The following is a 72,089-nucleotide window of genomic DNA, read 5'->3' as shown; positions in this document are numbered from 1 at the left end:
AGGGAAAATGGTGATAATGGGACTGAGGACAAACAGACGACTTCCCTTATCAAAGCATAAAGTGCATGGTTGACCTGGCAGCGACTAACTTAACTCCGGAGGGGATGGGGGACAGTATGACTGAAGGCTACCATGGGAAACACAGGATGAATGGTTTGCAAAGGTGGATGGAATACTATGACATGATACAATGGGACGGGAAATAGACTCCATGGGTACAAGGGTGACTCATCGTGGATGCTCTGAACAAGGGTGTTGTCACTAACTATTTTTCAAGTTATCAATTGTCTAGAATACATAAGAGTAGTGAAGTTTGAAACCATTTCCAAGCCAAAGAAGCTATCAGATCCAAGTGAGTCCCTATCCATTGCATATTTCTTAGAAAGAGCTTTCCAACGGTATATAGAAGTCTGAAAATGGACCTCGGGATCATAAGATATGGCATGTTGAAGTTACCCATGGAAAGCCACAAGACAAGGAGGAAAGAACCAAATACAAAGGAAAATCGCATATCGCGGGACCATGAGACAATCGCAATTGCAAATCGGCTATCATTGGGTCCAAGCAGAGCTGTTTATCGTATATCAGAGGTCAGGGGCCCCGGGCACAGTAAATCTCGCATTTCGGCTATATCGCAGTCCCACGATCCTGCATCCCACAACATCATAGTAAATCCTACATATCAACTAATTGGCGTGACAAAGAGGTCACCACTCCTAAGCTTTGTGATATCATGACTTCTTGTGATATAATGTGTAAAAGCACCGAGGAAGGCCGAAATCAGACATTTCATGAAAAAAACTAAGGTCGGTGGACCCTTTCTCTCTCCTACACGTGACAGTACAAAAGGTGGAGTGGCCATACGGGGGACACGTGGCAGTACAAAAGGTGGAGTGACCATACGGGGGACACATGTCACTCAGTTTTGACATTTTCAGGGGTCCTATAGGGACATTTTTGGGCGACACGTGTCACCACTCACAGAGTGACATGTGGCAGTAATGATGTCACCCCCCTTGCAAATCGGCAGTTGCACAGGTTAAAGCACTCCTACACCAAAGTCTCCCCGACTTGCGATTGTGATAAGCAGGGATCCCCATGGACATGATATATTATGTGATTTTGTCTATAAAGCTCCCGCACTTGGACAGTCAACCAGTGCTAAGAAAGAAGGTAAAAGGTCCCCCTCTCTGTGGTTGTCATTGCAATATCTTTAGTGGGCCCAATCCCGTAGATCGACAATCACAAGGGTAAAAGGGAACGCCATAGGCAAAACACTATAACTCGATGGGATATGATATTTTATGTAACAAAGGAAAAAGGCCCCCTGGAGAGGAGCCTGAAGGCCTAGCGCCCGAGGGCTAAGCCCCTGGTCATAGCCCCCGGTCATATGATAAGAAAAGCGAAAAGGGGCTCAACCAAAGGGGGTTGAAGGGGATCATAGCCCACGGTTTTGTAATGTTTCAAAGGTAAAAGCCTTGATTACAGCAAGGCCTTAATAGCACAATACAAGGCATTGAAGGTGGATGGGTCGATAGCTGAAGCGTTAAACGAAGTATGGTGCAACAATGAACCAATATGGGGGGCTTCGTAAAGACTTAATGGTTTAGCATAGGGCCCCACTCTGGCACACAATAAAAGGACTGTTGAGACAAACATTTATAGTCAACCCACTCCCTACTCCAGAGAATGAGTCATTCACGCAGTAAAGGCAGAAGCGATAGGGAACCAGTTGAGAAGCCAGAGGGACACATGATGACTGAGACTCGACTTGACCATAGGTTTTCACAGGAATGGTAGAAGGACACTTCCTCCATCATCCTCTAGTTTTCTTTTAAGTTCTACAATTTCCATTTATTTCCAAGAATGGATCAAATCCAAATTGTAATCATTTTGGGCAACAGTGCCTTACATAGGCTGATTCATCTAATCTAGTAGACAATTGGAGCTCTGGCTCGGATATTTTGCTGCAATTGTAATCCAAGCTCCCCCTCTTCTTATAAATAGGGGGAAGAAACACTTATGGAAAGGTCCATAATTTCTCACCTGAGCGGTCTGAATTCTAAGATGCCATTTTGGCTTTATTTGCTTATTCATGGGGGACTTTACTGATGTTGTGTTGGATGTTATGGACTGGTATGTTGGACTCATATTGGATGAATGAAACTCTCTGGTGATTCCAAGCATGATCGATATGCAGTATGTTTTCCCTTCTATAACCTCATTTCATAAGTCGTTTTTCCTTCTCTGAAATAGTGTAATGAGATTGTTGTTTCTCCCTGATTCATGGATTTACCTTTGGTTGCTAAATAGAGAACAGTGCCTATGTGTATTCTTGGGTAGCTTCCCATGACGCTTCGAGTCATGGGAAGCTACCCAAGAATATGGGGCCCATGAGAAAGTCAGGGAAGAGGTTCCAGTTTGCATTGAACATATTTCGCTTGGAGAACAAGATCAAGACCATCCTCCAATTTATGATTCATATTATTCTGAGGAGGAAGAGATGCTTGCATAAGTTCAGAAGGAGTTTTTACCAACAAGTGGGGAGAAAGCTCCCAACATTAAGTTTTTCAAGAAGAACTCAGAGTGGGAGGACCACGCAGAGTCTGCTACTGCCTTTCACAAAACGATTCCTACTAGCAATTCTTAGGGGGCCCTCCAGTCTATGTCTCTTACAGTTCAAAAGCTGGATATTCCATTGCAAATTCTCAAGAGGGTTGGCCCTTTGAAAAATGGGCAACAAATGATCAGCAACAAGCTTTTTTATAAAAAAAATCTAAAGTTGTGGAGTTGAGAAGTGTTTGTGGCCGCCATGGCTAAGAGGATATTGGTCAGTAGACTACTCAAGAAAAAGAGGCAGTTGCAAACTTTCCCTATCCATTCCATGACCCTATGGCTGAGTACATGAGCCTATTCTTAAGCTAGCAACAAAGGTTGTATCAGCAGCATGTATCAGGGTCTTTATTTGAAGACTTTTCATGGTCCATGCTTGTTTTAATTTTTATTTTTCAGCAGTGTGAAGGCATAAGGTCCAGTACTCAAATGTTTGTCTGGCTCCATTGGAGGGTGGAAATCACTTAGGTGAATTGAGCCCTATGCATAAGTAGTAATGCATATAAATAAGCTCACTAGCTAAGCATTTAATTTCTATTTTTTAGAATTTTTATTTCTGCATTCCAGTTGGAGGAAGTGACTCCCTGCAAATAAAGGTTCATGGATATTTTATGTAAATTCATATATTTCCAACTCCATGCCCAATGTTGAAGGATATTGATTTATAGGTTCTCAGCTCCTTGCCAGCAAGGCACTGTCCCTAGTAGGAGCCAATGTTGTCACTCACTGCTTTTCAAGTTATCAATTGCCCAGAATACATAAGAGAAGTGAAGTTTGAAACCATTTCTTAAGCCATAGAAGCTCTCGGAGCCAAGTTAGTCCATCCCCATTGCATAGTTCTCAGAAATAGATTTCCAATGGTATATGGAAGTCCAAAAATGGACCTCTGGATCATAAGATATGACATGTTGAAGCTACCCATGGAAAGTCAAAAGACAAGGAGGAAAGGACCAAATACAAAGGCAAATCGCATATCGCGGGACCATGAGCCAATCGCAATCACAAATCGGCTATTGGTGGGTCCAAGCAGAGTTTTTTAATCATATATCAGAGTTTCAGGGCCCCAGCAACAGTAAATCTCGCATTTCGGCTATATACAATCCCGCGAGATCGTAGTCACGCAATCCCGTAGTCCCACAGTCCCGTGATCCCGCAACCTCACAGTAAATCCCACATATTGTCTAATCGATGTGACAGAGAGGTCAACACTCCTAAACTTTGTGATATCGCGACTTCTTGTGATATAATGTGTAAAAGCGTCGGGGAAGGCCAAAATTAGTTTATAAAGGAATTTCATGAAAAAAACCAAGGTCGAGCGGACCCTTTCTATCTCCTCCACATGGCAGTACGGAAGGTAACATGGCCATACGAGGGACACGTTTCACTCAGTTTCGATGTTTTGAGGAGTCCTATAGAGACATTTCCAAGTGACACATGGTAGTAATGACGTCACCCCACCCCACCCGCGCGCAGATCGGCGATTGCACAAGTTAAAGTGCTCTTGCACCAAAGTCCCCCCGCTTTCGATTGCAATAAGCAGGGATCCCCTCAAACACAATATATTATGTGATCTAGCCTATAAATATCATGCGTCCAAACAGTCAGCTAGTGCTGAGAAAGAAGGTAAAAGGTACCCCTCTCTGTGGTTGCGATTGTGATAAATTTGGTGGGCCTAATCCCGCAGATCGGAGATTGCAAGGGTAAAGGGGAACGCCACAGGAAAACCACTATAGCTCATGGCATACAATATTCTACATAACAAAGGAAAAAGGCCCCCGGATAGGGGCCTGAAGGCCTTAGTGCCCAAGGGCTAAGCCCCTGGTAATAGCCCTTAGTCATATGATAAGAAAAGAGGAAAGGGGCCAATCCAAAGGAGGCTGAGTGGGATCATAGCCCACGGTTTCATAATGTTTCAAAGGTAAAATCCCTGATTACAACAAGTCCTAGATAGCACAATACAGGGCATTGAAGGCAGATGGGTCGGCAGCTGAAGCGTTAAATGTAGTATGGCGAAATAGTGAACCAGTATGGGGGGCTCCGTAAATACTTAATGGTTCAGCACACTGATCCACTCCAACACACAACAAAAGGATTGTCGCGATAGACATTTATAGTCAACCCACTCCCCACTCCAGAGAATGAGTCATTCACATAGTAAAGGTAGAAGTGACAAGGAACCAGTTGAGCAACCAGAGGGATGCACAATGACTAAGTCTCGACCTGACCAAATGTTTTCACAGGAACGGTAGAAGGACACTTCCTCCATCATCCTCTGGTTTTCTTTTAAGTTCTGCAATTTCCATTTATTTCCAAGAAGGGATCGAATCCCAATTGTAATAGTTTTGGGCAGTAACACCTTACATAGACCGAGACAGCTAGTCTAGTAGATAGGTGGAGCTCTGGCTCAGATATTTTGTTGCAACTGTAATCTAAGCTCCCCCTCTTCTTATAAATAGGGGGAAGAAACACTTATGGAAAGGTCCGAAATTTCTCGCCCGAGCGGTCTGAATTCTGAGATGCCATTTTGGTTCTATTTTCTTATTCATGGGGGACTTGACTGATGTTTTCCTGGATGTTATGGACTGGTATGTTGGACTCATACTGGATGAATGAAACTCTCTGGTGATTCCAAACATGATTGATGTGCAGTATGTTTTCCCTTCTGTAACCTCGTTTCATAAGTTGTTTTCCTTCTCTCAAATAGTGTAATGAGGTTGTTGGTTTCTCCCTGATTCATGGATTTACCGTGACTACTAAATAGAGAACAGTGCCTGTGTGTATTACAGATTTACTTGTGTTATTCAATAGCTATAGTACCTGTAGTAACTATGTATTTACTAGTGTTATTAGATTAGCTTGCAGTACCTGTATGAGCACAGCCTTTCTCACATTGTTTGGTGATTGAGATACCCATGTTATAGGATGCTTCTGTATAAAATTTTCATCCTCCCATGTGGAATCTTCAACGGGTAAGTTCTTCCACTTGATGATATACTCCGAAATTGATCGATTTTGTAGCTGTCGAGTTCTTTTTTTTGTGACTTCTTCAGGTTCCAATATGATTTTTCCTTCCTCATCAAGTTCTGGCAATATTGTTTGAACTAGAAGCTTGTCACCTATAACCTTATTTAAACATGAAACATGGAAAACTTGTTGTACTCAGGAAGCTACAGGAAGCTCCAATTTGTATGCCATAGTACCAATATTTTGCAACACCTTGTATAGACAATAATACTTTGGTGATAACCTATTATCCTTCTTAGCTTGCTTGAGGGACATTTGTTTATATGGTTGTATCCTTAGGAATGCCCAGTCACCTACATCAAAACTTCTTTCACTGTGATGTTGATCTGCCTGTTGTTTCATTCTATTCTGTGCCAAAGTGAGGTTATCCTTTAAGAGTTGGAGAACTTGTTATTGATGCTCGATGTGATCTTCCACTACTTGAACCTTAGAATTTTCTCTTAAATATGATGTGATGGATGGTGGATGATATCCATAAAGTGCCATAAATGGGGTCATTTTTGCTGCAGTATGGAAGGAAGTGTTATACCACCATTCATCCAAAGGCAACCATTTCACCCATTGTGTTTGTTTATCGAAGACAAAGCAATGCAGATATCCTTCCAAACATTTGTTAACTATCTCAATTTGCCCATCAGATTTAGGATGATAAGATGAGCTATGAGTTAACTGAGTACCAAGACAAGAAAATAATTATGTCCAAAAATTTTCAGTGACAATGGGATCTTTGTCGCTTACAATAATCTTTGGGTTTCCATGTAGCTTTTGAATCATTTCCATAAATACATTAGAAATTATACTCGCTTTAAATGGATGAGGTAATGCACAAAAGTGTGCATACTTGGTAAGTCTATTAACTACCACCATGATGACACTCTTTCCTTCGAACTTGGCTAAACCTGTGATAAAATCCACTAAAACCTCCTCCCAATGTTTGCTTGGAATGGATAAAGGTTGTAATAGACCTGGGGTCTTAATGGTTTCAACTTTATTTTGTTGGCAAACCAAACATTCCGCCACAAACTTTTGAATATCCGATTTAAGGCCATCCCAAAAAAATCCTTCTTAACCCTGTGGTAAGTTTTTTAAAATCTTGAGTGCCCTCCTAAGGGAGAAGTGTGCACTTCCATAAGAATATTTTGTTTGAGTTGGGAATTCTTACCCAGGTATAAGCGACCTTTGTACCATAACGAATCATTTTTCCAGCTAAATGTATCAGATGTACTGGGATCTTGTTTTAACTTTTGAATGAGTGCCCACACTTCTTCGTCATTCTTCCATTCATCCTTTGCTTTCTTTATCCAATCTGGTTGGATAATAGAAATGGTGCAAAGCAATGCTTCCACATCCTCATCCTTTCTTGAAAGTGCATCTACCACAACATTTTGCTTCCCTTTTTTGTAGATGATTTCAAACTTATAACCCAAAAATCTTTGTGACCCATTTTTGCTACTCTTCTGAAGATAATCTTTGTTCTAAAAAGTATTTAAGACTATCATGATTCGTTTTTACCTTGAAGTGTCTTCCCATTAGGTAGGGTCGTCATTTCTTAAGTGCATGTAGCATTGCCAACATTTCCTTGTCATAAATAGCTTTGTGTAAATACTTTCCTTTGATTGGACAACTTTCGAAAGCAATGGGTCTTTCTTCTTGCATTAAAACAACACCAAATCCATTCCCTGAGGCATCACATTCCACAATCAAGGTTTTTGTGAAGTCAAACATAGCTAAAACTGGTGCTTGGCACATTGCCTCTTTAAGATGTTCAAAGGACTTCGTTGCTTATGGAGTCCATGAAAATGCATCTTTCTTCAATAATGTTGTTAGAGGTGTTGTTATTCTCCCATAATTCTTAACAAACTTGCGATAATATCCTGTCAACCCACGAAATCCTCACAGATTCTTTATGGATGTGGGGTTTTCCATTCCTTAATGGCTTTAATTTTGCTAGAGTCTACCTTAACACCTTCATGAGATACAATTTGACCCAGATATTCCACCTCTTGTACTCCAAAGAAACATTTGGAGCTTTTTGCATATAATTATTTCTCCTCCAATAGTTTGAGCACCCTATCAACATGTTGAACATGATTCTTCCAAGACTTGCTTTAGATTAGTATATCATCAAAAAATACTAACACAAATTTTCAAAGGAAGGGTTTGAAAATGGAATTCATCAAACCTTGAAATGTAGAAGGTGCATTGGTAAGGCCAAAAGGCATGACCAAAAACTCATAATGTGAGTTCTAAATGTTGTTTTCGAAATGTCTTCAGTCTTCATTCTGATTTGATGATATCCTGAATGAAGATCCAACTTGGTGAAGTAAATTGATCCAAGCAATTCATCCAATAATTCATCAATGACAAGAATGGGAAATTTATCTTTAATAGTGAGCTTGTTAAGCTCCATATAATCTAGACACATGCACCATGACCCATCCCTCTTGTGCACCAATACTACTGGAGCAGAGAACAAACTTTGACTAGGTTGAATTATACCAGCCTCTAACATTTTTGCAACCATACGTTCAAATTCACTCTTTTGGGCATAGGAATATTTGTAAGGCCTAATGTTTGGACGAACACTTCCTGGAATCAAATGAATAGCATGATCATGATCATGAATAGGTGGGAGGCCTTTGGAAGTCTAACATACCTTGGAATGATTGTCCAAGACTTTTTGGAGATATGGAGAAATAGATGATTTCGATGTGGGAACCTCTAGTGAACATAATTGTGCAATTACGCCTCGTTGTTCTTTCTTTAGAAGCTTTGTCATTCCGTTAGAGCTTATTATCTTTCTCGGTTTCCCTGTGATACCCCTTAATTCAACTTCCTTTACTTCCAAAGAAAATTTCATGAAAATTTCTTGAAAATTAAAAGTTATTGTACCCAAGGATTGTAGCCATTGGACTCATAGTACAACATCAGCACCACCCATTGGAATGGAAAGCATTGGGCTATTCAATACATATTCTACCATGGATAGCTTGATATTATGGCACTTTACAGAGTAATTTATGGTTCCTCTACTTGCCACCATCACTTGACACTCTGGTGCTGGATATAGGAAGCAATTCAATTCCTTCGCTATCTTACAATGAATAAAATTGTTGGCTTGTTGGGGCCTGAGCCAGGTTTAGAGGTGATTTATCCAAAAAAATCCTGGTACTACTGGCCCTTTCGGCAACAGTCCGTGGAGAGCAGACAGAGGTCTCACCCGAAGTAGTATGGGAGGGTGCTAGAACCAAGTTTCTGCACCCTAGAGATGTCTGATGGTATCCAAGTGGTCCGCGGTTTGACCCTGCATGCACCTTGCTACGCACACTTCTCAGTACCTCGCAGCCTGCGATGTTGCCCTCACGCAGCCCTACTCGGTGCCCGAACAGTGTTATTACCAAAATCCTTACTAGTAACTTGATATTAGTTGATCAACTTAGCTTATCTGTATGCTTTCAATTATACTTAACAATATTCACCATTCATATAAGTATGCGCAGTAAATAAATAGTATAATTGCAAATGATATCAAACAGGAAATAACACAAGAACAGATACACGAAATTCAGATAAAACTTCTCTTTATTATTCTTCTTCCTTGGTTACAGACTCGACTCCGCTCAGCGTACTCAGCTGCACGGGTCCGTGCACTCAGCTGCGGACTCTACTAGGCCTCTGTGCACTCAGCTACAAAGCCTCTTCCTACTACTACGACCCAAGGTACTTAGACTCTTACTTTATGCTCGCTATCTTCTAGACTCCATCCGTTCACTCCATTAATCTATTCTCCCTTTACGACTTAGAGCCTCGCTCTATTTATACAATCCCATGGTTCGCGGACCATGGGTAGGCTGACACTACATTCAAAACTTAGGGTGGACAGCCCTATGACTCTAACATACAATTTGCATTCCGCGCCCGTAATTCATGGAGTTTTTACAATAATACCAACTCAAAACTAGAGCTTTAAGCCTGACAACATCTCGTGGTGGGATTCCATGCCCAACAGGCCCCCAACACAAACATCGTGACTCACCCTCGAGCCACTTGGTCAGCACAACGATCTTGGTGCGGAGTCCCTCCAGTTGGTCCCGAACAGTCTGGATGTCTGCAGTGCACTAAGCTGCTACTTGCTAAACCTGCTGCATTCTCCCTTCTGAACCCTCTATTTATGGCATGTTGTGCTGCATCTATTCATGCATCCCCTAAATCTGTGCGAGCTTTCCTTCAATATCTATCATGATTGTGAAGGCTTCGTCAATCCATGGCTAGACACGCGCTTTGAGAATTGCTTCCTTATGGTGTGTTGCATCCACCTGCTCCTTTAATACCTTGGCTTGCTGCATCCTTGCAAGTCGTTGAGTAAGGACTATTATCTGTGCAATCCCTCTGATGTTGTCATATGGTTCCAGGAGTTCGCGTGCCTCGGTCTCCAGCCGTTGGATGTTTGGGTCCTCTTGCAAAATCGTGAGGACCTCAAGTGCCTATTCCAACATGTTGGTACATTCGCACACTGCACCTCCAATCTCTTCCAATCCTGCTGTAATAGCGTTGGCGCACTGTTCTCTGATCTCTGGGGGAGTGGAAGGTTGTGCCTTCAATCGTAGCTCGGTAATCTAAAGGTTCAGCTCCAGCTGAACCTTTGTTGCCTCTTCTCTTACATCGCGGACTCCACTTGCCAAATTGTGAATCCGCACTTCTACCGATAGATCTGCTGTGATATCCAGCTCTGGGACGTGTCGGCAAGCATCATCTACCGTCTGCACCAACCTTTGGTTTTGCGACACCAACTCATCGCGCTGCAAGCTGAGCTGTTCAATATTGATCTTTTGTTCACTAAGAACTTGGATCGCACGGTTCTCCCTAGTGCGCAGCTCTGCCGTTATTCCATCTTGTAGCTAATAGAGTGTTTCCCGAGGAAGGGCAACTAGATTAAGGCAAAGGCCCTTCATCATGCTAACTGTCATTCAGACCATCGCATCTACTGATACTAACGCTCCCTTTGGAAAAAATATTGTGTTGGCCATCCTCACACGCAACATCTGCTCTGCTGTTGAAGTGCCCACTACGACATCGGTAAATAGGATACCTTCCTGAGGGGGCCACACCTTTAACTCCTGCAATTGCGCCCTGAGGGCCCCCAACACACTCTGATGCTCCGTCATAAACTCTTGGAGCACTTCACTAGTGACATCGTGGACCATCTTGCCGATGTCATGGAGATCACCTTCAATTAAGGTGATCGAGTCGATGGCCAGCTTCGAGGCCTTGACCTTCTTTCTTGGACCCGATCTTTCTACGATGCACGGCTGTTTGAGTTGTGTAGATGCGGTCCCTGGGTCCGCGCTCTCTTCTGCAATTTTTGTGTCCTCTGCCTCATGTCCTCAGGACATTGCTTAGCCCTCCTCTGCCTGTACTATTGTGGCCTCTGCTGTCTTCGCTGCTTCTACGACCTTCTTCTGCTCCGTGGCTTCCTATGTCACTTCGCGGACTGCCCTTACCTCGGTTGCTGCTTTTTCATTCCTCCTTCTCTTGGCCAGTTGGGTGACGCACAGCTTGGCATCATCCTTCTTTTTCTGTGTTGCTGCCTTCTCCAGCTCCACCAAATCTGCGGCGCGCCACTTGGGAGGCCATGTCTCTAACACAGTAAAGATCGCATCGTCAGTGGCTATAAATGGTAGCTTTGTCCACTGCTGCATCGGATCCTTTCGCGCCCTAATGTATATGTTGTGTATATCCGCCTTGAAGTTTGTAAAACTTTGTAGACTATTGTGCACCGTAGGTGATAGGCACAGCCTCCTATTGATCCACATTCGGATGCTCACCTCCATGAAAACCCATAAAATCTTTGTATCGTGAAACCATTTCGCGTCCTTGGTGGCCCAGAGCAAAGCGTACTTCACGGCCTCTTGTAAGTCTCGGTCAATGTTCGAAAACTGACTATCCTCTAGCAGTTCTCTCGCTACCAACAAGATGGATAAGAGAAACCATGTGTAGTGGAAGGTCTTACCCTGCTCCTGGGCCTCACGAAATTTTATCAAAAACTCCTCGTGGAGGAACTCGGCCCAATGGAACTGGACCCCCTCCGCACATTGTTCAGCCAACATAACCACTGACACTGGTACCTCATCGGCGTGACATTTTCTCATCACTTTACCAGCCAGGAGTTGGGTGGCTACACGCACCCCTTTGTCCTTAATGCTGGTGATAGTGTAACCCTTCTTTTTCTTCTCTAGCTTATACTTTGCCTTCATGGCTTCTACGAGAGCCAAATCGCTGCTTTTCCCGGATATCGTTGCGGGGTCCTTTCCCTTACATGGAAGCTGAGAAATTTGGTGGATGACGTCTGTCATGATGCGAATAAGCTCCTCCAGCCACAAATACCCATCATGCACCAGGCAGAGCAGCTGCCTGATGACGAAAATGGTGATAAGCGCGTGGTGGAAATGTGGTATCTATAAAAAATGCAGCAACCCGACCTTTTCCACACCACACAGCCATTTTCACAGCTCTAATGTTATCACTGCCCCCTCCATATTCTACTTCATAAGATTCGTCTTTTCTAAGTGCAGAGACTTCTCACTGTCTGCGAGGTCCCAATCTTCAAATTTCATGGTCTGCGCTCTCTTCTGTGATTTCTGTGTTCTCTGCCTCATGTCCTGAGGACGTTGCTTGGCCCTCCTCTGCCTATACTGTTGTGGCCTCTGCTGTCTGCACTGTTGTTGCTACTTCTACAACCTTCGTCTACTCTGCGCTTCTTGTGCCGCTTTGCGAACTGCCCTTACCTCGGTTGTCGCTTTTTCGTTCCTCCTTCTCTCGACCAGTTGGGTGACGCGCAAGTTGGCATCATCCTTCTTCTTTTTCTATGTTGTTGCCTTCTCCAGTTCTGCCAAATCTGGGGCATGCCACTCGGGAGGCCATGTCTCTAACACAGTAAAGATCACTTCATTAGTGGCTATAAATGGTAGCCTTGTCCACTGCTACGCTGGATCCTTTCGCGCCTTAATGTATATTTTGTGCATATCAACCTTGAAGTCTGTAAAACTCTACAAACTATTGTGCACCGTAGGTGATAGGCGCGGCCTTCTATTGATCCACATTCGAATGCTCGCCTCCATGAGCACCCAGAAAATATTTGTATCGCAAGTCCGTTTTGTGTCCTTGCTGGCCCAAAGCGAATCATACTTCGTGACCTCTGGTAAGTCTTGATAAATGTTCAGGAATTGACTATCCTCCAGCAGTTCTCCCGCTACCAGAAAGCTGGATAAGAGCAACCACACATAGTGGAAGGTCTTACCTTGCTCCTGCGCCTCACAACAATTTATCAAAAACTCCTCGTAGAGGAACTTGGCCCAGTGGAACTAGACCCCCTCCGCACACTGTTTAGCCAACACAACCACCAACACTGGTACCTCATCGGCGCGGCATTTTCTCATCACTTTACCAGCCAGGAGTTGGGTGGCTACACGCACCCCTTTGTCCTTAATACTGGTGATAGTGTAACCCCTCTTTTTCTTCTCTAGCTTATACTTTGCCTTCATGGCCTCTGCGAGAGCCAAATCGCTGCTTTTCCCAGCTATCGTCGCGGGGTCCTTTCCCTTACAAGGAAGCCGAGAAATTCGGTGGATGAGGTCTGTCATGATGGGAATAAGCTCCTCCAGCCATAAATACCCATCATGCACCAGGTAGAGCAGCTACCTGATGACGAAAATGGTGATGGGCACATGGTGGAATGTGGTATCCATAACAAATGCAACAACCTAGCCTTTTCCACATCGGGCAGCCATTTTCGCAGCTCTAATGTTATCACCGCCCCCTCCGTATTCTACTTCATCAGATTCACTATTTCTAGGTGCAGAAACTTCTCGCTGTCTGTGAGGTCCCAATCTTCAAATTTCATGGTGGGCACATAGCCTAGGTGCAAGCCCTCAAAGAAAATTCCATTGGGGAGGAGCGGGGTCTAGATTGCACTCTTCGTTGCATCCAGGTCCTTCCGTATTTTGGTTTTCCCTTTTCGTGGAGGGACATATGTGAGAAATTTTTCTGTAAAGCACAACATTTGGATGTCTTCCACTGCAGCAGCAATCAAGGCCTGCAAGTCTTCTTCCTCTTCATCTGTTTCAATGGTGACTGCCTTTCCTTTTTCTTCCATTGATAACTTACTATGCCACAGATTCCTTGGGGACATGCGTACTTTTTGTGGGGAAAAATGCCTATGCAGGACGATCCTATCCACCTAAGGTGTGACAGTGCCTTAGCAACAAACAGAAACAACTATTCTAGTATTCTTCCTTTATGAATTAAGAATGAAGAGAGATGGTTGGACTAACCGGTGTCTTCCGTTTGTCCCTCGATCCGGTTTCTCTTCTCTTTGAGAGTTCCCAGCTACTTGCCTTCTCACTCGCCTAGCTTCAACAGGTTCCTGCAAGGTCACAAAAAGGGAACACTACACAAAGACATAGATTCATATTCATAACTAGTTCAGGATTAGAAATAAACTAAACATACTAATGCAATCATACATCAAAGATACATCAGTATATAGGAGAAACCAAGATAGCTTTATTGATGAATAACAAGGTTCAGGAGGAGATACAACCAAAAGAGTTCCAATCCAGCATCTCCTTCCTAGCAAATGAAATTCCTGTCTTCACCTTCCTTCAAAGCATTAAGCACCCAATGATTCCAATCTCAAACCAACAACAATTCTTTGCAATAACAAAATTCCAGCCTCCTGGATCTCATGGAGGAGAGATCCATATATAGATGTTTGGAGAGAGGATGAGTCAGCTTGAGATCTGACTAGTGTCCTCTCCCTCTGTCAGTTCTTGCTTCCACTTGGAGACTAAGAGCCTCTTACTCATCACTAGTCGAATTCATTCAGGCAAGTGTCATTGGAGAAGATTCTGGAAGCTTCCAGGGTCTTTCCACCTCGTTGAATGAACTTGCCATTTGTCATTTCCTGCTCAGCGCACCCTGGTAGTGCTTCTACCTGCGTTGCAGTGCACCTAGCCAGTGTAATCTCTGCATTTCAGCGCAGACAGCTAGTGGAGCCTCTGAATTGATCCTGAATTGACTTGTTTTTTAGCAGTTTCTGGTGGAGAACTTCTGTGAATTGCTGTGGTTTGTTAGCCTTGTTCCTCTAGGGGTAGGAACAACATGTTTAGGGACTTTGGATCCCTTAGATTATGGACATTTCATGCTTATGCTGTAAGGCACAAAAATGTCTATAACAGTACTGGTCCCATTTCCTGCTTATCTTTCTTCGGTCTCGACGTCCGAGGTGATTTAGGGATTTCTATCACAACCCAGTGCCTTCGGGAACATCCTGTACCATAGGGGTCTACGCAACCTCACCAACGATTCCTTCTTCAATGCCCAACCCATCCTTAGTTGCCATCATCATTTCTACGTTGTACGCGATCTTTCGCGAACTTATAGGCTCTATTATCTCTCGGCTCTCAACACTCTGTGCTCTGTTCAACCACTCAAATCTCAAATTACCAAGTGTTGTATGCTGGCTACCCCTTTGAGTTTTATAGTGCCTTTTGAATTCAAATTCGACCATTCCCCCCAATTCCGAGCCATCAATGCTTCCTTGGCGGCAGATTTTCCCAAATCTTGTCCATAACTCTTGTCTTAAATGCCTGCCACCCTCTCCATTTGGCCTCAAATCGGACATCCCGTCATGAATAGTGACACCAATGGTCACTTCCCAACCAACCTGTTATCACAAAATCATGTACTAAGGGCTGCTACCTAGCAAAATTTCATGAAACTATTTCAAACCAGGCTTTAGACTAAGGCTTATCCTCCTTAGTCAGAGAGGGCTCTCTAACAAATGTTTCTTCTTGATATAAATTAAGGGCAAGAAAAGATGGCTAACTCTTAAAATAGTATGTTGAAAATAAGCTGGTTGGAACAACAAAATAAGACCTCTTCCATTGGGCTCATGGAGTCAAACACTTCTGCAGTAAATAATCAATTACTCATTCATGGAAGCCAAGGCATACTATGTCTAAATCCTCAGAACATTTCTCAAGAAGAACTCAACTCATAAACATACACAGGAAGTCTGAGCACTAGGTGAATTCAGAGTGATTGCATATTTAGTGAGCTGTAAAACAAGAAGAATAAAGACCAAACTACATATACTCTGAGCATTTTAACACATGATGAATCTTGGGAAGAAAAAGTACTGCTTGTATTACTGTCAAAGTCCTTTTTTACAAAAGCCAATATGAAAACTCTGTTTTTTTATAAATCTCCCAACCTTTTTTACATCAGAGTTTTTCCTATATATAGGAAAACAAAACTACTACTACTTGAGACTCCTCCTCCAGCATGAGGGGAGCTCGAAATCCTATCATTAATTGCCTTATCTATATCTAAACAAACTTATTAAATACAAAGGTATTGCGCTGTGAATACATAGAGTCCCATTCCTATTGAAACTCTAATTCTATCTCCTCGTGTGCATTGATGCTTTCTTGAACTTTGACACCTGTACCATTTCTGTAGTGGCCAAGACATGCTGGAGAAACATTCACTGAACGAGCAGCTTCGGATACTTGCTGTGTGGATGACTCATTAGTTGATGAGGATATGTGCCCTGTTTTCACGGTTCCTGCCTTCCATTAGTCTTCATGTACTAAAAGACTATGCTCCAAGCCATTTAATACCTTTAATAACCACGCATAATCCAATATGCCTCATGATCTGGACGCTTTGTGAACTGAACAGGTGTACCACCCAAAATTTCGGTAACCCTACCAGAACCCTAACAATTCGGTCATAAAGTAACTTTAGGAAGACTTTTAGCAAAAAACAAAAAGTTTCACCTTTTTCTTCAACACTCACACCTGTCACCCTTTGAATACCCGGATAGCTTTATATAGTCTCCTTACTAGCCTCGAGTCATCCTTTTCAAGATTTGCTGACCTCAGCATCAATTTCATTTTTTCTCATAAAACAGTCATCTACAGCAGTTTCGTAGCGCGCTACGAAACTGCTGTAGATAATCAAAACAGAACATATGAATCTTAAAGCACTGTTGACTTAACTTCATGATTTCTTCAGCTACTTTGTACAGGTGTTAGGGATCCAAAAAGGTTACAAAATGATGGAAATCAAAATTTACCAAAACTTAAAAAGCAACTTTCTCCTTGGATCAATGAGCTAGTTTACCTAGCTTCTTCTTCAAACTACTAACCTCTTTCTTCAAAGCCTTGTTTTCTGCTCTTAGGCTTGTGTTCAGCTTTCTCATGATCTTTGCTTGCTTAAGGGCTGGTACTGTCCACAAATATGCATCAGACACTGAATCTTTTGTTTTCAATTCTAGTTTGAGATTGAATTATTTAGCTCCAGCTGCTACGAAACTGTTGTTCTGCCTGAAAAATGGGTCTCGGGACAGAGCTCATATCTTCTCACAGAAAATGTATTTGGCAAAACTAAAGGAGGTTTCTGTAAACCAATCCGTTTTTAACAAAAGCCTCTTTTGGTTTTTTAAAACACTTCTCCAGCTGCCCAGAATCTGTCTTTGAAAAAGAGGTGTAACACAGGAAATTAAAAAACTGCACCTACAGCAGTTTCGTAGCGCAACTTTAGTCACTCGATTCTCCCAGCTCATAATCAATCTGAAGAAAATGAAAGAGGTTTTTCTAGTTCAGTATGTTAGTAATAAAAACCTCTTTCCGTTTTCGAAAATATTCTTTTAGCCGCGCTAAATACCTCCTGGAAGCTAACTGCTTAAAACAGAGAAGTATGCCTGTAACAAACATCACCTACAGCAGTTGTAGCCAGTGTACCAGTATGGAGATCTCTCATTTTGAACCACACCACCTGAAGGTGGTCCTGTAATCAATGGATTACCATCCCCATCACCATTGCTCCTTCTATGCCAGGTTCATGCAATTCAACACAATTCCACAAGCCTGGGCTTTACTCTGGGCTAAATCATCAAGGCTTCCCGTCTCTAGAAATAAACCCAAGTGTGTTGCCCGCAAAAACCATTTTCTTTGACTGGAATCAATAGGCTGGCCCTTCCATGAAGAAAAGCAAGCTGGATCGTTTTCAAGATTGAGAAGTTCAAATGACAAATATGATGACTCTATAAAAATCAATCTTTCAACATGAAGTCTTGCTCTTGTGAAGCAGTTATCAACAATTTTGCAAATGTCTTGATCTAGCTTTGCTACATCTACCGGAATTGCATCAGAAGCAACTAGCACTTCAACATCTCCTGCTCTAAATGCATCCAACAATTTACTTCATGAATATTGATGTTGTAGGCTTGAATACTCAATCATCCTTAAGACCGGCCCTTCGAAACAGTTCAATAAAGTACATAACCTCTGGGTAGAAACAACAGAAGATGTGAAAACAATGGTCTGTTCCCCTTGCACTTGCAACAGTGCCAAAATAAATGATGTGATATCCACAGTCTGATCCCTTGTTTATCCACTGATTACCACAGAAGGCTTCTTCCAAGGAAAGAGTGCTCCAGATAAACCCAATGAAACACCATCTGCTGGGGTACTAAAAAACCTTACAAACTGACAACTGTTGATGCAAACCCAATGGATTTTGATAAACATGACAGCTGGGAAAGAATAACTATAGATCCGAACAAATCCCCAATTTCGTAGCGCAGCCAGTGCAAAATATGAATTATGCGCTACGAAATCACCTAAAACAAGCTGCGCTGCGAAACTGCCAAAAGGATTTATGTGCTACAAAACACTTTGTCCTCAAGCTAGTGTGAGTTATTTTGGCAATCAAATTTTCAGTGATAACACAACCCATGTGGCAGCTTAGCCCTCCATGCACAGCCGCAAACCCTATGACATTTTGTTCCTGCACGCACCTCTCAGAGCGCGGAGCTCCTAGGCAAAATAATTTGTAGTCCTGTGCTCCCTTTCATCTACTTGGAGCACTAAGACAGTTCTTCCTATAGCTAGTCAGGTTGTCACACCACCTGTGCGAGGCTCCATCTGCCCTCCAGCATAGTCCACGGAAAATCCTCATCAATTATTGTGGCGATCGGCACCGTGCGCTCTACTATTTGTAATGTGCTTCCCTGGTTACTACGTTTGGTGATATGTGGTCCCAACCACAGTAGCAAACTAACCAATTCCCTATGATAGTCCTCTAATTTGTTAGTATAATCGTATGCACCTTGCCTTGCCATCCTTGGTTTATTGACGAGGAATGCTCCTTTTATGTCGTTTTCTAGCCTCTTGACCTCTGCATCCATTAAAATGCATTTCTTGCTTAGTCGTACCCGGTCCTTTTCAAGTTCGCGAAGTCTAAAGTTTCCCTGCCAAATTGCTTCCTGAAGTCTTATGTGTTCTGCTTCGCATAGCTATGTGATTTCTTCGTCCTGGGCTTCATGCACTATCGGATCTATAGGTGATATTACATGCGGATTCATCTTTGCATGCTCCTCAGAGATTACAATCCCTGCTTCATTCTGTAGCCTTAGAATTGTTCTTGCAGTCAAGGTTTTGCACATGGTCCTATAGGCCCATCGAACTGCTGGTACGCGCAGGTCCAAGTCAGTGCATCTCACCTGGTGGACCCTGTTCATCACTTTGCACACCCGGTAAAATGCTTCTTCGTGGATAATCTTTGGTGCACTTCGTCTTTCCTGCCACTGCATTTTATTCCTGTTTTCTCTTCTGGGAGTGGTGCGTGTTTGTGCGGGTTGCGTGCCATACGTCTGTATCCATCGGGAAAGGTGAGCATGCATGCTGTTTTGTCCCTCGTAATCGGCTGTCATTCATAGCTGGGGTTTTCAAAATTGTATAAGCATCCCCCTTCTACATTCGTGCCAATCCTCGAAACTCCGTTGGTGTGTTCCCCAACATCTTCTAGGCGTAGCGCGCAGTGCCCATTTCAAAGCGTCAAAACGCTGCTATTCCAGTACTTCGATCTCAAATTTTTTCAGAAATCCATCCACCGCTGTCAACCCGTCATACCTAGTAAGATCCCTTATCTCCATTGTCAAGCAACGAAATGATCTTACCATCATGTTGCAATTGAGCGTGGTTAATTCGTGCAGTCGATTCTACCATCATTCTATTTCTTTGTTCGAATCCGAAGTGCAAGAGTTTTCACACTCCCACAAAATCCTACCATCTATTGTTGGATTCACCCAATCCTAGTCTTGCATGGTTATCTTATAAATAAAATTGAGATCGTCATCACTATCATCATCGCGCACCGATTCAGTGTATCGTGCTCCTTCTGCAGGATCTAGTGGTACTACTACGCGTAGTGACATTTTCTCAAAAATCATTTTGCGCTTCTTTATATTTATGACTCTGTTCATATCAGTGGCCTAGTTTATGCCCAGTAGCATGGGATAGGGATTTCTATCATCTACAATCTCTATTACTTCGAAATCTGCCAACGTGCTCACAACTTCAATATCCACCATTATTGCTTGCAATCTTCCCATGGGTAAGATCTTCTATTGGTTCACCATTCGCAATTGAATAGGAGACCATTGTAGCGCGGGTCTGCCCATGCGTTCCCATGTTTGTTTCAGCAGTACATTCGCATATGATCCAAGATCCAGAATTACCTTATCCATTTCGTACTCTCTAATTTGCGCATTCAATCTCATTTCCCTTCCTGTTCGCAACGCATGCTTTCCAAATTTCTAAACTACGCACAGTTCTCCTGACCCCACGCACCTAGTGATAATTTCCTGTAGTCCTTTTACAGACTTGCTGTCACGAAGTAGTTTCATGCATGTCTCTAAAAAGGTAGTGAGCATTGAAGGATCCATCCCTGGTTCTAGTTGCTCCTTACTACCTGAAGTGGAGGCCTCCATGAAGCTCTTCTTAGCTTCCATGAATGTCTCCTTCACTCGCTCCAAATCAAATTTAGGTTTCTTTGTAGGAGCCTTACGAACCCAACGCACTTTCTTCTAGCTGCTTACCTTTGTCATCTCCAATTGTGATACCACTTCTAAGCACTATGTTTACATTCGGGTCCTCTTCCCGCGGTTCAGACCTTGTCGTTTGAAAATTCTAAGTCGGGGGAGGCTGGAGTACCCCTTTCTCGCGCAGCCTCGCTATCAGTGTAGGGTAGTCTTCTGCCTCATGATCAAACTGAGTACATTATAAACATGATGTTCTCATCCGATTCATACAATCACGGGCATAGTGCCCTGGCCCTCCACAATTTTAACAAATTAGTTGTCAGTGACCCCTTCCTAGTCCCATTCCACCTCAACCTTGTCCGCGCCCCTAAAATCCAGCACGCTCCATCCCTGCATTTGGATCGAGGGCTCGCGTTTGGGTCTGCACCTTGTAGGCAGGGGTCTGATCCATTATCAGCTCGTAACTTCTGCAAGTGCGCTCATCATAGCTTACCAACCTGCAGAAATTACAAAACAATTGTTGGGACGTCTGCATATACTTCTGCAATAGATGACAATTACCCATAGCATGTTTTCCTCCTATTTGAAAAATCACGCACCAAAATGTAGGCGCTGTGCTCGGTCTTGCTTATGCCTCAGGTTTTAATGGCATCGGCCCTCCTCCCACCAAGTAATTCATGAAAACTGGACAGTGGTCCTTGTCGTGCCCCTGGCCTTTGCATTTTATGCACCATACCTCCTCGTGGGCCTCAAGCCGAGGTGTCCTGTCCTGTTTCAAACTCTGCATTTCCAGACACAAATTTTGCAGTTGCATGTGGATTTGTTGGACTCCCACACCAGGATCTTGTATAGGGGTCTCGTGTAATCTCATTGCAATCTCCAAAGCTTCAACCTGGGTGGATAGCTTTTGTTGTGACAACGCCATCCTTAAATGTGGTGTTAGTGATGCTACAAACCATGCGCGGTGTTGTCCATCTGTGAAGGTCATGTTGGCTTCGCAAATCATACTCTTCAGTCTCTAGTCCAGATCCTAGGGGGTCTCTCCCGGAAGCATCGCGATTTCCTTAAACCCGATAATTGATTGTGTCTCTGATTTTGGCCTGCTAAACTCCCTGTTCAGCACAACCTGGATATCTGTGATTCCTGTGTTTGGATGGTCATTAGAATGCTTAATGTACCACGTTAGTGCGCGATCCTGCAACGCGCTTACCAGCCTAGCCTTCTTTATATTGTCATCCACGGCTCCTTGTGCTTCCCATACCGCCCTTACTACGAACCAAAATTGGTCCGGATCTTCGTTCCCTACTCCTTTGAATACCGGCAGTTTAATCGTGCTCACCATATTGAACTGTGGAGGTGGCGGAGGTGGGTTGGGTGGAGATGGAGGTGAATATGGTGAGATTGGTGGCGGTGTATGTGGAGGTGGTAAGCTTAGAATTCGCTGCCTTATTAGACTGACCGCGCTTCTCGAAGAAACCTTCGTGAGCTCTTCCTTGCTTTCCCATCGAGGCGAAATCAAAGGGCTATTTTTTATCCCTACGCTAACTTCGTTTCTATAGATCCTCCAACTTCGCGTAGCCCCAAACATCAATTTATTTGCATAACCCGCTTTTCATACAGTGGCATTTTAATCCAGGTATTCAAAGATTTAATGTACTTACCTCGCAATCCCTTGAGGAAGCGACATTCCGCCTCATTGTAGCTGACTATCGTGTCTACCGTGAACTCAGTGATAAATCCCCCTATGATTCGATCGAGCCAATTGTCCACAGCTCATGCGATCTTATCTTCTGACGCTTCTAGTTTACGCACTAATTTCGGAGTCCACGCGATTGGTTTGTTGAGCCTACACCTTCCCTAACTATCTCCTAGCTTCGTGATCCATTCATAAAGCTCAGAGGGAAAGGATGCAAAGAAAATTTTGTGGATTTCTATATATAAGTAGCACTCCAACCACTGTTCCTTAGATACTCACGGATTCCTGTTTTCCTACACCATGAACTTGTGAATCTTCTTATCCAACCACCCTTCAATTTCTTTCTTTGTTGGATTCCAATGACATGACATCAGGCATCCCTTATGCAGATCTCGGTCCCAGCAACGGAACCATTTATTGGCTTGTTGGAGCCTGACCCAGGTTCAGAGGTGATTTAGCTAAACAAATCCCAGTACTACTGGCCCTTTCAGCAACAGTCTGCGGAGCGCGGACTGAGGTCTCACCCAAAGTAGTATGGGAGGGTGCTAGAACCAGGTTTATGCACCCTAGATATTTCTGATGGTATCCAAGTGGTCCGCGATTTGACCCTACATGCACGTCGCTATGCGCACTTATCAGTACCTTGCAGCCTGCAATGATACCCTCGCACAGCCCTACTCGAGGCCCGAATAGTGTTATTAGCCAAATCCTTACTAGTAACCCGATATTAGTTTATCAAATTATCTTATCTATATGCTTTCAGTTATACTTAACAATATTCGCCATTCATATAATTATGCGTAGTAAATAAACAGTATAATTGCAAATGATATCAAATGGGAAATAACACAAGAACATATACATGGAATTCATATAAAACTTCTCTTTATAATTCTTCTTTCTTGGTTACAAACTCCACTCTGCCCTACGCACTCAGCTACGGACTCTACTAGGCCTCTGCATACTCAGTTGCAGAGTCTCTTCCTACTACTATGACCCAAGGTACTTAGACTCTTCCTTTATGCTCGCTATATTCTAGACTCCATCCGTTCACTCCATTAATCTATTCTCCCTTTACGACTTAGAGCCTCGCTCTATTTATATAATTGACACTACATTCAAAACTTAGGGTAGACAATCCTATGACTCTAACATACAATTTGTGCTTCGCCCCCGCAATTCGTTGAGTTTTTACAATAATACCAACTCAAAACTCAGGCTTTAAGCCCCAAAACATGTCGGGGGGGGATTCCATGCCCAACAAAAATTATGGGCACTTCCCGAATCAATCAACATTATTACCTTTTTCTTCTTGATATATCCTTCTATCTAGATAGTTTGAGGAGTGGTAATTCTAGCCAATGCATTACAAGGTATGGTCGGATTCATTTCTTCTTTCTCTAGGGTTTTTTCCTGGTGTATATCCTTTTCTTTTAACATTTCTTGTTCCTTTTCTTCCTCCTCTTCACAATCTATGTAAAATAATTTCTTCTCAGCACACTTATGACCTTTAGTGTATTTTCTATCACAACTGTAACAAAGACCATTTGCTCTTTTTTCTTCCAATTGTTGTGGTGTCAACCTTGTAGGTTGTGGAAGGCTAGGGGAAACAAAACTTTCACCTTTATAGTTGTGAGTGGTAGGCTTCCTTGTTGCCATAATTTTGCTTTCCATTTTACTTGCCAACCTGAATGCCTTCTCCAATGAATCAGGTTCCCAAAGGTGAACCTCATGTTGGATGTTATCTTTTAAAGTCCCTATGATAACATCAATCCTATGCTCCTTTGGAACATCTTTTACCCTTATATTCAATTTTTGGAAGTCCTCAATGTGCTCCATCATTGAACCCTTTTGTTTGAGAATTGTCAATTGGCTTTAAAAAGTGTTTCTTTTTGTATCCTCATAATGTTCTATCATTTCTTCCGTAAAAATTGCACAAGTGACAATTTGTTTACAAGAGAAAAGCCATCGATACCATACAAACTGATTTGGTTCCACATATAAAGTTGCAATATGTACCTTTTGTGTGTTTTGCACATTATGGAGATCGAAATATTGCTCCATCTGTAGTATCCATGTTACGGGATCCTTGCCATCAAAATTCCTTATATCGATCTTTAGAACATGGTGGGTCTTCAATCTAATGTTAGAGTCTATGAAATCATGATTAACATTTATTTTGTTCTCATCATGAGTTTTCTCTATTACCTTTTCACCATTAGGAAGCCTTTGTTGTAGCAACTTTGTCAAACCTTCCATGTCCTTCTTCAAATATGAAATTTTGTCTTTCATACCATCCATCTTAGCTTCCACGCCTTTGTTTAAACCATCCATCTTAGCTTCCACGCCTTTCTTTAAACCATCCATCTTATCTTCCATGCCTTTCTTTAAACCATCCATCTTATCTTCTGTTACTTTTTGTGAGAGTGAAATTTGTTGCACTTGGTCTCGTAATTTTGAAATATCATGTTGCATTTCTTCTTCTTCTTCATGACTCAAGCTAGAGATTTTAGGTCGCTTACCAGGTGTTTCCATTTTCTTTCTTAGGGGCATCAATTAATGATAATTATTCTTCACTATGCCCTTTGAATTCCTTCAAACTAATTTTTCAAACCAAAAGTATGCAAAATTTAAAAAAAAAAAACTACACACCTTTTTTCACTTTATAGGAGGTCAATATTGAATCTAATATATGTTATAGACATTTTTGGGCACTGCAACCCCAATCATAAATGTCCATAAACCAAGGGATCTTAAGTCTCTAAAAGTGTTGTTCCAACCTCTAAAAGAACAAGGTCAACTGATTACATCTTCTCCCAGAAGTTCTCCATGAAAAAATGCTCAGAACTGGTCAAAACTGGACCATCTCACCTGCTCCATGGTCAAAGTGCGCTGCATCCCACCTAAATACACACGGAATGTGTGATGCATCTTGAAAAGCCCTTCTATGGGGTGCGATGGGCGAGAGTGGACAAATGGCAGGGTCAATCTGTAAGGTGGAGGATCATGGAATCTTCTAGAAACTTCTCCTGTGACACTTGCCTCTCTGAATTCGCCCAGGGATGAGTAAGAGATCATCAATCTCTAAGTGGAATCAAGAACTATCAGAGAGAGGACACTAATCAAATCTCAAAAGCTGACTCACCCCCCTTGCAAACATCTATATATGGATCCCTCATCCCAGAGATCCGGAGGCTGGAATTTTGTATCTTGTAAGGAAGTGTTTTTGGTTTCTTGGTGCAACATCATAGTGTTGGGTGATATAAGCTTTTCATGAGGTGAAGAAGGGCTTTCTTGCTGAGAGGATGATGTTGGGTCAGAACAATTGGTTGTAATCCTCTTTTCTATTCTTGATTATTAATAAAGATATTCAAGTTTTCCTCCACATTCTTGTATGGTTGATGATATATGCATTTGTGTGGTCAATATATATCTGGTCCTATGTTGTTTATGATAATAGATCTATGTTCTTGGATAGTGTTATGCTGCTTTGATTCTACAGGTGCTATTTGAAGCTGGGTAGATGACGAAGCGAGTGGCAAAGATCTATCAGAAGGGAGAGGAATCAAGCAAGGAACCAAGCGCAAGACAGAGGTTGGTCTCCTTTATTCCCTTCTTATCTATTTCTCATAAAGGAAAACGAAAGTAGTTTTAGTTTGTTTGTTTCTAAGGTAGCTACCAGCCTTAGTGGGACTAGTAGCTCTGCATAGACACTAGATTTCCCGATAACAAAATGGCGACTCCGCTAGGGAGCGAATAGATTGTTTGTTTGTCTACATTTGTTTGCTTTATAAACTTATAGACGAAGCCTGAAGTCAAGCCATCTAGCCTTCGAACTGCATTTGCTATGCAAGTGCAAAGTAGATCAATGCTGCTTCAATCTATCTCCAGGTTTTGTTTATGAACTGAACAATCGATTTACAAGCTCTCTAATTGCCCTTGTGGTGGCTCTAGTAACCTCCTTAGATCTACCCCTGTGATTGATTTACTGATTACCACTTGCTCGGCCTAAATCCCTGAATTGAGCTGCAAACTATGACCCGGAACCCAGTTTAAGTCTTGTCCCTAGTCCAGCGCACTGTCTCTTCTTTGGATTCTGGATGCATCTCACTTCCCGAGTGTAGTAGGTGCACTGCATCTCTTTTTCCCTGTGTTACAGGTGCGCTGATCAAACAAGGCCTTTTCTGCTCTTAGATTTTGGTTTCTATGTTCACTATTTTCAGCTCTATTCAGGAGTTTTGCTGCCTATAGTCAGTATACCTCTGTTGAAACCCCCTTCCTTGCCATTATTCCGCCTCCATTGTGCAAAGGACTGTAAATGTTTTATGTATTTTGAGCCATTTTCAGTTCTCTTTTACAAAGAAGTAGCGTAATTGAATTGTCGTTTCTTGATTTGAAAGTGTCGTTTTCAGTCATAGAATAGAATCCGATTTTTCTTGATAGTCAATTACACTGTTACTCTTGTATTTGATTTTAATTAGTAGTTTTTCAAGTGTCGAAAGCAAGTTTTCAATTCAAAATCGCAAAGTGTCGTCATTATCCTCATTTTGTCTTGAAAAGAAACTTGCTAGTAATGTCGCTTTGGAAAATAATTCAGATTTGCACTTAGCTTTCTTTTTATCATTCACACATTAAGAAGGCTAAAAAACAAATACATGCATGTGCATTTGCATTTAGACAATTGTTGGTTTGATTTAGGACAATGCATATAGTGTGTGCTCTCTGCTCTATGTTGAAAGAACATCATCTCTCTTTCCTTAGTAGCTAGGATTTTCATTGCAAAAAGAAGATTAAATGATTGTTTATCATCTTAGACTGCATTTTAGGAATTGTACATCTACATCACGCGGTGAACCTGAAAGGAAAATTTCTTAAGCAAGATCAACTGTAAAATAAATTTAATGAATCTAAAAATGCTTTGTAACCTAACGCACAACATATAGAAGCCTAGGCTAGAGACGTATTCCGACGTCGTAAAGCCTGGTAACTGTTGTTTTCATTGTTGGTTGGATGATTCCTCCACTTTGAGACGATAAGTGCCAGTACGGACTTGTGCTCCCACGTACCGTCAAGTATATATTGGGAGACCACAATAGGCTTTATCCTTTATCCATAGGAAGACGTGTCTGCCGCCCTATCGATCGCAATGCACTGAACACAACATTAGAGAATATTGACTGCCGTACCGTAAAAAGTATTCTGCAGTTTTGCGATTGGTTTGGTAATCCCTCTGTCTAGATTTCTAGAGCAGTCTCTTTTGTTCCTTTTCAGACTCCTTAAAGGAAAAGGTCCATCTGAGCACTTGTCACTTCAGGCTCATTAAAAATCGAAGGCGACTACAGTCATCTTTTGTTTTTTCTCGACTCTTAAAAATTGAAAAAACAAGTTGTGTCAAAGCGTCTAAAATTCATTTAATCCGGAAACATATTTCCCCTTTATTTTTAGTTGATCGAGCAATTCGCAATTGTGGAAGAAAGTCAATTGAAACCCTGTCATTCGCGGAGGCTTACAAGTCAACCGTATTTGACTCTAGAATCGAAATTGTTACGCACAAAGCGAACTGGTTTAACCAATTTAAATCCCCTAGTAAAGTTAGAACAAGTGTTTCGACACCTTCGGAGACTCCGGTTACTCCAAACATTTCTGGTATCCCTGCCTTTACAGAAGAAGTTCAGCAGCCACCAAAGGACAGTAGAACTGATCCTAGTGTGAAGGTAAACACTTGTATTACTGGACCAGCTCCATCTACAGCTGATTCGAAAGGTGTTATTCCCCAAACATCTGTCGTTGCAGATTCTATACCTTCTTTGGCACCAGAAATATTTTACGGACCTAACGGTCTACCTCTTCCACCTGGTCTGATTGCTATAGAAGAGATTGTGGAGGATCCTCCATCTAGTACTCCATCGCGATTTGGAGTCAGGATCACTCTATATCCTTCTTCATCAGAAATTAGTCTACCGTCATCGAAAACTCCTGTAGAATCGCTAGGCAATCTTTTGGATAGACTAGAAATGTCTGAACAACCGTCGACATCCAGGACTGTGTCATCCGACACAACGACGGCAGAACTTCCTGTTGTCACTCTAACAATGTTCGCAGGCATACCATCTGTCCCAACTAGCTCTCAATCGCTAGAAGGGGCCCACACAGGGGCTATTTCGACAGTATGGTCCGTTCCTGTTTGTTCATCCGGAATAGTATCCGAGAACTCTTATGTTGAGTCTCAGCAAATTGATCCTTCAGGGTGTCAATTTGGGCAGTCCGGTTCTCAAGGACAAACAATTCCTTTGAGTACCGGATTACCGCCATATGGGGGGCAATATACCCTTTCATTGTCTCCTCCGGGAGGACAACCATACGAGAGTTCACAACAAAATTCAGGTTATGCTGGAATTACATCTAGCGGTTGGGTGCCAATACTGCCTCAACAACCAAGAGTTGTATATTCGATGCAACAATGTTTACCTATGTCAAATATACCAACTATGCCGGCTATTGTGACGGTGTCACAAGTACAAGCGTTACCTGTTGTATGCCAACCTCAGGTTTCTCAGGTTGTAATGCAACAGCCTCTTGTCCCTGCGACTCAACCACAATCGCCAACTAGTGGAATGAAACAGGCCCAGACGGGTACAATTACCCTTATCTTGGTCAAACGGCCAGTATTGGACAACAGCACATGGCTTCACAACCATGGCTGGTGCAATACCAACAACCGCAATTCCAACAAGTATACCAAGGATCTGAGCAACAAATCTTTGCAAATAATGGGCAGCTGTATATTCAAAATGGTCAAAAATCAACCATTCTACAATGGTTATGCCCATCAACCTTACCAAAGTTACCAACATCAAATGCATTATGCTGGTATGCAAAGACCAACTACTCAGGCAATTCCGTCTTATCCTAGGTATGCTTCACCAAACCTGAATCAACAGTTACCCTTCGTGGCAGCTTTAGAGTTACCAGATCTAAATCGGCTAACGAACGATCCAATTGCTTACACCCCTTGGTGGCCAGCGATTCCGCATAAACTTCCGTTAGATATTCCTAAATTTAACGGAAATCCGGGTGAAGACCCATCGAATCATGTGATGATATTTCATCTGTGGTGTTCATCAAACACCCTAAACGATGATTCGATTAGGCTTCGCCTTTTTCAGGGGACGTTAACTGGTCTGGCAACAAAGTGGTATATCGAATTACCCAGAGCTTCGTTTGACAACTTCAGTGCCCTAGCCACAACCTTTTTAACCCATTTTCAGTTACCAATAAGGTACGAAACGGGAACAGAACTCTTTACCACTTTCAAGCAAACAACGGCCACTCACATATCCGATCATATTCATGAGTGGCGACGTCATCGTAGAATGGTAAAAATGTATTTTCCTGATGAGCTTTTAGCTAAATGGTTTATTAAGTCATTATTACCTTCCATTACAGAAGATGTGTCAAAAGGAGGAGTCGTCACTAAAGAGCAAGTTATTGCTCGTGTGCAATATTTAGACTTGATTTATACTCAGTCTGGCATGCTCTACGATAAAATCCCTGACACTCCCAAACCGGAATTTTCCGTCCCTCCTCCTCCTAAATCGAACCATGACTCTCATGCCGGTGATGGCACGATTGGTACGACATACATGAAGTCGAAAAAGGCTACATCTAAAAAGGCCCGTAAGATTTCCAGTCAAAATGAAAAAGAAGAACTTCTCGCCTCGGAAGTAAATGTCATCTTGACTGATAAAGGCAAAGAAACCAAGCAACCAGGAGGCAAGAAGAAAAGCAAAGGGAAGAAGAAGAAACAGGAGGAATCATCACCTAAAAATTCTTTTGCAAACCCTTCTGGAGATAGGAAACCAAAAATTCCATGCTTAATATGTGATGAGGATCATGGGACAAGAGATTGTCCATATAAAGCTGAGCTTAAAAGATTCTTCAAGAATTCAAAAACCTCGATGGTATTGACTGATCCGTTTCCAAATCCAGGAACAAATCTGGTTTCTAGTGAAAATGCTTCCCTATCCCAAGTGCTAATGTTGTCGGTTTCGAAACAGCAAAATGATGCTTTGATATCGAATAGGAATAAAGATTACGGGAATCCACAGCTGTCGAACAACAAGGATAAGGATCAACCTAGTAGTTCGACAACAACTTCGACAGAAGTTGCGCCACCCATCATTCCAGAGCTAACAATAAAGCCGCCAAAGGGAGTAGTACACAAGTCGACATTTAATCCTCGTGCCATAGCAGCACAACATTATAATATAGTGGAAGATCTGGCCCAATCGCCATCCTTTATGTCGACACTTGAAGTACTACAAAATTTCCCATCCCAAAAGCAGGCTTTATTATCAGCTATAGGTGGGATAGACCCAAAGGATTCTAATCTTGTGTCCTTTAATCACAAAGGATATGATCCTCAATTACCAGCTCAACTAGATTTCCTCATTCAGGTGAAAGCCCTCAACAAAACCTTTCATCGAACAATTATTGATGAGGGGGCATCTACATGTATTATGTCGATGAGTTGCTGGAAAACTTTAGGATCTCCAACCTTGTCACGATCTTCGACGATATTAAAAGCATATGACGGACGAACATATACCCCATATGGTATTCTAAGTAACTTGCAAGTTGAACTAGGGGGAAAACAGTAGAAATAGATGTCAAAGTAATCGACAGAAACCTCGATTACAACATCCTACTGGGAAGACCATGGATATATGCTATGGTTGCGGTTGTGTCAACCTACTTTAGGAAGATTGCATTTCCTTTTCAAGGAGGAATTACAATCGTTGACCAACAAACATTCCTCCCCAATAGTTCCCAAGTTACGGGAATCATTCCGATGATCCATGGAAGCCCCCATTTGCTTCAAAATATCGGAGTAGGCCTACTAAAAGACCCTATATTAATGGGGACTTTTTCCCTCCCGCCTCCAATAAATCTGGCGGAAGTAGCGATCGTAGGAACCTGCAATATGATATCTTCGATTCAAAAGATCTTAGAAAACGATATTAACATGGATCATCCCCAGGTATTGCCTCCAAGCCCAATAGAAATATTGTAGCAATCAATGTTTTCGGCATGGGAGGTAGACCCGAATCAACACTCATCAAGCGTTTGGATAGATAGGTCTAAGGAATATGGCACCCTTCAGATCCTTGGTCGCAAGTGCATCACACCGACGAAGGAATTATTCAGTCAATGATAGTTGAAGGGGCGCCATGGGAAGATTACCACCATCGTTCCCATATTCCGGATTGTCAAGAAGATACTCCTGATGACCTTCATCATCCTTCAGTTTTTTATTTCCTATCAAACACGGTAAACACGGTGGATTCCGAGCGAAACTTGTCCAATATTGAAGAGTCTATCGCCATAAATATCTCGACCAAAACGGATGTTGTAGAGAATATTTATGTTGGCAAATGTTGTTCTCCTTTAGAACTGGAAATATATAACGCTCTTTTTCGCGAATTCAGAGATGTCTTTGCTTGGTCATACGATGAAATGCCAGGCATTGACTCGAGTATAGTTGAACATGAAATCAAGATGTATCCAGATGTCAAACTAGTACGACAATGGCTATGACAGGTGCACCCCAAGAAAGCCATTGCTATCAAGGCAGAAGTTGAGAAACTTCTCCATGCTGGTTTTATTTACCCGGTTCCTCTAACCGATTGGGTATCGAACATTGTTCCTATAATGAAAAAACAAGGAACAATTAGAGTGTGCGTCGATTATATGGATGTAAACCAAGCTTGTCCAAAAGACAACTACCCTACACCCTTTATCGACCAGATAATTGATGAATGCGCCGGATGTGAAATATTTTCATTTATGGATGTATTCTCTGGGTATAATCAAATAAATATCCGCCCACAGGACCAGTCAAAGACTGCATTTATTTGTCCGTGGGGCACATTTGCATATCGCAAATTACCCTTTGGTTTAAAGAACGCAGGGGCAACATTTCAGAGGGCAATGAATTATGCCTTCCATGACATCAAAAACATCATTCAACCATATCTCGACGACCTTCCGGCTCATTCGCGAAAGCGGACCGATCATCCGCAGCATTTGAGAGCGATATTTCTATGTTGCCGACACTACAAGATACGACTCAATCCACACAAATGTGTGTTCTGTGTCAGTTCTGGTCGTTTTCTTGGCTTTGTAGTCTCAAAGGACGGGATTCATCTCGACCCATGTAAGGTTCAGGCAATCATAAATTTGCCTCCACCTTCAAATTTGCTTCAGATTCAGAAACTCCAAGGGAAAGCAAACTTTCTGAGGAGGTTCATTCCGAATTATGCCGAACTTGCTAAAGGTTATACACGTCTATTGAAAAAGGAAGTACCCTTCATCTGGGATCAGGTCACACAAGCTTCCTTTGATGCTTTAAAAGAATCCCTAATAAAAGCATCATTAATGTACGCTCTTGATTATCAAAAAGACTTTAACCTGTATCTAGCTGCAGCAGATACAACCATCGCAATGGTTTTAGTTCAAGAAGACAATGGAATTGAACATCCTATATATTATTTGAGTAGGAACTTAAATGATACAGAAAGAAAATATTCCTATGTTGAAAAGCTGGCTCTCACAGCTGTTCAAGTGATACAGAGATTTCGACACTATGTCCTCTTTTGAAAAACTACCATTTTGTCAGATTGCAACCCCATGACTTATATATTGTCGCGACAGTTGCTGGGGGCAAATATTCAAAATTGATAGCAATTCTCCAAGAGTTTAATCTAGAATTCGTAAAATCCAAATCAAATAAATCCCTAGTTTTCGTGGAATTACTATGTGATCTCCCATCATCGTCCAACGATGAAACATCCGAAGAAACCATTGTGGATGAATCTTTCTTTCTGATATCTTCAAGTAATACGTGGTATGGAGATATAATCATCTATCTCCAAACCCAAAAATATAGGTCTAATACCTCTCTCTCGAAACAAAAACGTATTCGATACCAATCAAAAGACTACATGATCATCGGTGATACACTTTACCGTCGTGGTGTCGATACAGTTCTAAGGAGGTGCCTCACCCACGAGGAGGCCGAAAAAGTCCTGAATAATTGCCATTCAGGCGCGTGTGGGGGGCATCAATCTGGTTATGCTACAGCACAAAAAAAATTACGAGCAGGATACTTATGGCCAACAATGTTCAAATATTGCATAACCACAATCAAAAGTTGCCATGCATGTCAAATTTTCGATAGCAAAACCAGAAAACCACCCGCACCTCTGCAACCGATAGTTGCTGTTGGGCCATTCGCCAAATGGGGCATTGATTTCATGACATGTAACCCCACCTCGACCGGTGGGCATGAGTATATCATAGTCGCTGTAGACTATTTTAGCAAATGGGCCGAGGCGATGCCTACATTAGATAACACTGGTGAAACAGCTGCCCTTTTCTTTTTCAATCATGTAGTCGCCAGATTCGGCGTTTCACAGGCTATAGTCACAGATCATGGATCGAATTTTCCCAATCACATGATGGTTGAATTGGCTGCCAAATTAGGGTTGTCCCACGATAGCTCTACTCCATATTACCAGCAGGCCAATGGACAAGTTGAAGCAATCAACAAAGTCCTAAAGCGGATACTGCAAAGAATGATTGGGGTCCACAAAAGGAGTTGGCACCTGATCATGTACTCAGCCTTGTGGGCGTACCAAACATCAGTAAGAAATGCAACCGGGTTTACACCTTTTCAACTGGTGTATGGCCTAGAAGCAATCTTACCAGTTCAGTGTGAAATCTTGTCCCTCAAACTCGCAATCGACCTTCTCCCCAGAACTTCAGAAGAGGAGGCTCGTTTCTTGGAACTAATCCAATTGGATGAAACCTATCGTGATGCCACTTTGGCTAACAAATCCCATAAGAAACGGGTCAAGGCGCAGTTCGACAAGAATGTCAAACCCCGTGTCTTCTCAGAAGGTGACTTGGTCTTACTTTATGACCAAGAATCCGATAAATTCGGAGCAGGTAAGTTCAAGTCTTTATGGATGGGCCCCTATATTTTTAAGTGAGTGTTAGCAAAAGGAGCCTGCGAGTTAATGGAATATGACGGGATTCCACTGGCGCAACCCCGTAGTGGTTGTACCTTAAGCATTACTATGCATGATTCAATGTGGTAACCCATATGCTTTTGTTACATTTTTGTTTTCGATACGAGTAATTGTTTTGGTCAAGTAATCCACTTTTTACATTTGTCGCAGATGTCAAACCTATTGGAATCTTTTGTTGGATATGCCGACGGAGCGAGTCGTAGTTCGCGAAGTCTATCTTCTGCAGCCTGGGCCATTTTTTATCCAAGCGGCGAGCTAGTAAGTTTCAGAGGGGTATGTATTGGTCGGTCAATAAATAACATCGCTGAATATAGCGCGTTGATAGAACTTCTCTCTGATGTCATCACACATGGCATAAGCCAACTTGTCGTCATGCTAGACTCATAGCTCATCATACTACAACTCACTGGTATCTACTCCGTCCGAAATCCAGTTATCTATCGCATGTTCCTAAGGGTCAAGATTTTGGAAAGACAATTTGATTTTATTCAATATCAGCATATTTCCAGAAACTTAAACACGTTAACGGACTCATTGGCAAATTATGTGTTAGATAGACATTTGCAACATTTATAAAAAGAAGCATTTCATCAGTATTTGCATCAGGATCATATAACTTAACAAAAATAAAACTCTGAAAATCAAAAATATATATATAATTGTTTATGGTTTACACATAATGTTCTGTAACCAAGAAAAAATTGGTCAAATGACCCAAAACTCAAAATGATAGGGGGCACCCTAGTCTAATGATGCTAGTGATAACAAGTCACCTCCTATGCAATCATGCGTAAAAGCCTAGTCCACCGACTCGGCACACCAGTAGTATGTCGTTGCAGCCTCAGGGGCAGCTCGTCGGTCCTCACGTCTGGAATACCAAGAGTAAGGCCTTCGACCTGATCCTGCAATGTTGAAAGAGTCTCGACCACATCAAGGTCGCGAAGGATAGCCCTTCCCGCACCCTCTCCTGCTGGAGCGGCGGCTGGCACTCTCAGGCATACTACTAGTTGAACTGGTCCGACATCTACATGAGCACATGAGTTTTGATTAGTCATGATAGAAGAAAGCACAAGAACATTATAAAGAGAAACAATAAACAGAGATATGGTCAAGAGAATTTACCAATGGCACCCCACTGCTCACCATCAGGCAGTACCAAATCTGTATCACCCCGGAAATCCATACCAGCATACGGATACTCGGAAAAAACCATCTCCTGATGGTTGAACCACTCGAAAAAGGTATCAGAAAAGGAAACCTGGGACTGACCAGCATGTCTGGCCATAAGGTCGACCCATCTCTACATCTGTGGCTCAGTCGGTGGAGGTAAACCAAGTGAAACATACTACGGCTGCATCAGCGGGATCTTTTCCAAGGCGAAAGCTGTCAAGATAGAACCATATCCAAAGTTCTTCAATCTTCCATTTTTCACCTTGGTCAGTTGTTCTTTCATCACAGAGAGTACTGCATCACACCAGTTGAACACCTTTGGTTCAAGGCATTCCAAGGCGTACTGCATATAAGACCTGTTGGCCACGTGAAGTGCCGCACTACCAGCCAGTCTAGCAAAAGTGAACAGAATGGTCCTTAGGGACCTGTCAGTGACATCTCGGATAATGATCTTGCCGTCCTTACTCAATTGAGATCCCTCTCTGCAATACCTGCGAATGTAATCTCTCACAGATTCACCCCCACGGGCCGAACCTGATAATGAGATAGGGGCACCCCGCCTCGATAAGCCGGTCAAAAAATAGATGTCCACGACAGTCAAGGGGATGGACTTGCCCCTAATCTAGAACTCTTGGGTGGTAGGATCCCATGCATCAAGAAAATATTGCAACAAGTTGATTTTTTGCCTCATGCAAGAGATGCGGAAAAACTTGAACAGGCCACAGTTCCGCAGTGCATTTACCGTAACCGGATCATGTAAAGCAAGCATGTCCTCTTCTTCATGCTCACATTCTCGCCATGTAACAGGCATTTTTCTCCAATGAATCTCTGAAACAAACAAGAGAAGAGTCAAGATCTTGATTTGGTGAAAAACATGCAAAAATTTCCATGAAAAACTGTGCATAAATGGCCCTCTTTGTGCCCATCGCACCCCCAACAGTGTTCTAGGTGGGATGCATGCTGACTGGCCAATGGCTAAGCCAGCATGCATCGCACCTTTCGATGTAGAAGAGGTGCGATGGAGCCAGGGCGAGTTTTTCAAACCCCAGAGGCTCAGAAAAACCAGAAAACATGCTCAGAATGCAAAAAGGAAAGGATGAAATTAAAGATCTCAGGTTTAGCTCCTACCTGGTCCAGACGGCGTTGAGAATCATCCACAAAATCTCTCGGAATCAGCTAGTGAAAATCAAAGGGGGAAAGCACCTCCAAAGCTCCAACAAACCAAAGTTCAAATGAAATGGTAAAATGAGAGGTAAAAAGCACTTTTAAATTACTTTTCACGTAATTCAAGTAAAATATTAGTGTTTTAACTCATTTTTCAAACATATATTGTTCGTTTCTAACTAGTTTGATGAAGCAATTGAGCAGGCAGTACGACCTTTGAAAGAACAAAGTTTTCAATGGTAAAATCAAGACAATCAATGACCATCATATCGAGCAGTTTTAACGCGGAATTCAATATCGTTAAAAAATAAACATAAGCAATGAGAAAATGTTCCCCCAAAGTTTAAGCTCATTAAAAAATGAAGCATTTTCCAGTAAATAACCATCATGAATGTATTATCATCATCCTTTGAAGCCTTGGTCGTGTTCTCATCATCACCTCCACTCTGTATTGGCCGATCATTCACCCCCATTTGATTGTTTGCCCTTTTGAGGAACAGTTGCGAAGAGTGATCCTGTTAGCCATCCTTGTGACACTGCCATGATTGGAAAATTCCAAACCTTACCCGGAATCAGCTGCTACCCGAATTGATCACTCGTTCCTCAAAGAACGAGTCTCCTTTAAGCTCTTTTCAACTGACTCGTAAAATATGAAAAGATTTCCGAGCCATTGGCCTCTCCAGCTCGTTAAAGGGACCGGAAGTGCTATCGCTCCTTTAGATTTTAATCTTTTTGGACTTGAGGGATCATTACACAAAAAGATCGAGCGCTTGTTTTGTTCGGCTCGTTAAAAATACCGCAAATTCATCCCTTTTGTATTGTTTTATACTTTTTCGGACTCAAGGGATTATATGACGAAAAATAATTATTGGAGTTTTCTTTACGTCCCTTTTTCAGACTCTCTAAAATTGAAAAGGACCGAGTTATCCTTGTCATTAAACTCGTTAAAACCGAATAGTGACAAACTTGTCCATACAGATAAGAATGAGTTTCACTATCGCTAGGCTCGTTAAAACATAGCGATGGGTTTGCCCAAAGGGAAAATTATAGAACAAGCATATGTTATCCTCCTCAAGCTTGAAAAAAATAAAGAGGTACTGGTCAGCAATGACTGGGGAAAAATTGGGAAGAAAACTTGAAGAAACTTTATTGGTAGCAAGTTGCTCTTGAACATGACACTTTCACTCCGCATCTGAGTCAGGTTGGGTTGTTCCATTCACTGGTCACATCACCATGGTTCCGTCACACCATCCATATTTTGGGTTAATGCTACCGATCCATCATGTCAGTGTCACTAATATGTTCAAGAGAAGTCGCTCAGAGAATTCACCTGTGTCTCACCCACTGCAATACATTTGCGCTCCATTCTTTCATGACCGCCACCCTGAACCTTATATCACCAGATCGTTTTCACCTCCATTAAAATCATTTGCTCCATTCCGTGTCATTGATGTGGGATTCACTAAGGCCCTCCTATGATGGATCCTTCTTGTCTACATCAGCTCATTATCCAAGAAGTCGATCTAGGAACAACCCTTTCAGTACTTTGAAGCTTGCATGCCTCAATGGCAAGTTTCTCACTTCCGGCGACAGGTTTACATCAATGGCCTTCGACCAAAAGATTTTGCATGGTGTTTGACGCCAAGTCCCTTATTCACACCATGTGAATTGTACTATAGTACCTTGAGGGTCATCATCATTATCAGTGATTCCTCTCGTGCCTGTTAACAACTTACATCATTGGCTAGTAATTAGGCGATGTCTTTCCATGTTCGACTCCAAAACATCTCTCACATGGATCGACTTGTACTTTGAGTGAATATCGAATGAGATTAAAGACCCTGGATCTAGTTTCATCCATTTGGGCTGCGATATATACTCAGGAAAATAAAGACATCAAATGTACATCATTACTGCACAGATAATCATCCAACCTAAGGGATGATGGCTCTACCAGAATCATCAGTCTACACTCAGACGATTGTCTGTTTTATGTACATGAAAATTAATTTATAAAGCTGAACATGGGAATGCCTGCCTCAGCTAGATCATGAAAATATTATGAAGATAATGTATTGTATTGTATCTTATTACAGGTCGCCTTCCAGCTTGAAAAAACATCAGATCCTCATGATAAAGCATTTCACCTGACATCAACAGGTTAACGACCTCATGCTTTAGGGGGAAATTGTTATAGACATTTTTGGGCACTGCAACCCCAATCATAAATGTCCATAAACAAAGGGCTCTTAAGTCCCTAAAAGTGTTGTTCCAACCTATAAAATAACAAGGTCAACTGATTACATCTTCTCCCAGAAGTTCTCCATGAAAAAATGCTCAGAACTGGTCAAAACTAGACCATCTCACCTGCTCCATGGTCAAAGTGCACTGCATCCCACCTAAATAAACACGGGAGGTGTGATGCATCTTGAAAATCCCTTCTATGGGGTGCGATGGGCGAGAGTGGACAAATGGCAGGGTCAATCTGTAAGGTGGAGGATCATGGAATCTTCTAGAAACTTCTCCTGTGACACTTGCCTCTCTGCATTCGCCCAGGGATGAGTAAGAGATCATCAATCTCCAAGTGGAATCAAGAACTATCAGAGAGAGGACACTAATCAAATCTCAAAAGCTGACTCACCCCCCTTGCAAACATCTATATATGGATCCCTCATCCCAGAGATCCGGAGGTTGGAATTTTGTATCTTGTGAGGAAATGCTACTGGTTTCTTGGTGCAACATCATAGTGTTGGGTGATCTAAGCTTTTCATGAGGTGAAGAAGGGCTTTCTTGCTGAGAGGATGATGTTGGGTCAGAAAAATTGGTTGTAATCCTCTTTGCTATTCTTGATTATTAATAAAGCTATTCAAGTTTTCCTCCACATTCTTGTATGATTGATGATATATCACATTTGTGTGGTCAATATATATCTGGTTCTATGTTGTTTATGATAATAGATCTATGTTCTTGGATAGTGTTATGCTGCTTTGATTCTACAGGTGCTCTTTGAAGCTAGGTAGACGAGGAAGCGAGTGGCAAAGATCTATCAAAAGGGAGAGGAATCAAGCAAGGAACCAAGTGCAAGACAGAGGTTGGTCTCCTTTATTCCCCTCTTATCTATTTCTCATAAAGGAAAACGAAAGTAGTTTTAGTTTGTTTGTTTCTAAGGTAGCTACCAGCCTTAGTGGGACTAGCAGCTCTACATAGACACTAGATTTCCCGATAACAATATATCTCTGAAATTTTGGATCTCCAAGGTCTGAAATTGCGAAATGTGATAGCCCTCTGAGTCCTCTTTCCAATTCCACTAGTCTGATTGAAATTGGATTCTCGAAGAAAGCGTTATGCCCAATCTCCCAAGATGACTTAATTATACTCTTTTTCAGTAGAGGGAACTTTTTCGAAGTGCCACATGTCACTATTTCAACCTTCGAACCTGAAAACAATGTACATATAGTCTGTCCTATTTCCATAACTTCTTACGAAATTTCAATTTGATACTCCAAGAGAAAGTTATGACGATTTTCCCAAGGTCACCTGTTTGGGATGTAATTTGGGAGCTTGCAAAAAACCTAACTTTCTTGGATCATATATCCAAAAATATAGAGAGAAAAGATCTGAAATTCTAACCTTGGGATCATAGATATTTGATATCAAATGGGTTTTCTTTTAGCTTCTGAAACATCGCAGAAGAAAAGTTATAGCGAAAATGCCACGATGACCTGTTTTGGAGTAGCGGAACCCTAGAATCCAAAGCCCTAATACCAAATGTAATGAAACCAGCTCACAAAAAGATAGAAAAGATAGATCAACGACTTCAAAATCAACCTCTCGAGGGGTCAACCTCCTTTACATTACACAAATGAATAATTCTTGGATGATACAAATGACTAAACCTCCTTTCTATGTATAGGAGTATAAGGGGTCACAATATAATCAAAGTCGACATAACAATAATAATATAAGGGCACAAAAATAACAATAGTGGGCTTCCATGCAACACACTAATAACAATATGGGGACAATAGGGGCACAAAAATAACAATAAGGGCTACAATGACAATAGTAATGGGGGAATCACTAGTATTATAGGGACCTAACATTTAAGTTCTGTAATTTCCATTTATTTCCAAGAAGGGATCGAATCCCAATTGTAATCATTTTGGGCAACAACACCTTACATAGGCCGAGATAGGTAGTCTAGTAAACAGCTGGATCTCTGGCTTAGATATTTTGTTGCAACTATAATCCAAGCTCCCCCTATTCTTATAAATAGGGGGAAGAAACACTTATGGAAATGTCCAGAATTTCTCATCCGAGCAGTCTAAATTCTGAGATTTCATTTTGGTTCTATTTGCTTATTCATGGGGGACTTGACTGATGTTGCATTGGATGTTATGGACTAGTATGTTGGACTCATATTGGATGAATGAAACTCTCTAGTGATTCCAAGCATGATCCGTTTTCCCTTCTGTAACCTCATTTGATAAGTTATTTTTCCTTCTCTGAAATCGTGTAATGAGATTGTTGGTTTCTCCCTGATCCATGGATTTACCCTGGCTGCTAAATAGAGAACAGTGCTTGTGTGTATTATAGATTTACTTATGTTATTCAATAGCCTATAGTACCTGTAGCAACTGCAAATTTACTTGTGTTATTAGATTAGCTTGTAGTACCTATATGAGCACAACCTTTCTCACACTGTTTGGTGATAGAGATACCCATGTTATAGGCATGAAACCTCAAAAAGTACTCCATTTTTTCTATCCTTCCACCTCCTTCCTCTTACATATTTCTATTGGAACATTGCTGTTGAGGATTCTGCTGGCCACAAACCTAATCATCTATTTCCCTCCTTCATCTCTTCCTATCCACCATTACTACAACTTCAATATTGAGTTGTCTCATTGTTGTGTGTCGGCCGCCAGAAGAATCCATTTCTCTTTGAGATTGCCCCAATATACCCCCGCATTTAGATCGATCTATTGGCTTGAGTTTACATTAATCAAGGCCTATTGAACTAAGCCCCTCTTATTTTTATTACGTGATAATTGGAGTGCACAAGAAAGCCCACTCATAATATTCCATGCATTCCTCTACTTAATATGTCCTAGGCACTGGTCTACAATCAACCCAGAGGTTGTCTAGGGGGCTTTCTATCTCTCCTGTAGCACTTTTGCTGCTGGTGCGATCTGAAGCGACAACAAAGGGTGATTTGATGATGCTGCCACACAGAATAGGCCCGGTGGGGACCATGAAAACATGAGAAAATGATCGTTACTGAAGATGAAAATCGACACGTGGGATGACAAGCATTAAGTGTTGGCATTATAATGCATGTGTTGTACTTGATGGCAACCCACTTGTAGCAGAACAACTCACTTGTACATGGTAACTAGATGAATCTACAGAAGAAATATCAGATGTGACAGAATGCATGACAGTAGTGTTTACAGATGTGATGAAATGCAGGGTAGTTTCAAGGAATCAGTTCAAAAGGAAACTCACTCAAATGAAAGATCACAGTATAGCATGACAACAGCAAAGAATAATAGTTCAGACTACAAAGAATGAAGAAAGAGATGTATACACAGTTTCACCTTGGCCAAGCTGCGTATACACACAGGTTAACAGAACAAAAGTAGCATATAGCGTACACACACACTTTCACAGAAAGAAAAGCATGTATACCTTTGAAAACTAAGTTTCTTGTCGGAGGTATTTGGTCCATGGTATTTTGATCCATGGCATTGGTCCAAGGTATCTAGTTCGAGGTATTGACCCTAGGTATTTGGTCCAAGGTATTGGTCCTAAGTGGTTTTGGTCCACGGTATTGAGAAAGGCCTAAAACTATATGTTAAGTTATGGTATGTTCTATGCTTATAACAGTTTACTTCTTTTTCTTATTATATTCCACCGATTAGCAATCACATGTACATAAAGTAAAGTGCAGATAGAACATTAAACGATCGACAGAAAACAAGCCAAGACAAGAGACACAAGATGTGGCGGCTAGCCAGGGACAAACCCCACAATGTGTGGGGAAACCCTTTGATCAAATCTTCTTTTATCTTCAATAATTCAGCAGAGAGAAATAGTACAATAAATCTGATTCATATCAGCAGTAGCAAACCCTAGATCAGCAGCATCAGCATTAGCGGCTTCATTATCAAACTAGGGCAGACGATATCTTGCAAACCGTTCGTCGGATTGACTTCATTCCACCACCAAAAGTTGCGGCTTTTAGAGGAGGTTCAGATGAACCTACAGCGTAGTTCCAAAGAGGAGATCTTCTAGGCCATGCAAGTCAATCTTTACTTCTGCAGTTGCAGCTTCAAATTCAACAGCTTCCGGCTTCACATGTGTGAGAGAGAGAGAGACCCATTTCAGCGCAGTAGAGAAGAGACTCATTTCTGCGTAGTAGAGAGAGAGAGAGATGTGATGAGATGAGTGAGTCCAAATGAGGAAAAGTCCTCTTATATTTATACACAACGTTGGTGGGTGAATAGATGCGACTGTTGGGCTTCTGAGCCTACATGAGTTGTAGGTCGGCTTGATAATAATTCCATAATCAAAATAAATTCATATCTCCATGAATACTTATCGGAATCGGATGATATTTATATCAATCATACACCTCTCGACGAGATGAATCTAATAAAAATATTATCAGCCATGAATAAGATGACCCACATGAAGTTTTGCCCTGGTTTCCAATTTTAACACTCCCTCTCAACCATGGAGAACTTCATCTACAATCTTTCTATCAGTCATTACTATTCATCCATCAAATGCACTGCCCTGTATAGCCTGACCCTTGCCCTGCTCTGCTCTATTCTGCCTGTTCTGCTTTGTCTTGTTCTGCCCTGCACTGATTTGTACTGTTTTGGTCTGTTCTGCTCTGCTCTTGCATTGTTCTGTTCTGCTCTGCTTTTTTCTGAATTATGAAGAAGAAGAAATGATCGAGGATGTATCATACTGACTCAAAGTCTGTCTCAGAGTATGTACCACTGGTCCCAGACCAGTCTCAACCAACCCGAAGTCAGCGTCATAGTGAGTACAACTCCACTGGTCCTAGACCAGTATCATCCTCCACTAACTCAAAGTCAGTCTCAGAGTGCGTACCACTGGTCCCAAACCAGTCTCAGCCGACACGAAGTCAGCTTCATAGTAAGTACCACTCCTACCACTGGTCCCAAACCAGTATCGCAGTCTCAGAGAGTGTACCACTGGTCCCAGACCAGTCTCAACCGACCCGAAGTCAACGTCATAGTATGTACCACTCTCAGTGGTCCCAGACCAGTACTGCACTGACACGAAGTCAGTCTCAGAGTATGTACCACTGGTCCCAGACCAGTCTCAACTGACCCGAAGTCAGCGTCATAGTATGGTACAACTCCTACCACTGGTCCCAGACCAGTATCGCAGTCTCAGAGAGTGTACCACTAGTCCTAGACCAGTCTCAACCGACCTGAAGTCAGCGTCATAGTATGTACCACTCTCACTGGTCCCAGACCAGTACTGCACTGACACGAAGTCAGTCTCAGAGTATGTACCACTAGTCCCAAACCAGTCTCAACCAACCCGAAGTCAGCGTCATAGTATGGTACAACTCCTACCACTGGTCCCAGACCAATATCATTGATCCCAGATCAATGGAGGTCATCCTAGCGTAGGGAGTACCGTAGATACAACGATGCGTCCATCGGTACTACTATGGTCCCTAACTTCATTTCCCTACTCATTGATCAAATGAGAGGTACTTCCCATGAGTCCCAGACTGCATGGGTAGGATGCCTCAATAGGAGAACTAATCATTCCTGTCCTCACAGGAGAACACATCAATCCTGCTACAATCGTCGTGGAGAACACATCAATCCAGGCTGCCATGGAGAACACATCAATCCAGGCCTCACAGGAGAACTAATCATCCTGCTACAAAGGAGAGCGAATCATCCTGTTCTACAAGAGAGCAAATCATCTTGTCCCACAAGAGAGCGAATCATCTTGTTCCAGTGTGCCCCACCAGGGGAGGGTGAGTCACCCTATGGTCATATGTTTCTCTAGTAGGAACCGCAAGCCCTCAGAGCTCCCAGAGCTCAATGTATGCAACATGCAGGACCCTTGTACAAGGGTTTCGTGTCGACTCCAAGTCGTTTGGGAAAATCACAGATCAGATCTTTCCTCGGGGCTTTGACAAGGTGTATCAACCTGTACATCATCTTAATGTGATGGAGCTTCCTTGCTCATCGACTTACCATATCCCAGATGATGTCTATCTGCTGGAGCAATTGACGAATACGGGATTCCTCAATAATCGAATCCCACCTCTGGTTGTTATAGAGAATCACAATGGTATCCAATGTAAATCCAAACAGCTCATTGAAGAGCTTTCGCAACCAAACTACCTCACACGAGGTCATGCTAGCAACAATATATCCTGCTTCGGTGGTGCTCAAAGCCACCGACTTCTGCTTCCTGCTCATCCAGGATATCAAAGCAGATCCTAAGGTGAAACAACACCCGGAAGTGCTCTTACGGTCCACCACACTACCTACCCAATCAAAATCAGTATATCCAAGTAGTCTCACATCTCCAGTAGTGTATCTTAATCCATGAGAGATTGTGTCCTGAAGATATCTCAGAAGATTCCTGGCATCAATCCAGTGAGGCTCAACCAAATATGAGCTCACAATGCTAATTGCAAAACATATTTTCGGACGGAGGTTCACCAAGAACATCAATACGAATGAGTTTTTGAAACTCAGAGGCATTTCCCAAGTTTGGTTCAACATCACTACCATATAACTTCTAAAAGTTAAGATCCTCGAGGTAGTTACAGGATTGCAGTCCATCATACCAAATATTTCCAATATCTTTACCACATATTTTCCTTGAGATAGGAAAATTTCCCTTGGCTTTTGCCATACTTCAAGTCCTTGGTCCTTCATTTCAAATTCAGAAGCCAACTCCCTCTTACATTTGTGAATGAGAGGGTCTACACCTGTAAGAAAGAGGTCATCCACATACAACACCAGTATGAGAGGCTTGTCATCTTCAACCTTAAAGTAAAGGTTAGGATCGGCTTCACTCCCAATGAATCCCAGCTTCATCAAGTAGCTATCGATCCTCTCATACCATGCTCGAGGTGCTTGCTTCAGCCCATAGAGACCCTTCTTCAACCTGCATACATGAGATTTCAATCATAAATCTCAAATCCTTCAGGTTGCTCCACATAGACCTCTTCTTTGATAGAACCATGCAAGAACGCGGTCTTAACATCCATCTGATGTAGGTTCCATCCTTGTGAAGCCATAAGGGCTATGATCAAGCGGATGGTCGTATCTGGCAACAGGTGCAAATGTCATAGTCTATACCTCCCTTCTGGGATAAACCACGAGCAACAAAATGAACCTTATACTTTTCCATACTTCCATTTGCTGCATGCTTTATCTTGTAAAGCCATTTGGAAGTAACAATTGTCTTGTCCAGGGTCTGGGAACTACTTCCCAAACATCATTCTCCATAGTAGACTCATATTCTATGGTCATATCATCCTTCCATAGTTAATTCTTGATGACATCTGAGAATGATGAAGGTTCATTTTGTATGATCGTGCTCATGATGGTCAGGTATCCCTGATACCTGTTAAGTTTCTTACTTTGATGGAAGGTTCCTCAGGGTGCAGCATGTCCTTTAGCATCATCAAGTATCCCCCTAAGCCATGAAGGCCTCTTCCTAGAAGAGGAAGGCTCATGTGGATGAGGATCAATCGGACCCATGGGTTCTTCTACATCAGGCATTGATTCATCATCCTTTTCTTTCGGTTCCCTGGTGTTGGCTTCTTGAGAGCTACTCAAAGTCAGCAGATTGTCCACCTTGCTGAGAGCCATATCTTTGTCAAAGGTGACATCATGACTAATCACGAATTCCCTTTGACCGGTGGTGAACATTTCTTCAGGAGTTTAGGAACCCAATGCTTGATGAGGGCATTGATTTTGTACATATACGGCGGTGATTGTAGTTTCAGCCCATAGAAACTTTGGAAGTCTTTGATCATGTAGCATGGCCTGGATAGCTTCCATCATCGTGTGGTTCTTCCTTCCCACCACACCATTATGCTCAGGAGTATGTGGTGTAGTAGTCTCCCTCTTAATGCCAACCTCAGGTATGCCTGAGTAAACCAATTGTAATATATCGAAGGTCTTGCTTTGGCTTGAGGGGAATGGTCCCCTTTTGAGCTTTCCTTTGGCACATCCTAGACATACACCTTCTTTCTCTACTTGGAATTTGGGCATCCCTGTTACCATCTATCTTACATCGGGTAGAGCTTTGTAATGAAGGTGGGCAAACCTCCGATGCCAAAGTTCAGACTAAAGAGTTGTGTCACAAGACATGACACCTAGCGGACTTCCATCGACCTGATATAATGAATCAACACTAAACCCAAGAGTAAAGGCATATTTAACATTATTTTTCCATATACATACCTTGACATTGCTGAAGGTTACCTTTTATCCTCTGTCTTCCATTGCCAAGATGGACACTAGGTTCCTTTTGAGATCAGGTGCATTTAATACATCCTAGAATTTCTAGCCTTCTTGAATGCTTGTCCTCTTCCTTTATTCCCAGCTCTCCTCTTACCTTTGCCGTTGAATTTGTCATTCCTTTGATTGCCATCAAAGGGATTCCGAGTTGCACCACTGCATATTGTACCATGCTTCTCTAATCATGATTATCATCACGTTGCCCATGTCCATGATTTTATCCATCATAATGCTACTCAAACTAGTGTGCATCATCACCATGCTATCCTATATGTCCATGATCTCATGTTGCCCTTTATGTCCATGATCTCATTCATCATGATGCTCATGATCTCATACACAGTGACTTGCTTTATCGTAAATGTAACATCGTCATTTTCTTCTAGCCTTAGGTCCAGCCTTTCCTTTTGATTTAGTCCCGGAATTATTTCTTTTCTTTGCATGAGAAGAAAAGGCAACAGGAGGACCTTTAGGCATGGGCATTTCTTGCACTTCTTCCCTTGTTTCTTCTTGAATGCATCTAGCCATTAATTCCTCGAAACCAGGAATTACATTATAGTTCAAAAGAGTAGTCCTGAACACATACCATTCAAATGGCAATCCTCCAACAGTTGTGAGTGCCATTTCTCTGTCAATAATAGTTTCCCCAATAGATAGGAGATCGTTCTTGATCTCGGTGATTCTTAAGAAGTATGCTTGCATACTTTCATGTTTACCCTTCTTGATTTCCCTCAGCTTATTTCTAAGAAACAAAACTTGATTTGCATCATTAACTTTAATTAAACTCACCAGTCTATCGTAGATTTCCTTGGAGGTGTCCAGTTCAGAGATGTAGGCCACCAAGTGCTTGTCGATAGAGTCCCGGGTGATCTTATATTGTTTTGACTTCTCCATTTTTTCATTTGTTCTAGGCAACAGCGGATGCATTTGATGGAGGCTCAACAATATTTCCTCTCACATGATCCAACACTCCTTGATTCTCAAGGGTTAGATCGATAGACATCTTCCATCCGTGATAGTCAGCTTTCTCACGGAGCTTGTCTTCAGCAGGAAAGAGTGTTGAGGACCACATAGTTCTGTTAGGATAGCCTTGCCAATATTCTCTTCGATGATTGCTCTTGCTTTTTCTTGGGCTTTGTCTTCACCTCAGCTCTGATACCATGTTAAGTTATGGTATGTTCTATGCTTATAACAGTTTACTTCTTTTTCTTATTATATTCCACCGATTAGCAATCACATGTACATAAAGTAAAGTGCAGATAGAACATTAAACGATCGACAGAAAACAAGCCAAGACAAGAGACACAAGATGTGGCGGCTAGCCAGGGACAAACCCCACAATGTGTGGGGAAACCCTTTGATCAAATCTTATTTTATCTTCAATAATTCAGCAGAGAGAAATAGTACAATAAATCTGATTCATATCAGCAGTAGCAAACCCTAGATCAGCAGCATCAGCATTAGCGACTTCATTATCAAACTAGGGCAGACGATATCTTGCAAACCGTTCGTCGGATTGACTTCATTCCACCACCAAAAGTTGCGGCTTTCAGAGGAGGTTCAGATGAACCTACAGCGCAGTTCCAAAGAGGAGATATTCTAGGCCACGCAAGTCAATCTTTACTTCTACAGTTGCAGCTTCAAATTCAACAGCTTTCGGCTTCACATGTGTGAGAGAGAGACCCATTTCAGCGCAGTAGAGAAGAGATCATTTCTGCGTGGTAGAGAGAGAGAGAGATGTGATGAGATGAGTGAGTCAAAATGAGGAAAAGTCCTCTTATATTTATACACAACATTGGTGGGTGAATAGATGCGACTGTTGGGCTTCTGAGCCTACATGAGTTGTAGGTCGGCTTGATAATAATTCCATAATCAAAATAAATTCATATCTCCATGAATACTTATCGGAATCAGATGATCTTTATATCAATCCTACACCTCTCGATGAGAGGAATCTAATAAAAATATTATCATCCATGAATAAGATGACCCACATGAATTTTTTCCCTGGTTGCCAATTTTAACACTATATAAGGAGGAGAAGATCATTAGGCCAAAGTATACAAGCATTGAATATTTTGATGAAGTGTGAGATCCAGTATGCAGGATATGGGTTTATGATGCTCTGCTTGATCTGAATCAAGGAGGAGTGTTACACAGTAATTTGTCACCGTCCACGTTACCCCTTCTCCCACACACTGGAGGACTTATTCTAGGACCTGTGAGAAGTGACATAACCTGAAAACACTTGCATTGTATCCCCTTGAGTATGTGCTTCATAAGCCCTGAAGACACCTTCTGCAAAATACCCATAAAAATAGCCCTTTTTCCATTGCGCGGTTCCACTGTGTATCACTCGCGCCAATGGGGGAAATCCTCCAAAGAGGGCGCGCCAGCTGGCGCTCCGTCTCAGAGTCGCACTCGCGCTAGCCCAGTTGGGTAAAGTTTTTAACAAACAAACTTACGAAGGTTCTTCCTAACCCACTCATGAACTAAATCTATATTGAGTTGGGTCAGTTTGGCTTCGAATCTCCATAGGAGGGAAGTAGTTCTCCACCTCTCATGGAAGCTGTTGGCATTTTGGCACAGGTGTGGCGCTACGGTACAGATGTTGTCCTTGATGGCAACTCTCTTTGATGACAGATCTCAGTCCAGACTACAAGAATGAAGAGAAATTTCATATACGCAGGTTCATTAAGCCCAAGTTGCGTATACACGTTGGTACGCTATATACTAAGTCACGGATATGCAGTCTCGCTATATACGAAGTCGCGTATACATGCAGTTTCATGAACAGAAAAGAGTGTACATGTCGAGAAGCTTCCCTTTGGTCCGTGGTAGTTAGTCCTCGGTACTTGAGCCTATGTTTTTGGACCAAGGTATCTCAACAGTCGTGTTGATCTCGAGTTTTGAAGTTGATGGTATTGTATTACTATGACTTTGGACCGTGGTATTGAGAAGGGCCTAAGACTATATAAGGAGAAGAAGATCATTAGGCAAATGCACTGAAAATTTCTTGAATATCTGATAAAGAAAGAGATCTAGTATGCAGGTTCTGGGTTGCTTGATCTAAGCTAAGGAGAGATCACACCGGTTGATGGAAGACTAGATCTAAGGATAGATCGGGAGCAAATGGTTTGAAATGAACTATCGGTATATGATTGATTATGCATAATTTTAGATCTACATACTGATGCAATGTTATGTTCTGAGTATGACTGATGTCTGGTACAGCTGCAAGTTATGAGAAATTATTTTTAGATCTGTATGCAAGTTGTCTTTGGTAAAAGCGCGTGTATACGCGGGTTGGTTTCATTGAAGTAGCGTATATCTTTTGAAGCTTAATTTTTGGGTTGCAGTTGGGTCTGACTGTTATTGCAGAAGTTTTGTAGTCTGCTCTGTGTTCTGGTGACTGGGTGTTGACAGGGTTTCAGTGGTTCAGTGATTCAAAGATTGATGATGCTAGTATGATCTGCTATGAAAATTGATGAATTGTGGTCTTCAGATTGTAATGTTGTGCTTCAGGAATATCCAGTCTGAAAATGTATGAAAGGTGGTTCCTGAAAGAAAGAAGATTGTAGGCCTGCACCTACGTACTAGTATCTTAGCTAGTACAAGAGCAAAGGGGCTTGGAGCTCCCTTCCAGGAGAGTCTGGAAAACGAGAGAAGGTTGAGTCTTCTGCAGGTTGTAGCCTACGTACTGGTATAAGGCTGCACCAGTACAAAAGATTGCAAACTGAAGTTTCTTATTAAAGAAAGATAGAGACGACTTGCAGCAGGTGGTTTTCACCCACATTGGGTTTCCACCTTATATCATGGTGTTCATGTGTGTGGCTTTTGTGTGATGATCTGTTCTGTTATATTGCACCTGTTTACTTTTAATATGGTTAATAATGTCCTGATGCATTTACTAAAGATAAACTAACTGAATCATAAGATTTCTGGTTATACGTTGGTTGCTTTAGACACAGTAGCGTGTACACGCTGGTTCACTTAACTAAAGTAGCGTATATGTTTCTGAGTATTGAAAAAGTTTTATTGATCTGATAGTACTGATTCACCCCCCCCCTCTCAGTATTATTTCCAACAGAAGCTTCTTAGTGATAAAGCCAATCCCATGAATCTTGTGGATGACCCTAACTCCTTCTCTTCTATCTATAAAAGCTTGTCCTTTTTCCTTTGACAAGTTAGAGTCTCCAAGTTCCAAATTCTAAGTCTCAAAGTCTAAGAATTGACAAGTTCATGCTACAAGGGGTCTTATTCATTCCCATGAGGCTAAATCTTAAGTGAGGAGATTCTTGTCCAAGTAACCAAGGAGAGAGAGGCTTGTTCCCCATTCCCAACAAGCTTTGAAAGGCATGTGTTGTTGATCACCCAGCCAAAGGAGGATTTGACGTCAAAACTATGGTTGTATTCTTCTTTTTTGCTTATCAATAATAGACGACTATCATTATTGTTCCACTCTTATTGTCTTTGTAATGATGATTGAGTTATATCCTTTATGACTGATATATAGTTGCATCTATTGGATTTTATGCTTGTATTTGTGTCGTTCTTTGCATGTGCAGGTGTCCGTTCACGAGGATCGTGGGGATTGTGACTAGCTGGAGCAAAGGAACGGGAGCGATGACTCTTCTACAAGTACTAGCATTGGAATCCAGGTAGGCCCTCATCATCGGTCTTTGATTTGCGATTAGGAACCTGCGTGTTAGCATTGTTTGATTGTTGTTAGACCCCATTTGGGCTAGTAGGGATCGCCTCTGTCTGCAGAGGGGATTTACCTACACAACAATTTGGCGGCTCCACTGGGGAGCTAGTCTTGCTTTTTGTTTGTTTCTTGGTTTCTCCTGCTTGGTTAGCCTTCTGGGTTGAATCCTTGTGTTGCTTCTTGCCCCTTAGTGTACCTAGGTACTGTTGACTTAGATTTGGCTCATTTGTTTTTTATTTTTCCATAGAAAACTCGGTTGGCGCTCTTTTATAGTGTTATAGTCGTGCCATTTGGCGCCAGTTGCTCATTGAAAACCCGCGCCAATCCCTGAAAGGTGCTCTTTTTGGCCTGACAGTCGCGCCAGGCCTGGGAACTTTTGAAGTTTGCTTGGCTGTGAGCCCTCTGAGCTTGGTTTTTGTTCTAGGTACCTTTTTTAGACTACTTGAGTGTGTTGGAGTGTGATTTAACTGGCTTTGATCGTTACCCTTTGGGTGTTTGCTTTTTTCCATCGATTTCACATTTCTAGCCCTAGGGCATCTAGTGGCTTTGTGTGTCGAGCCTTCCTCAGGTGTTTTGATCTTCTAGTAGTCCAGTCAACTCTCTGATTTCTCCCTTGCACTTGTTTGGTGGTTGTAAATCGTTTTGTTGCGTTATTTGGGTGACTTGCTTTGTCTTCACTTGAATTCCGCTTCGTCTCACTTTGAGCCTAGATTACACGGCTCATTGGTGTCTTTGGGATTTTTTTCGTTTTTTGGAGGTTTGCTTTGTGATTTAGGGAACTGATTGTGTTTACATTGAGTGAAATTTGTGTTTTTACTCTTTTATTATCATTTCTCAAAGTTGTTTAGTGCGTTTTTCCATCAACAAAAGAAAAAATCTCTTTTGCTTTGTATTAGTTAATGAGAATTAGAACTTTTCATTTTGATTAGTGATTAGTGATCTTAAAGAAAAGTTTGTTAATTTCCATTAGCTGCATTAGGGAAGTTCTTTGTTGTTTTGTGATCATTTCGTTTCCGTGAAAGCTCTCAAACCCTCTCGTAACTAGCATTCATCGAATGAAATGACATATTTTGGCATATAGTTTTCATTTAGGGAATTTTGAGAGACTACATACGGCAGGGCCTGAAAAACTGAAACCTAATACAAGATCAACTTTAAAATGAACTGAATGAATCTAACAACGCATTGGAACATAACGCACACTTTTTAGAGGTCTAGGCTAGAGACGTGCTCCCGCGTCGTTAAACCTAGTCACTTTTGTTTCCACTCAAGGTTGGGTGATTCCTCCTTTTGTGACTAAATTGTGGTCTAGCATGGATTTGAGCTCCCACGTACCGTCGAGTATATGGGGAGACCCCACTAGGTTATCATCCTTTATCCATAGGAAGCTGTGTCTGCCACCTTACAAGCCATAACGCACTGAACACAGCATTCGGGAAGATTGACCGTCGTACGGAAAGTCCTTGGTTTTCATATGACTACCAAGGTGTATATGCAGTTTTACGGATTTGTTTGATAAACTCTTTTGCCTAGCTCTCCAGAGTAGTCACTTTCGTTCATTTTCAGACTCCCTAAAAGAAAAGGTCCATCTGAGCACTTGTCACTTCAGGCTCATTAAACATTCGAAGGCGACTAGAGTCATCTTTTTGTCCTTTTCTCGACTCTTAAAAAATGAAAAGGTCAAGTTATGTCCTTGCGTCTTAAAATTTATTCGGCCACGATTCACATTTACCCAGTTAGATCTTGTTTGCATTAGTTTGAGTAGGGTTCTTTCTCGTTTGTGATGGCAACTTTTCCAGAGTTTACCAACCCAGGCATCCCCTCTAATGGGAATCCTGGTCATTTCCCTCCTTTTGGAAATGTTGGTGCTCCTTACATGGAACCATTGTCCCTTCCTGGGTTAGCTGTTGGGTTGCTTATTTGGTTATTCTCAACCTCTTTGGTCCCTACCGTCTCAACTGCTGGTCAATCAGTTCCTCCACCCGAACAACATCATGTTGATTCTAAGGTGGACCTCTCCCCTTCTTCGCCTGTTTCTACGTCCTCATCTGTTATAGACATTTTTGTGCCTTACAGCATGAAGCATGAAATGTCAATAATCTAAGGGATCCAAAGTCCCTAAACATGTTGTTCCTACCCCTAGAGGAACAAGGTCAGCAAACCACAGCACTGAATATCAGTTCTCCACCTGAAAACACTCAAAAACAAGCTAATTCTGGATCATGTCAACTGCTCCACTGAGCATCTGCGCTGAATGTCAAGAGCTCCACTGTCTACCTACGCTGAATGTCAACTACAAAGAAGGATACCTGCGCTGGGCGAGTTGGGACATGTGGCACAGTCATTCCTCAAGGTGTCAATGCCCAGGAAGCTTCCAAAATGACACTTGGATCAGAGAATTCGACTGGTGATGAGTAAGAGGGTCTAGATCTCCAAGTGGAAGCAAGAACCTCCAAGTGGACTCAAGAACTGAAGAATAACTGAAGTGGGAGAGGACACTAGTCAGCTTCATGCCAGCTACAAGCTGACTCATCCTTTCTCCAAAACTCCTATATATAGAGCTCTCTCATGAGGTCTAAGGAGGCTGGAATCTAGTGAATGTAAGGAAGTGCTGTTGGTTTGAGTATAGAACTATTGGGTGATTTGCTTTGAAGGAGGTGAAGAGGAGATTTCTTTCTGCTGGAAGATGATGCTGGATTGGGCCTTTTATGGTTGTATCACTTCCTAAACTTTACTTCTTCCATTAATAAAGAATTTGAGGTTCTTCTATATTCATGTGTCTCAATGGTGTATTGTTATACTTGTGTATTTGATTTATTCTAATCCTTGAATCAATTATGAATGTATGCTTCTTGTAGTTTCCCTCTCTTGCCATTTTGCAGGATCTTGGTGTAGCTGGGCCAGTGAAAGAGCAAGGAGCTGGGAGCAAGCAGCAAGGAGAGAAGATTGGATCAACCATTAGCTAGTGGACATCGGTTAGTGGACTTCTTTCTCCCCTATTTTACTTTCATAAAGAAGAAATCTTAGATAGCTTTGCTTCGATTGTTGCTGAGGTACTATCACCCTTAGAGTGGGATAGGGTCATTCCGTATTGGATACTTTTCCCAACAACAAATTGGCGACTCCGCTGGGGATCGTATCTTGTTGGTTGTTTGTGTTTTTTGCTATTCATTTCATAAACACAGGGAGTACCGAATCGAACTGCATTTGGATCTTTCAAATGCAAAGTAGAGGGCAACTACTCTAGCTCAGTTTCTGGGCATGTTTATGATTTGAAGAGTTGATCCACAAGGACTCTGAATAGCTCTTAGTGATAGCTTTTCATCCTCCTTTTCATCCCTTAGTGTGTACTTGATTGATAGCTTCTGATTTGGCCAAAAACTGTGAATTTTTGAGCAATCTGTGACCCGGAAACTGAGAAAAACGAAAGTTTATCTCTTCAGTGCAGGCACTGTGAAGGCAGTCTGCATTTCAGCGCAGATCCCGAAGGGGCTACCTGCGCTGAATGTCAAACTGACAGTGTACCACCTGCGCTGAACCAGTTTTGCCTTGTGCTACTGGGGTTCCTTGTTGTTCATTGCCCTGTTTTCATCCCTGTTTTTGCAGCCTGTTGTCAGTCAATGTGCCTATCTGAAACCAACTTTCCTTGCCACTATTCCGCCTTGGTTGTATAAAGAAACTGTATTTGTTCTTTGTGTATTTCTTATATCATTGGCAGTTTCCCATAACGAAAAGTGAACTAGTCTTGCTGTGGCCTCTTAGATCTAGACCTGCGATAAGTGTCGTTTTGATCTTAAGAGTTAGTTTGTTTGTTGTTCATATCTGATTGAGCTTTTGCTTTCGTCATATGGTTTGAATTTATATATTTCTTGTGTCGAAACAAGTAAATCTTAAGGTGTCTTTTGATTTTGGACAAGCTTGTTTGCTTTCACTTGAAATTGAATTCAAAGTTATACAACAGCTTTCTTTTTGTATTACATCAACATTAAGAAAGAGAAAAGAAATACCTGCATTGTGCATGTGCATTTTGACAGTTTGCATGTTGATTTAGGAAAAAGTGCATTAGTGTGTGCTCTATGATCTATGTGAAAAGATGATGTCTTTCTTTTCCCTCAGTAGTTAAGATTTTCAAAGTTGAAAGATTGAAAAGCTTGCTTATCATCTTAGACTGCATTTAGGAGTGTTACTATACATCCCGTGGTGATCCATAAAGGCAAACTGCTAAACAAGATCAACCTTAAAATAAATTGAATTTACCTAACAACGCTTTGAAACATAACGCAAACACATAGAGGTCTAAGCTAGAGACGTGTTCCGGCGTCGTTAAACGTGATATCTTACCGTTGAGTGGTTGGGTGATTCCTCCACGGTGAAGCAATAAGTATAAACACGGACTTGTGCTCCCACGTACCGTCACGTATATATTGGGAGACCCCTATAGGAACAAAGCCTTTATCCATAGGAAGCCGTGTCGACCACCCTACTGATCGCAATGCAGTGAACACAGCATTCACGAAGATCGACCACCCGTACCGTAAAACGTATTCTGTGGTTTTGCGAAAAGTTTGGCACACCCTCTGCCTAGATCTCCAGAGCAGTTTCTTTTGGCCTTTTTCAAACTCTATAACTGAAAAAGTCCATCCGAGCATTTGTCACTTCGGGCTCGTTAAAACATCGAAGGAGACTAGAGTCATCTTTAGCTTTTTCTCGACTCTTTAAAAGTGAAAAAGCAAGTTGTGTCTAAAGCGTCGTTATAAAATTTATTTTAAGCGGAATAATCATCACCTTTCCCTCGTTGATCTTTGAAGTTAGTCTATCACCAGTGAAGTTCCTGTAGAATCGCTAGTCAATCTATTGGATAGACTCAATATGTCTGAACAACCGTCGACGTCTAGGACTGTGTCATCCGACACAACAGCGGCAGAGCCTACTGCCGCTACTCCAACGATGTTCGCTGGTATACCATCTGTCCCGGCAAATTGTCCTCAACAACAAGCCGGAGTCCCATCAGGGACGACGACATGGTTAGTTCCTATTTCTTCATCTGGATTATCATCTGGTATTTCTTATGTTGAAACTCAACAAATTGATCCAATGTGTCTTCAAAGGCCAATTTACCCTTTAAGTACTGGGTTTCCACCGTATGGAGGGCAGTATGCTCTTTCATTGTTCCCTCCTAGAGAACAACCATATGGGAGTTTACAGCAAAGTTCAGGTCAAACTGGAATTACATCCAGTGGTTGGGTACCAATACTGCCTCAACAACCAAGGGTTGTATATTCAATGCAACCAGTACACCCTGTGTCGGATATTCCCACCACACCTGCTATGGTGAATGCATCGCTAGTACAAGTGCTACCTGTTGTATGTCAACCCCAAGTTTCTCAGGTTGCAATACAACAGCCTCTTGTCTCAACGACTCAATCACAATCTCAGGGTAGTGCTTCCTTATCTGGAGCGACTCAGGCTCAAACAAGTACTGTGACTCCTCATCTTGGTCAATCATCCAGTATTGGTCAACAGAAAATGGTCCAACAACCAGAGCTGGTTCAATCTCAACAACCGCCATTCCAACAATCATATCAAGGACCTGAGCAACAAGTCTTTGTAAGTAATGGGCAACTAGGCTATAATGGTTATGCCCATCAACCTTGTCAAAGTTGCTAGCATTATGCTGGTCTGCAAAGACCCATTGCTCAGGCGATACCATCTTATCCTAGATATGCTTCGCCTAACCTGAACCAACAGTTGCCCTTTGTAGCAACTCTAGAATTACCAGATCTAAACTGGCTGACGAATGATCCAATTGCTTATGCTCCTTGGTGGCCAGCAATTCCGCATAAACTTCCGTCAGATATTCCTAAATTTAATGGAAATCCAGGTGAAGATCCGTCGAATCATGTGATGACATTCCATCTATGGTGTTCATCGAACACCCTGAATGATGATTCGATAAGACTTCGCCTCTTTTAGAGGACGTTAACGGGTCCAGCGGCAAAATGGTACATTGAATTGCCTAGAGCTTCGTTCGACAACTTCAGTACCTTAGCCACAACCTTTTTAACCCATTTTCAATTACCGATAAGGTATGAAACGGGAACAGAACTCCTTACCAACTTCAAACAGACGACTGCCACCCACATATCTGATCATATACATGAGTGGCGTCGTCGTCGTAGGATGGTGAAAACATATGTTCCCGATCAGCTGTTAGCTGAATGGTTTATAAAGTCGTTACTTCCTGCTATAACGGAAGATGTGGCCAAGGGGGGAGTCGTAACAGAGGAGAAAGTTATCGCTCGTGCACAGTATTTGGACTTAGTTTATACTCAGTCTGGCACGCTCTACGACAAAATACCCGACGTTCCTAGACCGGAATTTTCAATTCCTCCTCCTCCTAAATCAAACAATGACTCTCACGCCGGCGATGGCGTGATTGGCAAGCACAAAATTTATAGTCAAAATGCAAATGAAGAACTTCTTGCCTCAGAAGTAAATGCCATGTCGACCGACAAGGGCAAACAACTGAAGCAACCAGGGGGCAAGAAGAAAAAGAAAGGGAGAAAAAGGAAACCCCCAGCAGGGTGTCATATATGCGATGAGGATCATTGGACGAAAGATTGTCCACATATAGCTGAAGTTAAGAAACTCTTTAAGAGTTCAAAAACCCCAGCAGTATTGACTGATCCGTTTCCTAATCCAGGTCAAAATCTGGTTGCTAATCAAAATGCTTCCCGATCCCAAGTGCTTATGTTGTCTACCTCAAAACAGCAAACTAATGCTTTGACGAGGAATAAGGATTACAGGAATCCAAAGCTGTCGAACAACAAGGCTAATGAACAACCTAGTAGTTCGACAACAACTTTGACCGAAGTTGTGCCACCCATCGTCCCTGAGCCAATAATAAAGTCGCAAAAGGTAGCAGTACACAAATCGACATTTAATCCTTGTGCGAAAATAGCACAGATAGAGGACCTGGCCCAATCGCCGTCCGTTATGTCGACACTTGAGGTACCGCAAAATTGCTTCTCCCAAGAACAAGCTTTATTATCAGCAATAAGGGGAATTGACCCAATGGATTCCAATCTTGTCGCCTTTGATCATAAAGGATATGACCCTCAGTTACCAGCTCAACTAGCTTTCCTTATTCAAGTGAAAGCCATCAACAAAACTGTTCATCGAACAATTATTGATGAGGGGGCATCTACATGTCTTATGTCGATGAGTTGATGGAAAGATTTAGGCTCACCACCCTTGTCGAAATCGTCAACGACATTAAAAGCATTTGATGGACGATCATACACTCCATACGGGATTTTAGGTAACTTGCAAGTTGAACTGGGGGGCAAAACAGTAGGAATTGATGTTGAAGTAATTGATGGAAACCTCGATTACAACATCCTACTGGGAAGGCCCTGGATCTATGCCATGGCTGCGGTTGTGTCAACCTACTTCAGGAAGATTTCATTTCCTTTCCAAGGAGGAATTACAATCGTCGACCAACAAACTTTTCTCCCCAACAGTTCACAAGTTACGGGAAGCAGTCCAAAGATCCATGGAAGCAATTATTCACTCCAAAATATCGGAGTAGGTCTCCTAAAAGACCCTGCCTTAATGGGTACTTTTGCCCTACCGCCTCCGAGTAATCTGGCGGAAATGGCCACAGTGGAATATGAAACCTTCTATATCTAATGGATTTGGGCTCCGAGGACGGTTCTTATCTTGTGTCAACCTCATTAAAAAATGAAACAAATCCCCTTTCTCAAAGGTAAACCTTCATTCCAACCACCGAGTTGAATGCAATGAAGCTTGGGGGCCATGCACCTCGATTTGCGTTATTATGCTGGGGGCATGCAAGCTTATCATCGAGCAGTTTTAGCATAAAGTTCATGCTCGTTAAAAATTAAACGCAAGATCCGAGCAGTTTTAACGCGGTCTTCATGCTCGTTAAAAAATAAATATAAGCAGTGAGCAATGTTCCCTCCAGAGTTTAAGCTCATTTTTAAATAAAAAATGAGCCTATCCCGGTAAATAACCACTGTGATCGTAAATTTATCAGCCATAAAAAGCCTTGGTCGTGTTTTGCACCTGCCACCTCCACTTTCATTTGGCTGATCGTTCACCTCCATATGATTGTTTACCCATTTTGAGGAACAGCTGCGAAGAGTGATTTCACCTAGCCATCCTTGTGACACTGCCGTGATTGGAAAATTCCAACCTGTACCTGGAATCTGCTGCTATCCCTGTTTATCACTCGTTCCTCAAAAGATGAGTCTTCTTTGATCTCTTTTCATCTGACTCGTAAAATATGAAAAGTTTGCTGAGTTTTGGCCTTCCAGCTCGTTAAAGTGACCGGAAGAGCTATCCCTCCTCTAGATTTTAATCTTTTTGGACCTAAGGGATTATTGCACAAAAAGGTCGAGCGCTTGTTTTATTCGGCTCGTTAAAATTATCGAAAACTCATCCCTTCTGTATTGTTTTATACTTTTTCGGACTTAAGGGATTAGATGACGAAAAAGGAATTTTGGAGTTAACTTTCTGTACCTTTTCAGACTCTCTAAAAATGAAAAGGACCGAGTTTTCCTTGTCGTTAGACTCATTAAAATGATTAAATAGCGACAAACTTGTCTTTAGACGAGAACGAGTTTCCCTATCGCTAGGCTCGTTAAAACATAGCGATGGGCTTGCCCGAAGGGCAGGTTATAGAACAAGCATATGTTATCCTCCTCAAGCTTGACAAAAATAAAGAGGTACTGGTCAGAAATGACTGGGGAAAAATTGGGAGAACCTCAAAGCTTTAATGGTAGCAAGTCACTCTTGAACATGACACTTTTCCTCCATATCACATCGGGTTGGGTTGTTTCATTCACCGGTCTCATCACCATGGTCTCGCCAAACCATCCACATTGGGGTAATGCTATCGATCCATCGCATCAGTGTCGTTATATGTTCAAGAGATGTTGTTCAGAAAGAGTCAATCGTGTCCCATCCACTGCCATACATTATCCTTCATCCACCCATGATCGCCACCCTGAATCATATGTCACAGATTGTTTTCACCTCCACTAAAATCATTAGCTCCGTTCCGTGTCACTGATGTGGGATTCATTAAGGCCCTCCTTTGATGGATCGCTTCTTGTCGACTTCAGCTCATTATCCAAGAAGTTGATCTAGGAACACCCCCCTCAGTACTTTGAAGCTTGCATGCCTCAATGGCAAGTTTCTCACTTCCGGCGACAGGTATACATCAATGACCTTCGACCAGAAGATTTTGCATGGTGTTCGACGCCAAGTCCTTTATTCACACCACGTGAATTGTACTGCAGTACCTTGAGGGTCATTATCATTATCGGTGATTCCTCTCGCGCTTGTTAACGGTTTACATGATTGACCGGTAATCAAGCGATGTCTTTCCATGTTCGACTTCAGCGCAATTCTCACATGGATCGACTTGTACTTAGAGTGAAGATCGAACGAGTTTGAAGACCCCGGATCTAGTTTCATCCATCCGGGCTGCGATATATATTCAGGAAATATAAAGACATTTGACATGTACATCATTGCAGCAGATGATCATCCTACTCAAAGGATGATAATTTCAGCAGAGAATTATCAGTCTACCATCAGACGATCGTCTGTTATATGTACCAAAATGAATTTATAAAGCTAAGCGTGGGAATGCCCGCCTCAGCTAGATCATGAAAGCAGAATGAAAAATAATGTATTGTATTGTATTTTATTACAGGTCACCTCTCAGCGATTGAATGAACTTCGGATCCTCCTGATAAAGCATTTCACCCGATAAACGACCTCATACTTTAGGGGGAAACTGTTATAGACATTTTTGTGCCTTACAGCATGAAGCATGAAATGTCAATAATCTAAGGGATCCAAAGTCCCTAAACATGTTGTTCCTACCCCTAGAGGAACAAGGTCAGCAAACCACAGCACTGAATATCAGTTCTCCACCTGAAAACGCTCAAAAACAAGCTAATTCTGGATCATGTCAACTGCTCCACTGAGCATCTGCGCTGAATGTCAAGAGCTCCACTGTCTACCTGCGCTGAATGTCAACTGCAAAGAAGGCTACCTGCGCTGGGCGAGTTGGGACATGTGGCACAGTCATTCCTCAAGGTGTCAATGCCCAGGAAGCTTCGAAAATGACACTTGGATCAGAGAATTCGACTGGTGATGAGTAAGAGGGTCTAGATCTCCAAGTGGAAGCAAGAACCTCCAAGTGGACTCAAGAACTGAAGAATAACTGAAGTGGGAGAGGACACTAGTCAGCTTCATGCCAGCTACAAGCTGACTCATCCTTTCTCCAAAACTCCTATATATAGAGCTCTCTCATGAGGTCTAAGGAGGCTGGAATCTAGTGAATGTAAGGAAGTGTTGTTGGTTTGAGTATAGAACTATTGGGTGATTTGCTTTGAAGGAGGTGAAGAGGAGATTTCTTTCTGCTGGGAGGTGATGCTGGATTGGGCCTTTTATGGTTGTATCACTTCCTAAACTTTACTTCTTCCATTAATAAAGCATTTGAGGTTCTTCTATATGCATGTGTCTCAATGGTGTATTGTTATACTTGTGTATTTGATTTATTCTAATCCTTGAATCAATTATGAATGTATGCTTCTTGTAGTTTCCCTCTCTTGCCATTTTGCAGGATCTTGGTGTAGCTGGGCCAGTGAAAGAGCAAGGAGCTGGGAGCAAGCAGCAAGGAGAGAAGATTGGATCAACCATTAGCTAGTGGACATCGGTTAGTGGACTTCTTTCTCCCCTATTTTACTTTCATAAAGAAGAAATCTTAGATAGCTTTTCTTCAATTGTTGCTGAGGTACTATCACCCTTAGAGTGGGATAGGGTCATTCCGTATTGGATACTTTTCCCAACACCATCATCTTCTACTTTGCTTGGTGAAAGTCTGGATTCAAGTAACTAGGTGGCTAAGAAGAAGAAGAAGAAGACAAAGAATAAGAAGTCTCCTAAGCGAGAGGTTAAAAGTACAACTCAAGTCGGGCCACGTTCTGCTCCTCCGCGGAAGGTCAAATTTCCTTGTGGATTGTGCAAGGATGACCACCTTCTTCGTGATTGTCCTGGCATTCCTAGGATCCTTGAAGTATGGTCTCGCGATCCGGCTCATCCCTCATTGTCCTCTGAAGCTCATGGCAATGCCACCCTATCAACTGACAACATTCAGAAAAAAGGGAAGATTTGAATCCCCTGTAGACTATGTGAAGGCAATCATCCCCTTCACCTTTGTCCGCTTATGGATAAAGCTTCCGTTGTTTTGGAAAGTCTTACAGCTTCTTCACCCCAACTTCCTGTTGGTTATCAGAGGCTCTCTTCAGACCCTCTCCCTATTGACAAAGAGATTGACTTAGATTCTTCTCTTGTCCAGGCTCCTCTTCCCGAACCAGGTTGTGCCAAGCCTGTTCCAGACCAACCATTGGTCGAAAAGAGTGTCGACTCGAGCTCACCACCCATCGATCACTCTGTTTCGGAAGAGCATCATGCCCATGTTCTTCTCATCTCCTCAGATTCCCCTGAGTCCAGAAATGACTCTCCTATCCCAGCTGCTCCCGAAAGTCCTTCTTCGGTTCCTATAGAGCATGGGGGCAATCATACGATTTCCCCACCAAGTAGTTTCGCCATATCCTTCTACTGGAGTCACCTAACTGCTTTCCGCCTTCCATCCCATGTGCATTTCCAGATTACAATACTTGCCTATGACAAAGCAGTACCTGGCACTGTTTTGGATGAAGGAGCGTCTATCAGTCTTATGTCGTCCACTACTTGGCAAGCTTTAGGTTCCCCGCAGCTTGGGCCGGTTGCACAGAATCTATTAGCATTTGACAAGGGAACCAGTCAACCTCTAGGGGTCCTCCCGAAATTTCCTATTACTTTGGGAAGTAAAACCGTCTATATGGACGTGCTGGTTGTCCAAGGTGCTTTAGATTTCAGTCTTCTCCTTCGTCGTGACTATGTTTATGCCATGGGGTCCCTTGTCTCTTCGCTTTTCCTTGTGGTTTGCTTTCCACGCAACGGAAGAATCGTGACTATAGATCAATTATCGTTCTTTAGTCCCCCGATGCCTCCTGCGCAGCTGCCACCCCCTCCTGGTTTTTACCCATCAGTTGTGTCTGCCCCACCGTAGGTCAACTACGTGGCTACCTACCATGTGCCTATATCCCATGATGATGCCGTCGTGCATAATGTCCTGGGGTCATTGGGTCCTGATTTCCAAGATGTTGTCCTTCCACTGGGAGTGCCATTCTTGGAAGTGACGACTTCCTGTTCATTATGATGAAGTTCGTTCGGAGCATAGTTCCTTTCCTGTGTCAAGCTCCTTAAAAAATGAAACTAGGATTGGTCGGAGCATAGTTTGCTTTCCTATGTCAAGCTCCTTAAAAAATGAAACTGGATCTAGCTGAGGATAGTTTTGATCTTGTGACGACCTCGTTAAAAAACGAAACAAGGTGCCCGAGGATAGTTTTGATCTTGTGGCGACCTCGTTAAAAAACGAAATAATGTGTCCCGAGGATAGTTTTGATCTTGTGGCGACCTCGTTAAAAAACGAAACAAGGTGTCCGAGGATAGTTTTGATCTTGTGGTGACCTAGTTAAAAAACGAAATAATGTGTCCCGAGGATAGTTTTGATCTTGTGGCGACCTCGTTAAAAAACGGAACAAGGTGTCTGAGGATAGTTTTGATCTTGTGATGACCTCGTTAAAAAACGAAACAAGGGTTACGAGGATAGTTTTGATCTTATGTCGACCTCGTTAAAAAATGAAATAAGGGTTATGAGGATAGTTCTTTTCCTATGTCAACCTCATTAAAAAATGAAACAACTCCTCCTTTTCCAAATCAAGTCTTTGATTAAGATCTTGTAAAATCCAAGTCGAGTCTTTCATAGATCTCGAGAGTGAACCTTCATTCCATCCACCTCATTGAATGCAATGAAGCTTGGGGAGCATGTACCTTGATTTGAGTTATTATGCTGGGGGCATGCGAACTCATAACAAGCATAGTTTTTCATTTCAAGCCTGTGTAAACATGAAACCGAATCCAAGCAAAGTTCTCCATGGTTCAAGCTTGTGTAAAAATGAACCCATACCCATTTTACATCTCGTGATTGCTATTTTTATCCGCTGAATTCTACTAGATGAGCCTTGGTTGTTTCATTCCATCGCCACCATCTCTTTGGCTAATCATATGCTTTCACTTGGTTGTTTTCCTTTCCTGAGGAACTGCAGCGATGAGTGGTTTTATAGCTAGCCTCTTGACCATTACATGTTTTGAGCAGTTCCACCATTGCCAGAACCGGTTGCTACCCTTTATACCACTTGTTCCTCTAGGATGAGTCACCTTTAAGCTCTTTTCTGACTCATAAAATATGAAAAGATTGCCGAGTATTTTCCCTTTTTGACTCGTTAAAGAGAATAAAAATGGAGGTCTGCTTTCAACTCTTTTCCGACCGTCTAAATATGAAAAGATTGTCGAGTTATTCCTCTTGACTTGTTAAACGTAAATAAGAGGTGGTCGTCTTTAAACTCTTTTCCGACCGTGTAAAGACGAAAAGATTGTCGGGCCCTTGTCGTTTCAGGCTCGTTAACGGTTATGAAATGACGTGATTTCGGTCACTTTTTTACTTTTTCAGGTCGAAATCACTACTCATGAAAAGTACTCCTCGATCGTAATGGTCGGGCGGTTCTTTTGAGCATTGTTTTATACTTTTTCGGGCTCGAGAGACACAACTTTACGAAAAAGGACCCCCCTGGAGTTTACTTTTCTGTTGTCTTTTCAAACTCTCTAAACATGAAAAGGCACCGAGTTCTTCCTTTGTCAAACTCGTTAAAATTTAATGACATCAGATGCCGTCGAAATGACGCTTTACAAGCATATGCTATCCCCGTCAAGCTTGTTGATAAAAAATAACTGGGGTACTCGCCATAAGTGGTGGGGAAAATGGAACCACAATCGTTGTCGTGTCGGCAGTATGTCACTCTTGAACATGGAACTTGTTTGCATTCGTGTCTGGGTGGGGACATCTCATCTTGTTTTTACACTTGCCTCCGTGGGTTTGGGTTATCCTGTTTGCCCTATCACCTGCTCATTACCTCATCACCATGACCCTTGATCATTTGATGTCAAATACTGCCAAGTCCACTATCGTGCCGCCAATATGTTCAAGAGAAGTTGACCTCTATAGAATACTCAACCTCCCTCTGATACCTCACACAAAACATCTTATCCTTCTCTGTCTCGTGTCGATGATGCGGGAAACATTATGGCCCACCTTCGATCAAGGTCCCTTCCTATCGAATTCAGCTCATTATCGAGGAAGTTGACCTAGAGACTCCCTTTAGGTGCCTTGGAGCCTGCATGCCTCAATGGCAGGTTCTTCGTGTTCGACGTGAGGTTTTCATCATTGGCCTCCGATCGAATTATTCTACGGGTGTTCGACGCCAGCTCACTGATTCGCATGTCGTAGATTGTACTATAGTACCTTGAGGACCATTGTCATTATTGGTGGTACCTCTCGCGTCTGTTAACAATTTTCATCATTGACTGGTAATCAGACGTTGTTCTTGCATGTTCGACTTCGACTCCCATATTCGCATGCTTGAACTTGCACTTTGTTCGGGTCGAGATGGAGCGCAAGACCCTGGATTTTGTCTGTTGAGATCTAGGTTGCAATTTTGTGGATTATTATGATCATTACATGACTCATTCACTGGATGGCTGCGACCATGCCTGAGTCTACTTATCGATTCTTACTAGATGGCTGCGCCCATACCTTGGATCTAGATTTTTATGTACTTTGCTATGGATGGCTGCACCCATACCACATACATCATGTACTTGAGATGTTAGTTGTACTTCTTCATGCAGATTCTCCGACGGTAGTGTTTTCAGTTGGCCATGTTCTTGTAAAGCATTTCACCCCTCTCTCTCTCTCGGGCTTCATGCTTTAGGGGGCATCTGTTACACAGTAATTTGTCACCATCCCTATTACCCCTTCTCCCACACATTGGAGGACTTATTCCAGGACCTATGAGAAGTGACATAACCTGAAAAAACTTGCATTGTATCCCCTTGAGTATGTGCTTCATAAGCCCTGAAGACACCTTCTGCAAAATACCCATAAAAATAGCCCTTTTTCCATTGGCGCGGTTCCACTGTGTATCACTCGCGCCAATGGGGGAAATCCTCCAAAGAGGGCGCAACAGCTGGCGCTCTGTCTCAGAGTCGCACTCGCGCCAGCCCAGTTGGGTAAAGTTTTTAACAAACAAACTTACGAAGGTTCTTCCTAACCCACTCATGAACTGAATCTATATTGAGTTGTGTCAGTTTGGCTTCAAATCTCCATAGGAGGGAAGTAGTTCTCCACCTCTCATGGAAGCTTCTTAGTGATAAAGCCAATCCCATGAATCTTGTGGATGACCCTAACTCCTTCTCCTCTATCTATAAAAGCTTGTCCTTTTTCCTTTGACAAGTTAGAGTCTCCAAGTTCCAAATTCTAAGTCTCAAAGTCTGAGAATTGCCAAGTTCATGCTACAAGGGGTCTTATTCATTCCCATGAGGCTAAATCTTAAGTGAGGAGATTCTTGTCCAAGTAACCAAGGAGAGAAAGGCTTGTTCCCCATTCCCAACAAGCTTTGCAAGGCATGTGTTGCTGATCACCCATCCAAAGGAGGATTTGACGTTAGAACTATGGTTGTATTCTTCTTTGTTGTTTATCAATAATAGACGACTATCATTATTGTTCCACTCTTATTGTCTTTGTAATGATGATTGAGTTATATCCTTTCTGACTGATATATAGTTGCATCTATTGGATTTTATGCTTGTATTTGTGTCGTTCTTTGCATGTGCAGGTGTCCGTTCACGAGGATCGTGGGGATTGTGACCAGCCGGAGCAAAGGAACGGGAGCGACGACTCTTCTACAAGTACTAGCATTGGAATCCAGGTATGCCCTCATCATCGGTCTTTGATTTGTGATTAGGAACCTGCGTGTTAGCGTTGTTTGATTGTTGCTAGACCCCATTTGGGCTAGTAGGGATCGCCTCTATCCGCAGAGGGGATTTACCTTCACAACAAGGAGCATTAGCAGTTGATGGAGGACAAGATCTAATGATGGATCAGGATCTTAAGGCTTGGAATGAATTATCTTTATATAGTTTGTTCATGTTTATTCTAGATCTGTATACTGATGCATGTGTTGTTCTGTAAATATTATGATCTGGGTATAATTGAAGTCTGAATGAATATTTACATATGTATATGCTGGTTGACTTTGGTAAAAGCACGTATACACACAGGTTTGACACATCGAAGTAGCGTATACCTTGTGAATTATGATATTTGAAGTTTCAATTGGTTCTGGTTGTTGATGCAGAGTTCTGGGTTTTGCTTTATGTTCTAGTGACTGCACTCTGGTAACAGTGTTCAGATTGATTGTGATTTGCTTCAGTAGTGATGGATGAGATCTAAGAATGGATCAAAATCATAATGACTTATCATTATGTGATCTGATGGGCTAGATCTGGTGGCTAACACGTGTATTATCCTTTATATGTAATGATCTGGGTATGTCTGAAGTCGGGAAGAGCAGTGAAGTTATAAGAAAGTATTTGCAGACCTATACGCTGGTTTGCTTTGATGAAGTTGTGTATACACGTTGGTTCGGCTCTTCCAAGTTGTGTATACACCTTGATGCATGGTTTTGAGATTATAGCTGGTTCTGATTAATGATGCAATGTTTTGGGTACAAATCTGTGTACTGGCTACAATGATCTCTCTGTTCCAGTTGATTTGATAAAGTTGATTAAAGTATGAATGAATGGTTGATTCAATTGGGTCAGAGGTTCAGAGGTTGTCAGTGATTGATTTAGTTTGGTTGATTAAGAAAGTAATGGTTGAGTTTCAGTGATTGGTTCATGCAGATATAGTTGATGATTGTATTGCAGTGGTGATTGATTTAAGCTTCAATGTTGTTGATGGGTCCAGTATGAAAATTGGATGAAACGTGGCCTTCAAATTATGGTGTTGTGTTCCAAGAGTATCCAGTCTTAAAATTTATGAAATGAGGTCCCTGGAGGAAGAGAGGAGGTTGTATCCTTTTGTAGGTCGATTCCTACATACTAGTAAACATATCGGCTAGTACAAGAGCTAGGGGGTTGTAGCTCCCTTCCAGTAGAAGCTGGAGAACAAGAGAAGGTTGTAGCCTTCTGCAGGTAGAAGCCTGCGTACTGGTATGAGTCTGCACCAGTACATTGTTGTAAACAGATTTTCTTATTATTAAAAGAAGACAGAGATGACAGCAGCAGGTGGTTTTCACCCACATTGGGTTTCCACCTTAAATCTTGGTGTTCATGTGTGTTGCTTATGTGTGATGGTTTACTCTGTTATTAACTACATATGGTTACTATTTAATGTTTAATAAAGTACTAATGCATAGATTAAAGATCAACATATGATGAATTAACTGAATCATTAGTTTGGTGGATATACGCTTGTTTCCTTAAGCACAATTGCTTGTACATGCGGGTTACCCACATGGAAGCACTCTATACAAATTTGAGTATGAAAAGAAAAATATTATTGACTTGACTAATACTGATTCACCCCCCCCTCTCAGTATTATTTCCAACAATTGGAATTAGAGCAGGTCCTTTGGTAGAAGCTTGATCACTTGAAGGAGATCCGTAGAACAATGGGAAAGAAGCTAAAGAAGAAAGCGCCTCAGAAGAAGAATACATCTCAAAGGAACTATGACAGTGGGAGAATTGATTGGGGATTATGTGGAAGTAACTCTTCAGATTTAGAATCACCTCAGAATGAATATGAACAAGCAAAATAACTATCAGGTATGAATTTTTTATCCTCTAGTGATACATTTCTCCATCCATTTGAAGATGATGAAAGTGATAGCGAAACAACTGAATTTGCTCTTATGGGTGAGAAATAAAGATATCAAATAGGGGCAGAATTTAAAATGCTTACAGACAAAATTAGAGATCAACAAGATCTATTGGACAAAAGGGAATGTGCCTTCAAAGAAGAAGCTACCAATCTAAAAGCTCAACTAGAGGAAGGAAACAAGGAAAGGGAAGATCAATGTCAAAAACTGCAGGATGAAGTAACATCATTAAGAAATGAAGTAAATAAAAGGAGCACAACAATCAAGAAACTCAAAGATAGATCCAGTTACTATGAAAGTCTTGAAGCTAAGATCCTCTCTCTAAAAGAAGATCTTGAAAAATCAAATAAGCAGAATAAAGAACTACTCCAAGCTCTTGAAGAACAAGAAAACGAAGTTCTCGAATTAAGGCAAAAAGTGGAAGAAGGAAAAAAAGTTGAAGAAATCATGAATAAGCGGTATCTTGAAAAGGAAGAGCAATATAAGGTTGAGGTAAATATACTAAAAGGTAAATTAGAAGAAAAAGATAAGCTTTTACGATTTCAAGATAGTACTAAGATTTTGGATGATATTCTTAGTAGTCAAAGGTCTCCTGCCATCAAATCTGGTCTTGGTTTCCATGAATCTATTGAAGGTGAATCTAGCTCACAATCTAAGGCAAGGAACCCTAATGTAAAACCTGAAATGCTCAACAAGGAGATGAGAGGTCAATCACATCAACAACCAAGGAAAGAAATTCTTCAAAGAAAATCTTTTACTCCTAACTATGGAAGTGATAGTCAGTTATTTCCTCAAATGAATAATGTTGAACGTTTTATATGTCTTAATTTTGGACATGTTGTAGTGAGATGCGGAAGTAGAATAGTTCAATACCATCACACAGAAAGATTATCAGCTTCCAGGTACTTTAAGGGATATTATTTTTCTTGCAATGTGTTTGGTCACAAAGCCATTGACTGCCATAGAAGAAACATGAAACATGGAAGATGTTATGCATGTAACAAATTTGGACATATAGCAAAGGAATGCAGGAGAAAATTTTGGGCACCATACCAAAAGGAGAAAATGTCATCACACTCGAAGATATGGAAGAAGAAGGAAGTACAGTCAGAAAAATGTGGCATGGCACGGTGTACAAACATGACAAACTCAGGGGAAGCCAAAAGTATGAAACTCCAATGTTTTAAATATCATACGCAAGTTTCATGAATACAAGTGTTGTATATACGCGAGTTCGAAGCTACGCAGTCGCGTATATGTAGGTTTGAGAAAAATGCAGTGGGATAGACTCAGAAAAACTGATTTGATATGATTCAGACAATTATCAGTTATCTTTTCTGCCATGATGATAAATGACTACAGTCTGTGGATGTTATTTAAAGAAGTGTTTTTGATCCTCACAAGTTGTTGATAACTTGATGTATATCGGATAGATGATGATTCCTTGATACTTCTGACTAATATATGCAATGATCAGATCTGACAGTGAACAGATGGAACAAGTTCAGGGTGGGAACATGCTATGCTTCTAATAAAGCATTGTTGGCATTGTGTTTAGAAGTCTTTGGTACCTAATCAATGATAATGATGCTTATATGGCTAAATAATACATCTTGCTATGTTACGGTTATGAGTTGCCCATGATAAAATCTCATATGATTCTTGGGGTCACATAATTGGTATTCATACCAGATTTATGGATGATTGTGGATGACTCTTTGATGATGCATATAGTACATATATGTTGCTTACATTATGATCTTCATAAGGACAAAGAGAAGTACAAAGCTTGAGTACACAACTTCATTATTTAATGATGAGCCACTCATTTCCTTTATGTTGTTGTCATCATGCCTTCAAAGATGCATAAATTTCATATGGAGTAGTTATGATTTCTATAGTTCTTGGCTCTTACATGGTTGAGGATTGTTGTTATTGATGAAGAAATCTTGACAAATGACCATGAGCTCATGGTTTGCAAGATACATATTGCTATGACGGATACATGGATGATTACTTAAGTTACATATTGACAAATGTTGTTGGTTGGCCAAGAGAATGGTGCTATTGTAGGTCTCATGAAGACATAGATATTTGAAGACATAGATATTCGAAGACATGGCTTATAATAATGATGAGTTCTTACCTTATGATGATAATTTGATACTCACATATGTTGATTATCATGGTTAATGCTTATCAGATGCAGGATGTTCCCTAGTGATGATACATAATTGATATATTGAAGGTTCTTATGGAAA

This window comes from Pinus tabuliformis, chromosome 2_1 (genome assembly GCF_031772625.1).
Source record: "Pinus tabuliformis cultivar Carrire ecotype Pingquan chromosome 2_1, CPIR1, whole genome shotgun sequence".
Taxonomy (NCBI): Eukaryota; Viridiplantae; Streptophyta; class Pinopsida; order Pinales; family Pinaceae; genus Pinus; species Pinus tabuliformis.
Note: the sequence above shows the minus strand (reverse complement) of the source record.